The following is a 63546-nucleotide window of genomic DNA, read 5'->3' on the forward strand; positions in this document are numbered from 1 at the left end:
CCTGCCTACGGCTTTGTCTCAAACGGGGCCCTCGAAAGAATGGAAGGATTGTTTGGTGCCGCTTCTCACCCGACCGGGAACGAGTTGTTGGCTTTGATCTACCGAATTTCCAGCTTTTCAGGACCTCGACTCAAACCAACCCAACAACCAGCAGCAAAGTGGAAGGAGTTTTCGGTTCGTTTTATTGTGAGCCAGAATCCGGTTGGCAAAGTGCTACTTTTCTTCTAGTTCCCGATCCCAATCTCGGCTAACTCGTCCCTGCCTTTGCCCACCTGTGAGAAGGTGGGCGGTAAAGCATAGCGAAGGCGGTACGGAAGTAATCCAACAACCTTCGCCAACGCTTAAAAATTAGAAGCGGACCCATTTGGGCTCGAGACTTTTACAAGAGTCACTCGACCGGCATGATGATGGCTCCCAACTCGCCCGAGAAGAGAGGTTGATTGAATTTTTGCCTCGCCACGTGCGCTTAATTAGGTGGCGAATTTTTATTCGAATGTTTTATCTAAATAGTGTGTTTTATTAATATTTTCCCTGTTTTCTTCCGTCGCCGGCACGTGGCACGGTTGGCTGCCGAAAAATTCGGCCTCTCTTCAAAATCCCACGAAAGCCGGGTCGAAATTGCTACATTTCGCAAACCGGCGCAACGGAGGTAACGGGGGCAACGGAACATTTTCCACTCGACCTCGACGAACGCAGGTGAAATGATGATGTCTCCGAGCTTACCCCGGGAGCTCCCTAGCAGGGGAAAGGGGGAAAGGAATCCCTGAATCCCGGCGGTCGGGTGCTACGGCGAGGTCGGGGTCTTTGCGGATAGTTTGAACGAGGGCGAGCGAACGAACGAAAGGACGAACATGGAATGCGGTTTCTATGGTGAGGATACCAACGGGGGTTTTTATTTGGATCCCCGGTATGATGTTCGGTATCCCTGGCTGATGCTGCTGCTGAGCCCAAAACCATCCCGCTCGGAATGATACTAGGCACTCCCCGCTTTCCAGCTCCGGCCTCTCTCATCCGTGGTTTGAAGTGGATTTCGAGGATGGAAAAGCGAGATATTAAAAATGTTTCGAATCCATCGTCCGCACCCGGTACGTTCTGCCTGCCTGTTCCACAAGGAGGCACACCCTTTTGCAGAGTTCCCCACGCAGCAGCCTGCGGGGTCAGGGGGGGATGCCAATGGCAACCGGTGGTGTGGAGAGTTGTTTTGAAATTCAACAGCGACTGATTGAAATGTTATTGGGTGCGCTTCTATGAAGCGAACGGTGGGGATACAACACCCAACTCCCACCGAGCACCGAGGATTGACGGACTCGGACGGATCGAGGAGGTTCACCAAAACGTCAAACATTCCTTCCGCCTGCCGGAACGGAAAGGCTGTCGAGTGTTATGCAGAACTGTCCCTCGTCGACATTGGGTTTTCACAGTAAAACGCTGCCCGGTTTTGATTGAACCTCGGCTACATATCGGTTATCGGAAGGGCGCCAATAACGAAGTGCATTTCGAGCTTCGCTGCAGATCCGAGCAGCATTTTAGAAATATTCATATCGACACTGCAATCACTCAATCATTTGTCCCTACAAACATACACACACACACACGTGTACACGGGAATCAAATCAAACGAGCTAGGAGACACATTTTATTCGATATTCCCATTCGATGAAACCGAATTAAAAGATGCCTGCTTAAACGTTATTGCGAAACTGTGTTCCGGTCGATGCTAGTCAGCATTTTGGAGCTGCAAATTGAAACATTCGAAATTAATTTCTTCTGGGATAATATTTTTTTATTTTTCAGTCATAAATTAGGCGTATATAGTTGGTTCACAGAAGATGAAATTATAATTTAGCGGAAGGTTTATCAATGTGCAGAATTTTAAGAATGATTTTCGTGGCCTTTTCTGCATGAAATATTTTGAATCATTAATTTGACTGCATTCCAAATAAGTATGCAATTTGAAAATGGTGTAGAGATTCGTTGGACATGAGTTCCTCGAATATTTCTTTTTCTTTTCTTCAATCTACGAATGTCTCCTGTTAGTGGACTGTGGAGAATTTATTTTGGAGTGAAAACATACAACCAATTGAACAATAATAGTATTTTCATTAATTTTCATAACTAAACACAATGTTTCTCGACAAATTTCTCATTTTCAAGAATATTTCAAAATATAAACAATTATCAGCCAAGGGAAACTCCTTTGATATATTGACACATGAAAAGTGGAATGGAAAATAAAGAAAAACATCCAAATACTTGACTTCTAAACGTAAGATTGATATAACTTTTGACAGGTTGGTTACAAAACAAACCCATTTGTAATTCATGTTCTAAACACTTTCAACCTAGTGGAGATTAAAAGTGAAAAAGTTACAAACAGAATAAAATAATAATAATAATGCTCGCCACCATGCTATCCACTAAAAACTCCGACCCCGCGGAATTTTACAGAATGAAAATGAACTCCGGATTGACGGTTCCCTGCTACTCCCTTTTAGTGTCCTCCGTCGCCTGATCCTATTCTGGATCGGTTTCCGAGCAGGGCAACGCATTGACGGATGAGCCTTCCCTGTCGGTGACAACCCATTCTTCCCTTGCCCCAGGGCCATGGAAACCAAGCCACTCCGGTTGTGTGACATTTATTACAAAATCATTCATCATTTCAAAATCCCGTCTCGGGCGGGGTGAGGGATCGCGTTCGGGAAATTTGCCAACCAAAAACATTCATCAATCGAACCCGAGATGTCACACAGGTTGCCCAGGATGCGGCCTACAGGATGGAAAACGCTACGGAACAGCGTTTTGTTAATTAAATTCTAATCATTCATCCGGTTTGGTTGACGGTCGATTCGTGGCTTCGATGCCAGAGCCTACTGCTCGATCGTTCGTTCGATGCCTTCGCCACGCCGTCCAGTTACTAAACCGTAGAGTTGACCTATTCTCCGCCCCGATCCTAAAATTGTTACAGAAATTGCATTTGGTACGCGTTTGTCGATGGTAATAAATCGAACTCCACATTCCAACTTCGGGAACCAAAACTGTGAAATGAAAGTTTAATAATTTCAAACGAACTCGGCATCGGTCGCTCCTGCGCTACCATTGCAACTACACCAAAACGTTCATTCTTTGCCGGCTGTTGTCGACTTCCTAATTGGCAATAATTAAATCGTATGACACAAACGACAAATATCATTTTGTTACCCCCCGTTGTAAATGGTGCATCGAATGGAATGCATTTTGAGAGCTTGAATTTCTTTCCTTTGTTGATGAAGCAACAAGAAGAAATGCGAGAAAAAGAAGAGAGTGTTTCAGTTTTCCGGTTCGATGCCTGAATAAGTTTATAAAATTTGAACGGTACAATTATTTTATTGTGCCTGTCGTTAAAGTGTGTTTTTCTCTGTAAGTTTAATCTGTTTAACTTCAAGCTGAAATAAAAGGTTATTTTAATGTTACAACGCACATCGCCGGTTAGTTCTACTCTTCGCCGAGCGACTAAAGGTCAAACCGGCGAATAGCGAGTGGAAAATCCCATTCCACTTTTCACAGCTTCGCTCGACTGGCGACACAACACACGACCAACGGGCTCGACTTGACACCATCTTCCGGTTTCCGCTAGAAAATCAAATCCATGCACGGGTTAGAAAGGCTGATGAATACCGAAAACGCTTTGCTAAATAGTACGGGCATTAAAATGAGCTATTTTTGGGAGCCACCATCGGGTCCCTTGGCGTCCCCGGCCGGAGGGATACGTTTTAATATACGTCTTTTAAAAATACTTAGGAGTGTCCGCCTCGGCGACGGTGGATGGAATGGAAGAAAGTAAAGAAGCTGAGCCGGGGAAGGTGGGGAGATTTTGTTTTGGGGAGTTTTTCGTCGATGGCCACATACCGCGCAACGGAAGCAGAAAGAAACAGCGCCCAAACCGGGCAGCCGCTAATGAACGATAATTGAATTTTTGCGCGATCGAAAAACATGGCGCTTGTGCGACGCCGTTCGACCGCGCCGTTGTTCACCGTGCCATCTTGGGAAGGGACCTTTTTTTTTTTGTCCCGTTGTTGATGTTTACACACGGCGCACCGATGGCGCGAACGGCGATCGTGAGCGGATCATCCGACGACGGAGTGGCCGCTCGAAAGGTGCTGTTTGTTGTCGCTGAAGGTGACAGTGGCAACCTCGCCGCTGCCTGGGGCCGTGAGGCGCGAGCAGGTGCGTCAGATGCCGTCAAAGGGAGGTGAACACGGAGGATCGGCCGGACAAAACCTTCAAGCGGAAGGCACCAAGACGAAGTTGGTCGCGGCAGGTGTTGTTACATATTAGGAGCGATGCGGTTGGACGCTCGACTAAATTCAGTCTCTAGCACATGAAAAGCTGCCTCATTCTAAGGGCCCCAGAGTCCGGAGCCATTGGAATTGTTCGAGGTTCGAAAAGTAAACCAAATCATGTGATATCGTACCGCTTGTGGTGTGTTTTATTCACACACGAGTGTTTTGTTAATGGTTTAGCATTCCTGAAGTTGCCGCATGCGGAAACGAAACTCAAGTTCAGGGTGAACCGAATGAACATAAACAACTCGTGGCTTAATGATTGTTTAATTGCGGCCCCTTGAGATCATTCAAATATGAAAAGGGTATTACTAATTTAGTTAATCTATCAAATGTAATAGAATTTTACAGTGTAGTCAAAAGGGATTTAGTGTAGAAGATCACAGAGACCAAACTTCTACGAAGGAAGCAGGGTTTAGCTTTATTTAAAACTGTGCTCTTCTTAATATGCGATAGAAATCACATCAAATGTCAAGTATGTTTGTCGTAATAATCTTGCTTATACTATCCGAAACAATCCTCGAGGAACAAAAATATACGGGAAACAGAAGGGTAAGTTTAAGTTTAATTATAATTTCTCTCTAACATTGAACTTTTCTTATGAACAATTGAATAAACTTAGAAATTGTTTAACGTTCACTTCTTCACACTGTACAAAATCTATCGTTCCGCTATATTTTGAAGGCTAAATTTCTTTACATTTACTTTCAAGATTAAATGGTTAAAATCGCCCCAAATTAATCACTTTTAATATATCATGCAACGAACTAAATAGCTAAAAAGACGACATATAAAAAGTATCATTGTGAAGCCAAATTGAGTATGTCAGGAGGAGTGGATGTAAATATGCAAACACTATCCTTGGATCCGTCTCAGCATGAAAGACACTAGGAAAAATAACTGTAACAATCAACTGGAACGTTGGCCTAACGGCGAGAGCGTGTTCTAATAGTTTTGGATGCTCAACCCAAAAAAACTCCATTTTCGTTTCGAACCGGAAAGGATTTCTATGGCCCAACAATAGCGCCCAGTGCCACACGGATTACTGACACACACACATACACACACACACACACACACAGATAGTGAGCCGATCAAAGCCGGGCACAAATGCTGCATCACTGCAGCGGGATTTTCGGCACTTAGTTGACGTCAATTCCGGGCGCCGAAGCTTTTGCACCCTTCGCCTCCCGAGCGATAGAACGGCCAACCGGAAAACCTCACCCTCGGTTTCCCAGGAGGGAAAATGGAGAAGTGGGAAAACTCCCCTGTGGTTCCCCCGAACAGGGAGCGCACCGGGAGCGCGCCACAAATCCGTGCGAACAACTAAGCATTAATGCGGTAATATACATTCAAAACGACAATTTTTCCGAACGCGCCAAATCCCTGCGAAAATCCATCCTCCCTGGCTCCCCGGCGAGGCGAGGCCGGGACTAACTGCGCTTTAGTGCTTTTCACATTGGACCGCTCCACCCGTCCCGGGAGACCCCCAATCCCTTCTCCCTGGAGGTTATGTCTCCGGGGGGAGAAAAATACTTTTTCCCTGTCCATCCCATCCCGCTTCAGCTTCAGACGCTTTCCCGATCCCCCGCCCCAGCGAACGGAACGACGTCCGGACGCGAGCAAATGGAACTGTTTTTATTTCGTCTCAATTTATGGTGCTTTGCATTTGCAACTCTGCAGGGGAGAAAAATATGCTTCGTGAGTTTGCTTTTCCACATGTTTGCTCCTTTTCACAAAATGCACAGTACCGTCTGAAGGTACGTGCGGAAAACGGAACGTCGGAGGGAAGGATTTGTTTGCGAAAAACCTGACCATCCCCTGGCTTTAGGTGTCGGCAGAAACGCTCGTGGAACACATTCCCAGCAGCAGCAACAGCCGCCCGCATCCTGGCGGCCGTTCCATTTTTCCATTTCCTTTATTTTATATCTCCTTCACTGGCTTCCCCGTGCCCCATTCGTCCCATTCGCATTTTTTTCCTTCCCACACCCCATGGGGCTGGTTGAATGATAAAACATAAATCACCGTGGATCGCCGAATGGACCATCGAACTAATACGTGGCGGATTGCAAAGTCCTCGTAAGTCGTGTGCTTCGGTGGAGTGTGGGTTTTTATTTCATTTTTACTTTATACGCAAGCGAACAAAAGTTGAACACTGCACGTCCCCTCGAACTTTATGCTTCGCGGGAGAGCTTCGAATGGAGCGCCCGAAGGCCATCTAAAGGGGCGAGCATATTCCTTGGAAATTATTTTGTACTTATGTAAAATGCAATTCAGTCGAACGACTGTTGGGCTGATTTATAGCCTGAATGCATTTGTATTTGGCTGCAGCTGAATGTTCGATGGGTGAAATGAGGAAAGCATATTTTCTAATGCTCTATTTTACCATTCAAATATTACTGTAAGCGTATATACAATTGAATTACATGACAAACTCCAAAACACCTGAAATGAAGCTACAACACGCCTGAAAATGAGTTCAACTAAACTAAACAAGAACTTTTCATGAAAGAGTTTCAAGCTCAAATGGATAATTCAAACAGTAAACTGATTGCATATGTGATATATTGTTTCTTATGCAAGTTTCAAGGATGTTTATTAAAAAAGGAAATAAAATTGAAAGATAATATTCCTTAAACTTGTAAGTGTCGAAAACCATAATACAAAAATAGTATTATCTAAAGATTGAACAAAATAATCAACACAACATGCTGAAAAGATATTAAATATATCCAATTTATCCGGAAATCAGTAGATCAAACGATTGAGTCGTAAAAGTGCATCAGGAAATATGTAGTTCAAAAATCATCTAACACATCGGAAATTAGTTATAAAAGAACGACTTACGAACGTGCGCTTCCCGCTTGCAACAAATACCCATTTTGATGAACAGTTCAACATGTTTCAAAAATATTTTGGAGCAATAATCCTCCCCCAGGGAGGGGTTCAAAGCGTATCATCTTCTAATAGTTTCACTAACTAATCCCTGCTAGGCTCATCGCCGGCCATGGGGCTGGACATTGAAATCGAACATAAAACTATTTGACGAAACGATAGTCGTCACGGTCGTCGGCCGTGCGACATTAAAATTGCAACGGAGAGAGCTCCCGAAACTGTTACTGATGCTTTTTCGGGACCATGGTACACACGGGGAACCCCATTCCCTTTTTCCCAGCGGTGAGAAAATCTGGTGGGTAGGAGACGACGGCCTCTCAAGCTGCGCCTGAAATCCTGTTGATCCTGTTTTTTGCTGCTGATTCATTCACCCTGAAGGTATATGAGAAAATATCGTTCGCCTCTGGCCCGGAGCCTGGGGGCACATTCACCCTCTCCCTCTTACTTTCCCCAACCTTTCCTGTCTTTATCTCCCTCTCTCTCTCTCCCTCCCATTAGTGGTGGTGCAGTGAAGTCTGCTGAAAAATGACCCCGAAAGTGGAAAATGCCGGCTGGCCAGCGGCTGGCGACTGACATGAAAAACGGCTCCACCGACAGCACGGCCCGGGAAAGATATTTGCATCATCACTCACGTCAAACCCTTCGCTGACCACCCTCCCCAGCGCGGAGAAATCTCCGGCCGGAGGTGTTTGGGTGTCCCAAAACGCAGAATCCCTGCGCTGTCCATGTTCGTTTTGCTTTTTTCCCGCTTTTGGTTCAAGCTGCCTCAAATCCGAAACATAGCACAGCGCTAGGATGATGGTCCGGCGGAGCGTTGGCATATGAGTTTTACCAGCATTTTATCCTGTTTCACGCCGTCCCTGCGCCGGAATGCACGACGCTGCGAAAAATGAAATCCACCCGGGAACCAGCGGACGGGAGGTAAAAGAGAAGTCCCATTTTCCATGCTAGATCCCTTTTGTCCGTACGTCTGGATGTGCGTTGGAACACAAAAAGCACAAAAAAACCCTTCCCAAACAACTTGCGATGCAATAAAACACAACCGATACATGCACACAAAAGTAAAATCCTTTCGCTCAACAGGACCGGACAGCGATGGATGGAGTCGAAGTACACAACAAGAAGAAAATAGAAGAAATAAAACACAAGGAAAAACCATCGGTCAGGGGGAAAAGAAAACGGACCTGACCCCGCCGAGATGGTGCAACGCTGCGAATGCAGCAGAAACGGGGCAGCAGCGGGCGAAACAAAACAAAACGGCAGAATCGCTTCCGAAGGAAACAAAGCTGTTCCGAATGGGATGAAAACGAACGCAAAAAAGGAAACATTTCACGTTACGATGAGCTCATTTTTCTGCGTTTGCTGATGGTGAAAAATAAAATCACAACGCCACGTTGCAGCAGCAGGTTCGCTCACGTCCTGTGTACCTCGTGATGGAACCGGAGGAAGTGAGCCGGAAACCGGAGAAGACAGCGGAAGCGACCGAATGCACTTCCGAGCCGCAAACACCCGAATACTGTTTTGCGCAATCGCCTTGGAAACCGTGTGCGAGTTGAACGGCTAGCTGAGAGCAGTCGCTTCCTTCCTTTTCCCGCACCCTTAGGTGGGTGTGGCTTAGCACGCAAACTGTCATGGCTGCTCGGGGTGCCCAGCAGGCACGCGTTTTCGAATCCACCGTCTCTTCCGCAGGCTCTAATGGGGATGCTTGGAAAAACACGCCCTTATTCGACAACGCAACCATTTCGGGCTTCGTCCTGTCGTCCTTGTCGTGCCTTGGTGTCTCCCTTTTGCAGCGGGATGCTGAGATGGGAAAAGAATCTCGCCGATCCACGGAACGCGATTCATTCGTTTGTTGACAACCTCCGTGCACGCATACAGCCCCGGTGTTCGCTGCTTGGAGCTGGGAACGCTTTCTTCGAGCTTTTCATGGCTCGCGCGTTTGACAACAGATGAAGGCAAACTCGGTGCCTCGCGTAGTGTAAACGTCCCGATCCCGTACCATCCCTTCTGCAGCCGCGCGAGTTCGAGAAGACAAACAAACGGAAAACAACCCCAAACCGTAACATCAACAGCTATCTCGTTCCCCCCTGCAGCCTCCCCGGGGGTTAAAAAAGGGGGTTTGGCCGCGCAAGTATCGAGCCCAGCCAAACAAAACCAAAGAAAACGGTCCCACGGTGAAGGAAGCGCTCGGTGCGCACATTCTTAGGGCGCAACCCGCGGACACACGTTCTCGTTCTTCGTGGACGGGCTGTTCAGCGTCACCGTTCAGAGCGTTCGACGCCATCGTTGGGGCCGCTCGTTTCGTTCGTCCGTTGGAGGAGCTGTCGGTGTCGGTGGCACACAAAAACCCCCTCCGGAAAAATAAGCAAACCGAGGCCGGAGGCGCCCGGGAGAGTTTTGATAAATAATTTGCTCCTCCAGCCAGCGTCGTAATGAATTTAATTTGTTACTTACTTATTTAATTAATAAAACCTAATTAATAAGCGTGAGAAGTGTGCTGGCCTCTGGCGCGACTTCCCAGCAGTGCCAAGGAGTGTTGCCGCCGCCGCCGCGAGCCGACAAACCGGAAGAGAAGCGGACGAGTGTCACTTATCGGGTCCGTGCTGTTCCAGTGCATCGAAAGTGTGCCCTTTCTGTGTATGTGTGTGAGTGTAGTGTTTTCGTGTTTTCCGCATTGTTATTACGATTTTCTTTTCCGTTACCTTTCACAACTCAATTAGTTCGGTTTGTGTTTTGATCGGGATTTTGGTTTTTCTCGTGTCAAACGTGCCAAGTGACGAACGTTTTTCGTGATAACCGTTCCTTCTTGATGCTGATAGCGACTAACAACTTTTTCGCCATTGCCCAATAGGATGCGTGCTATTTTCTCCCGCAAAGTGATACCATCTTTTCATCCTCTTCCGACGAATAGCGCATGATACAACACATCGTGCCGGAACTGTGGAAACCCCGGCGTCGGAAAATCGCGAGCTTACTGTGACACCAAGTGTGACCCCGATCGTCAGAAGCAGTTCACTCTAAATAAAAGGACGAGAGTGTAATACCTTTGTTTACGCGGAATAAGGCGCTGGTTTTGGGTTTCAAATCGTGTACATTCCCACTTCAACCATGTGTAGCTTACGGCGGTCCTAGTTCTGTCCGTCTGTATCCTTATTCACACCTGGAGCGCAAAGGGTCAAACTGTCGGCATTATCGATACGCAACTTCTCAGCAAATATGCTGAACAATCTCAACGCAGCTGGATTGGGTGGTAAGTATCTACAATAGATTTCATTTGGATATTACTCTAAACGTAGTTTCTCCTACAGCCATTATTTAGAATCGTAGAGTATGTAAGAATGCTTTACTGGTTGGTAATGGATGTGATGAAATAACAACTGTTGTTGAATTTATATTTTCTATTGCTGTTATTGCATGTGAACAGCTTCAATATCTTCATTTAATGTCGGTTATCTCAAATACTTACGGTGAGCTAGACTTTCCTTACACGTTGTTGACGGACTAGTTTTCTCTGAAACTTTCTCCTTCCTTTTATTATTTACGATTATTATTCTAAATAAAACAAAACACTTTATTATTATGGATTGTCTGTAGTTGATCAAATTAGTTTAGTGACCACGTAATATTGATTAGAAATAATCGATACCCGTCAAAATAATTAAAAATTTCGAGCAGCCAACATCAAATACGGACACAGGCGCCGAAAATGTTCATCATCTATCACCCAAGAGTTTAATGATATTGACCCTATAAAATTATTTTCACTATAATAATTATTATATATTTGCATTATCGTAAAAAATAAAAATCAATAGATTGTATTATATTATACTTCACGTATAGTTCTAAAAAGCATCATACCAAAGATATTCATTACAACCATTTAACAGTTTTCTTGACGTATTTGGTTTAATTTATATTAGTATTGTGTAAATTTAATTTTATTATTTGATAGACATATTAGATGTTTCAATAATGTTCAAAGATACACAATCGAATCGATTCTGTTTACGAATTAAAAGTATAAATAATTGCAACCAATTCTTCTTTTTGGTATTTCTAGTTCATAAATTCTAAGCATTCGAATGTATGATGTAACGAAAACATAATCTAGCAAAAGACGGATTGAAAACGTAACATTTTTGAACTTTGTGTACTTTCTGATCTGAACTTTGTGTGTATCCATTCATTTCGCTCCTGAATCAAACCCTTACAAAACGCAAATTTTTTTCAAGGACAGGAATTTTTTATCATCATTAAGTTATTCTGGCTTAGCTTTCGTTGTTTATATTCATTACACAAGCATCGGAACTAAACAAAAACAAGTCGGAGTAAACACAAAAATCAGATCACATATTACAAATCGTATCGACAATTTATCAAATTTTACAATCGTATCGACAATTCATTCAAATGATTAAAATGAAATGGAAGTAGAATGGGTAACGATGATAGAAACGATTGTCTCTATTGGTTCCATGATTTCTATTCGACTAATAGGAAACCGTTTCTATTTTATCGAAACTATCAGCGTCCGTTTGTGGTTCGCGGAGTAAATTACGATCCCACTCCATAGAGTTCGCAATGATTCTCGTACACATCCATGCATGCGAAATGAACTGCAATCCGCGCGATGCTATCGCATTTTACCTTCACCTGAGCGAATTGTCCCTACCATGCATATGCGGGATCGTACTATTTTATCCGCTAACATAAAGCGCAGTAGCATAATTTACTGCATATTAGCAGACATTCATTATGCACATGTGCGCGCGGAAAAGTGCCGCATAAAAACGATCTACCGCAACAAACTACAAACGTTTCCACGGGGCAATGAAAATAGTTTCGTTTGGTAGAACGTAACGGAGAGAGGGAGAGGGTGTGTGTTAATGAAGATCATTAGGTCCTCTCGGTTGGTCAATCCGACCTCAATGTAACACGACAAACAGTGCAAACTTAAGTAAAAAAGCACATACTATCGTTTATGATCCCGCTACACTTAAGCGCACCCATATGGGAGCGTGTAAATTTGCGTCCATAAAATGATAATTAATGGTCTCATAATTAAACGGTAAACAATTGAAATTATGATCGTTTAATTGAAACGTCGTAATTGAATATGACACCGCGTCGATAGGATTTAAAAATCAACGCTCTGAGACAGAGTTACATCGCAAAAAAAAATGTTCACACTAAATTATAAACGGTCGTGAAAACAAATAACAAATTGTGTCTCTGAGGTTTAAGAAGACTTTCGAAAATAATTCATTTAAATTCTAAAGGTACTTTTTTAAATGGCGAAACTAAGCTATATAACTGGAACGTGGTAACGATCTTTAACAAATTACAAACTAACATAGAAGTAAATTGTAGATCTCGCAAGTCAAATCTTATAAACATATATATATGTTCAAACAAATTTATTAAACTCCTTCTAGGTATTTGTTATCGATCTGGACATTTCTCAGGCTTGTTTCGCATACGTTCTTATCAAACTATTGAAGCAAGCAATCCGTATCTATTTCATACGTATTGTGTTCATAAACATTACATTTTTACACCCGAACCTCTAAAAATCTCCTACTGATGGTTCTTCGAAACCAAGAAAATCATTTTGAAAAGCTCATGGAAAACGTTTCAAAAACTACCATTCACAATGAATGCAACGGCGAAAGGACACTTACAGCGACGTGGCCATAGTCGCACACATAAACCTAAGCCCCACAGTTTCCATCGGTATGTCCCCGGCAGACATCTCCATTTCCTTTATTGTATTTCAAATCTGAACCGAGCGAAACGTTCGCTAGAGCACTTTGAAACCGGGCTATATTTTATGGCCCAGCTCGTGCACTTTTTCCTCAACGGATTTCCTCTGCCACCTCGTTCGAAAAGGGGCCGTCCGGCAACGAGCGGCCCGAATGAAATGGTGATAATGTTTAATTTAATTTTATTAAAACCTATTTTCCTGGGAAAACTACGAGGGCAGCGACGGGACCTGCGGGAGGGCTTAAGAGGGACACATTTTACGGAGACCGGTTACGTTTTCAGTCCCCAAAAGCCCCCCATCTCCGGGACATTGTGCTCGTTTCGCCGCTGTCGCGAGAGTGTGTCCTCCCGTTCTCCCATTGTGCATCGCTCGAAACGAAACCGGGGGATTGGGAAGCTGTTCTATCCCCACCCGAAAGTGGCGTTTCCCTCGAGCCGAACAGAGATCGAGAGAACGCACCGAAACGATTTCGAAGGGATTCGGAAAATGGAACTTCCCCAAACGGTGCCGTCGACTGGAGTCGGAAAATTCGATCGTTACAGCAAGCGGCAGCATGAAACGTACTAGCCTCGACGTGAAAAAAAAACCAGACCATTTTGTCGCATTTTGCTAGCCTCCTCTAACGATTTCCCCCTCGTCTTTCGAAAAGCGAATGTGAATGGCATCCATTCCACGGACGAGTTTCAAATCGATTTTCCGATGAAATGTGGCAAATTGCACTTTATCGTAAAGCGTGTACGTGCCGACTGGTCAAAGGCAAGCGATGGACGGTTCGCTGGGGGGGGGGAAGAAAAGAACAAACACACAACGAGGAATAGTAAAGCAATGGAGCGGCGAAGAATGGCCGCGAGATACAACTCGAGCTCGGAAAATCAGTAAAATGCATTAGAAAGCATGTAAAAATCTGAAAGCTTACACTCATTACTGTCACTTGTCCAATTCATTAGTATCCGGGTATGCACTTTACTTAAAGCTGGCGTAAAATATTGACTAAAAAATGGTATCTGTTCACTTTATCGAAAATTTACTTCATTTAAGGAAGAAGTTGTTAAGAAATTTCAGTTTTTCGCCTTACATTTACAATGGCAAGTAGCAAAAAGCAAAAAAACCATCCATCCCAGATGACTTCCTTAAATATTTATTACTGACGCGTGTTTAAAATACAATGAAGCGGAAAAGAAAACAAACAACCCCTCCGCGAAACAAAGACCAGCGAAGCGGGGGATTCCTTTTCTGACGCGGAGGGCATTTATATTATTTTTTAATATTCATCATATCGATCCCATGCCGGCCACCCGGCAGTCCGGAAGGTGATGACGATGTTTAAAGCTCAGCTCGTGACGGTTTTTCGGCCGAAGGACAAACCACAGCGAGGGGGTCCGTCTACCGGCGAGGGGATGGAAAGGACGACGAATGGTTTTCCATGCCCCCATCCCACATTATCACATTAAATCATGAACCGTACGCGACGGCGACGGCGATGACGATCAGGCTGATGCCGGTAATATGGGGTGGTGCTGAGTCCACGTCAACCTTGAACATAGGCGTAAGGCTGTGTGGCGTTCCTGGCATGTCCTCCGACACATGCTGGTAGCGGCCGAGATTCGCCACCCAAAACCGGCGCCGTCTCAGCGTAACGCAGCGTTGGAAGGTTTTTCATAATTCACAATGAAATGGACCCTCGGGAGTCGTCCACTTGCCGGTTCGGTGCTTGATGGCGGTTATGATGGTCAGTTTTTGAGGTCGTGCCAGTGTGGAACCGGTTTGGGCTGGTTGTCCACCAAATTCATAGGCGGTAGAAGTTTTTGAAGCAGAAAAGAGGGTTTTAAAGAGTTGGAGCACATTCGAGGGTATGCAAATAGACAGAAACCTTCAAACACTTTGAAAAATAATGATTTTTTAAACATATTTAAACATCTCCCAGGTCAGTTGATTAAACATTTTTTTGAAAAGCATAATTTACTTCAATCTCTAAAAATATGAAATGATGTCTAATAATTTTAAGAATAACTAGTTAACTGAAGATGATGAAGTTATACCAAAGAGCAGGGACTCTTTGAATCTTTGTTATAATAATTGTAAAATTTTGAAGCCATACATTGAAGTTGTTTCTTGAACTACAAGCAATATTTTTATTGAAAAAACTTACTTCACATTAAATGTACATCAATCTTTTTTTTTCCAAAAAAATGAGAAATAGATTATTTCCCACAGAAAAGTTAATAAATACTTCATCTCACGAGTTAAATCCCACAAATGCAACACAGCATCATTTTGTGATCATAATTAAACGACCAATAAATGGATTCGCCTCGAATTCATCTCGCCGTAAAGTTAATGCTCTCGCTCCCAACAACAGAAGAACACACAGATTTCAACACCTTCATTATATTACATCAATCAAAAACTAATCCATCAGACAGCTCAAACTCCGGGATATCTTATTCTCTGGCTCTGCGTGTGGCTCGTATGCATCAATGAACATTCTTCTCCCCAATACCGGTTTCCAAAACCCTCTCCTACGCCCGTACGTCTGGCTTGGAGCGATTGAATCTTTCTTAACGAAAAACAAATACGCGAAGGAAAATGTAACAGCTTCTGGTTGACCGTGGAGGCTGTAAAAACAACAACCGAAGCGACAACAACACAAACGCGAAGGTACCGTGGAAGGCACCCGAGATGATCTCCCCGTGCGAGGGTCTGCTGGTTAAACTCGACTCCCCGTCCGGTCGAAGACAAGTCGAAGGAACCCGTACCTGACAGCTTCGATCGAAAGGAATGCTTCCCTCTCCCCGCGTGCCGGAGTGGAACCAGCATCTGCACCCCAAACCTGGGCTACTGTTGGGCGCAGGGTCCCCAACAGCGGAACGCCATCGATTTAGGGAATTCGGAGGGTGGTGGCGCACACGAAGGTGCCACTTTAGCTACCTGTGTATTTATTTCTCATGCTGTGCATGGTGGTGTGCACCGTGGCTTAACTTCGGCCCTGCGGTCCTGTTTCGATGCCTTTTTTTCTGAGCATTTTTTCTTTCAAGTTCCTTTCCTAGTGCTAACATTACACCCCAACGTTTGGACGTCAAACATCTCGGTTGGGGCATAGCGTGACCAGTGGCCGACCATTAGAAATTCGTCTGCATGCAAAGGGGAGAAAAGCCTGTAGGGGGGCGACCGATGACGAGGGGGGCGCTCGCAAAGCTGACAAACTGCACCACAAAACGGTAGCCAAAATCGTATGGATGTGTTAAAATTAACACCTGCATATGAAGAGTAGCATAAAAGTGTTTCTGATCCGTGTGTCGCAGCTCCGTGGACCTGAACTCTGCCTTTCCCCTCGAAATTGTCTTCCTCCGAGATGAAAAAAGAAATACACCGGTTGGTGGTGGTGGAAGAAGTAAGAACGAACTCCAAAAAGGTACAAAGCAAAGTGCTACTCTCGAGTGATCAGGAAAAAATATCACATCGTCAAGCGGGTCTCCGAACAGCAGGGCTACATTTTTCTTCGCTGAACCAACCCATCGACTCACGGTGTTATCGAATGTGACAAGAGTTTGATGGGGTGCAGAAGACTCCCGCAGTGGTCCCGGCCGTTGAGACGTCAATCGATGATATGAAAATACTGCTAAGGGGCTCTTTCTCATCTCATCAGGAACATCGTTTACTTCGTCCTTGTGAACAGAAGAGATCGAATCTTGGTTCTTGACTTTTAGTTCCTTTGAGTCACTGTGTTGAGTTGCAACAAACCATTGAGATGCATATCCGTCCTTAAAAAAACGCATTCCAAGCACTATGCAATACGGGGATTACTTACTTTTTGCCGGAATTCATTGACTGAATTGATTCAATTGACTGAAGAATGTTTTGTTACCTTATTAAGAAATAAAAATTTAAGGTTCAAACCAAAAAATCAAAAAGTTATTGAATCTACTTTTACTATTCTATTGTGACAATCTTTACTCTTACTGTCCTTCCTTCCTTAATTGATGCTACATCTACTGAGCGAACTTGGCCTGATGGCCTTACCTCTATTGTACTGTAGAAAATATTTATAAGATCGAATCAAATGTTGACAATGAGATCGAATCAAATGTTGAAAATACTGATATGACATTCTATTGATTTTCTTTTTTTTTTTTAAAGATATTAATGAACTATGACAAAGGCATTCTTGAAATTCCTTAGATTCAAACATTGGTATGCAATACAAGACGCGAGACAATTGCTTAGGAATATGTTTACTTACAGATTTTCCGGATAATTTCCCCGCATATGGGCGGAAATGCCACAATCTTCTAAGTATATTAATTGTGTACAATGCTCACCGAAAATTCCTGCCATTTATTGGTAAAACAATCCGTAGTTATGCGTATTTAGTTACTACAACAACCGGTTCCCTTCCTTAGTGTATCAATCAATGCCCTCTTCCTGTTGAAATGCATGTGTTTTGCTGAACATTTGTTGGTGTTTTCTTATGTATAACTGCGAGAACTATTATTGACAATATCCAGCACTGAAAAGAAAAGAAGAAACAACTAATTAATCCAATCATGTAATGGTTAACAGTTTACCATTTCTACCCGCCCGCAGGACCAAAGGATTGCGAGCTGCCAAAGTCGGGCCTGACGTCGCTGCACGGCGCGTCCGGGTTCGGCCAGGTGCCAAACTCCGCCACCTCCGACAGCAATGGCAACCGGTTGCACGTGAACAGCGGCAGCGGGACCGGTGGCGGCGGCTCGACGGTGGGCTCCGGAGGCGGCGGCGCGGGCAGCGGCGGGGGAGCGGGATCCCTGTGCGAGCCACACAACATCCACCAGGATCAGGTAAATGTAGCTATACGGGGGGGCGACTCCAGTAGACGCGCGCCTGCACCCGGTTGGGCTGCCCCTCGGTTGGGCTGCCCCGCTGCCACTGCCCCTAAAGGTGAACATAGTTTTCTTACTCTCCACCTAGAACGCTGACAAACATGGGACCAAACAGAAACGACACCGAACACGCTTCACGCCGGCGCAGCTGAACGAGCTCGAGCGGTGCTTCTCGAAGACGCACTACCCGGACATCTTCATGCGTGAGGAGATCGCCATGCGGATCGGCCTCACCGAGTCACGTGTGCAGGTAGGTGGACGGACGCGAGCGAGGGGCTAATGGAGTGTGATGATGATATTCCAAAAGCTCCTCCAGCGCGAAAAACACCAAAGTTCGGAGAAAAACTTCCACCGTCATGCCACGGGAATGTACGCCCTTCCTTTGTTTACCTTCCGCTTGTGGGAAGGGTGAGGTTCTAGCGTGCCCCTAGACAGCGTGGTGGACATAAATCACTTTTCCCACCCAGCAAGGACCACGGGTGCACATCGCCGGTCGCTCCTGCTGATGGTGTAAAATTAAAGCAACCCTCGCGCCGAGACGCTAGCCTACTTTTCGACCGGAGTTCTTTTTGGGCAACCCTTGTTCGATTTGCCTTTTGTTTACAGATGGTGTGTCTAATCTCAGAAGGCCATAATAATGTGTCTGTTAATGCACGGGATGTGGCACAGTTCCTTCCGAAGGGTGTGTGGGTAACTTTTGCTAGGGATCACGCTATCCTCCGACGAACTCACACGCGTTTTAAAGGACATACGAAGGGGTCGAAATACATTCTACCACATGGTGTGCCTTGTCTTCCCGGTCTTCTGCGAAATTGCACAACACTGCTGCGCGCTAATCCCGGATGCGATAAATTTTCCCTGCGGCATAACATCCCGAGATTCCGTTGAAATTCACCGGACGCGGAAGGGACAGGCGGTGGTTTACATGTGTAAATGTAAAATCCCGCTCCGTGCAGGCATCTTCGGGACTGCGGGAATGTGACCTCAAGCTCACTAATTAACAATTAAATCGACCAAATGAATCACTTAGCTAATCCGTAACGTCCAGTCGTGTTCCTCCGCCGTCGGTTGTTGATTTGTGATGCTGCTGTAATGCAACACACCTTTCGGGTCCACATTTCAACACAGGTGGAATGGTGATGTCAGGATTGTAAAGGAATCAGGGGATAATTATTTAGCCCCAGTTTCCATTTACATAACCGTGTCTGTCCTGGACGAAGGACACATTCCCCTGCACCCGGTACCCCTTTCCATACCCGTGATCGATTAAGTTCGTCAACATCCTGCATAATGATTGCCGGAAGAGGAAACCCAGATGTCTTCATCATCATCAGACAGACGAAACCGCATTGGCGTGCGGGTTCATGTGATTTCGAATGACATAAACCCCGATCCATGACACATGTTAACTCACATGTTCGACATCATTCCAAACGATCCCCCGGAAAGCTTACCGTTCCGGCACCGGTCAGCAATGGCCTGGCAAGTAAATTGGTCTGTTTCCGTTCCGTTTAAGAGACGGCCACAAAAAGAAGCCTTTCCTAGGGGGGTTTTAGCCGGACTCGAAATGTCTTGGAAGACAAGAAAGCTACACTGGTTCTGCACGATAGACATCCGGTATCGTTCTTGGTTCTCTTGGGTATCGATGGACGATGGAAAACAGTGCCTGTGGAAAGAACACACAATTTGGCCCGTGACAGTTTGGCATGTGATAAGAAAAGGCAACATGAATGTTGTCTTTATGGTGCCGTATAGATTTAAATTGTCAAGATGGTCAATACGATGCTAGGAAGCAATTTGGTTCGAGTTCAAATATTAGTGAGAAGGAGGAGAATATTCCCTAACCCTTTGATGGTTTAACTTACATTCTGCAATTTTGTAGTAGTTCCATAGGTCGTGTGATTTATTCTCAGGATAAAAAACAAGATGCCATAGTTTGGAATGAACTTTGCTCAACATTTCGACTAAAGAAATTGGTTGCCACATGACGGTTTTGTATCTCCTGATAAAACTGATACATCATGTGCTGAAACATTTCTATTACTTGAATTTCGAATGATGATTAGGGATATGACGAAGCGACAGCTGAGCAAATAAACTGACCATGCGACTTTTGCATTTAGTAGCAATGGTAGTAGCCTAAATTTCCTGATAAAGGATTTTAAATTATACATTTTGAAAAATACTTTAGATAAAGGGCAACTTCATTCAAAATCAAACATAATTGCGTATTATTACCAACTTATTAGGGATCTGCTTGTAAAATTGGATATCACTAGAAGCTGGAATTTGATTCGTTTAGCCCCTCTCCTTCACCATTGCCTGGATAAACCATAAGATAAACCTGCTTAGTTTTATCATTCATGTCATAAATCAATCAATAAGGATCAACTCTTCGCCTAACTTCCAACAAGCCAGGCACGTCCTTTGCTCGCACTGAACAAGTTCCACCCAAAACTTCTTGATCCTCTCTTTAGCGGGAAAAATCCACTGGAAAAAAGTCTACTCACGTCTTCCGGATCCCACATCCCGAACTGAACAGCGTTAAAGTGTTTTCAAGGTTATTGCTGCAGCTTAGGCTGGGATCAGATGCAGATTCCTGCTTCAAGAGTAACTCTGGGTGGCTCGCTGGAGCGTTGTTTGGCGCTGGAATTTCCCCTCGCATTTCGGGGTGTGAATCGTCACACACATGGCTCTGCACAAATGGCGGCCATAAAAGGAAGATTTTATATTCACTTCACCCGCACTCAAACTGAACCGATAGCGAGTTTGATTGGCCTCATACGGCATGAGAACTTGCGCAACAAAACCACACCTTGCCTCGGAAAAGGGTGACGGATGATGTTTTTTCTTTGCTAATCACACTAATAATGAAGTATCAAGTCCGACCAGGGAGCATCCCGGCCGAGAGTATTCTTGACAGGATGCGCAGGACGGGAAACCAAGGAACCGCATGAACCGCATGAACATAAATTCCACAACTTTACGCTACCCTAGCTAATGGACCGATCTAAGGGTGTATTTGTGTAGCCAATGTTTCAGGGAACACAGAGTACTCTCGTCTCAGCAAGGGCACAACAACTAGAGAAGCATTGTTTTTCCATTAAAATACACACTCTTCCCTTTCTGTGGGTATCCGGGGTGGCCCTGGAAGGGGTTGGTGTCCTGCCACCGTTCTGGTCCCTTTTATGACCAAAGTTCAACCTCTCCTCGGGGGTAAAACCGAAAAGACGTAGTTCGGTTTGCTCAGCGGGGGGAGGTTTGATTCGTTTTAACTAACCAACAAAACCACCTGGCAAGAAGGAGTCATCCTTCTCCTTATCACCATGCCTACGGTTTTCTCGGGGTAGAAGGTTTTCCGGACTCGTGTCTGTGGGCTCACTGTGCCACTGGATAGGAGGAAAAAGACACAGTGTGCCTTGCTTGCTCGGAAAGCGTAGTGCTTCGATGGTTTTCCTAATGGAACATTTCCCAGCTGCTAAAGTAGTCCCCACAGGCCACATCAAGGAAAGCAGAGCACTACGGAAGGAAAAAATCGACATGTCACTATCATTTCCTCGCCAGTGTATACCAACCCTCGTTCGGATAGTTTGGCCAACTCCGACCCTCGGAACACCCACCGAATGGGTGGGGGGAGAGATTTTTTTATTCGATTTTTATGATGTCATTATGAGTTTATAGGTTCACTTTTATGGCACCTCACAAGACGCTGGAGTCGACGATTGCCCCGCCAGCCTTGCACGTTGGAATGCACGGCGGAAGTCACACATTTCTTTTCTTGGCGTTTGGGGATTGGCAGACGTTTTGTTTTATGTTTTGATTGTGCCAAACCAATGCTTCTGACTTCCGATCGATGGTAGGAACAAATGTTGCGTGAATGACGTGCATGGATTACATTAAACGGAGGAGGGGGGGTGGCAATAGGAAATCCACACCGTGCTAGGGAACGAATTAATTCCAGCCAATGCTTCTTCCTCCCCGCCAGCCACCTCGATTCTGGTTCGATCGCCGAAGCGACGGACAACACGGCGCGAACGTTAACGTTGGGATTACTTTCGCATTTTTCAATTGTGCTCAAACCAATTAGAGGATTTGCGTTCCCAAACGCAATGGTGTGCCTGGGAGCTATGCGATCAGCAATTCTTTCCTCCCGCTCCCATTACATTCTAGTGTTATTGAGTGCGATAAAATTGAGTGGTAATGGTCAATAAACTCGGTCTCGTATATGGTGCCATAGTTTCAAGCTGATAGTTGAGGAGCAAATACAAGGATTACGGAGCAAAAATGGTACAATCTGTATAAATACAACCACTTGCACTAGTACGAGTTTGAAGTATTTGCTAAGTGTAACTTATTTCAAATGCGTTGAGTAAGTTTAGAAAAAAATTGTAACAATTTAGAAAGCACTTTCAAATTGACTCCTTACCGACCATTATTTTTCCTACCTTCTCTATCATATTTGCTTGCCTACCTTCGCCTGCCATATTTAAACTTCAGAAGCAATTTTTATAGGCATTGTAACTACACAAGTTGAACAAAAATTAAACAAAAGTCACTTATAATATATGAGACAAAACGAAGCAAAACACCAAGTAAATGGTATGATTTATATAAAAATAAATAGAAAACCTTTATAAAAACAATCAATCTTGCTCCAAATCAAATAACAAACAAACGAAAAACACTTAATCTGTAACAAGATGCGATTGAATGATAAATAAGCAACTGAAAAAGGACATTCATGTAACTTAGAATAATCAAACCATTAGTTCGTGGGTAGAAAATATACCAAAACATCGGATAGGGTACATTCAGCCTTTCAGAGTTTAAGACCACATGCTCCGATTTACTACACGCTTTCAACATGAATAGGGTTTATGATGGCGGACGAAACTTCAGGTACCGAAAGGATGTTCTTTGATTTTGGAACTCACAAAATCCCTGGCAATGCTCCCTCGGGTCAGTGTGTGTATGTATGTGGTTTGGCCAACACAATCCACAGCCAGATAGAAACAGTATATGCGAATCTGTCGTGGCCATGATCTCCGGGAGCGATTTATGAGACCCGAAAGCCTCCCGGCGCCTTGCCAGCATGCAAATAAAAGAAACCATGTTGATCTCCTTGCCAAATGGGGACAGCCCATGGTGGTGAAAATGGTGAGAAACGATAGTAAACCGTTGTCTTTTTCGTGCTGAAGAGTTTTTGCTTCCCTCTTTGCGTGTGTTTGTGTGTGTTCGTGTTTCTCCAAGGACTATTAGGGTTGGTGGAGCAGCATTGTGGATTGGCTCAATCTTTGCCAGATCCTTCCAGAAGGGGGCCATGTGCCTGCCAAGCCAATCCCGGGCCCTATCATTCACGCTGCGACCACCGTCGAGCTTCGCCCGGTTTTGGCGCTGAGCAATGCGGCAGGCCGATGTGGTCGTGCTGCGGCATTAGTTGTTGTTCTCCCCAAATCCCCGCAAAGTCAATTTATATGCGGAAATAATTCCATGCGCTTAATCCTCGGCGTCGGTGGTGCGGGATGGTGTTCCGGGAAATCCCTGTGCATAAATAAATTCACCAAGAATCAAACCGGTGGACTTTCACACACTAGCGGGAGTGGGGTTGAACGTGGCCTTAAAGGAGCACTATTCACAGGGAAAATAACGCCAATCGGGGTGTCTAAAAAAATCATTTGGGTATAATCTTTTCTGTTGTGTTTATTGAACGCAACTGTAAACTCTGTTCTAGGTCAGAAGAAAGCCCACCATTGACTCATAAGAAATCTTAAATAGAACAACCATTGCTTCAAGGTGAAACATGTGTTCTTTTGTCGCATCGAGGTCAACGAACGACCCGAACCGCTCGAAATCGCTGACCACACCGACTGTCAAGAGTTGACGTTCTACCGGACCGAAATCGAAACGAAAAACAGCAGCCACAAGGATGATAAAAATGACGACGCAAAACTCACCTTTCGTCGGAGCCCACGGGACCAGTCGAGACCGTGGACGGAACTGGTCCAGGGCGGCCACTCCACCTTCTACCAACCGACAGCATTCGAGTAACGAAATAAAACTGGAAACGTCCTCCACGCTGCGGCTGCTGTAATTGGATCGGTCGGCCACCGATTCCGATGCGGTCGATGTGATATTTGATACCTCGCTCCCTTCGGCGGGCTGCGTTGAAGAAGGAAAACAGACAACCTTAACCTCGCCTCGAGGGGGCGCGCAACAAACGGTCCCGCGAACCTGGCGAACCTTTGGGGCTGGATACGGATTTCCAGTTTCCAGCACGCCGACCGGTCTTTACCGCCTGCCAGCTAGTCGGTATACGACAATCAGCTCTGGAAAGGCCGCGTGGTTACGCGATCTGGCCAAAAATCCCTTTGCATTGCGATGTGTGGTCAGCGGGTTTTCTCGCGCGAAAGTGTCGTTACATTCTCGCCCTGCGTGCGGTTGGAAAATGTGTTCACTTGTAGACGTTTCATGCTTCATTTCATCATGAATTATCTCCGTCTGCGTTTTTTTTTTTAAGACGGAACATTGGATGTTTGTAATTTTTTGTTGTTTGTTTGCACAACCATGTAGTAAGAGTAGCATGGTATCTACTTTTACTTTTTTACCAAAGGAATCAAGCGGAAAATAACTTCTCTTTTAACTATTTGGAGCTATGCAGTGACTTCTCTTTCTCAATCATTTATAACCAACCAAGCCCAAGTTCAGATCAGTAAACAGCTTGTCAACATATATTGTTAAATAACAACTATGTTTCACTGCTCTATTTTGTACCAATTTATCGTATTTCTGTAACCTTCTTTTCGTATATGGGATCTTTTCGATTCTTATTACTATGAAACATTTACAATATGACTTTTGACGGTATGAACCAAACTGATTCTGGAGTGGTGTTGTACAATATTGTGTCTACGTTGCCGTTGAAACAGTAGGTTGAATTATCTCAAAACGATGCTCATAGCAAACAAACCTTTTGTTCAGGAAGCATTATTTTCCTACTTGAGAGTTCGGGCCACGCGACTCCCACCTGTACAAGAATTACAGGCTTACAAATTTATTTGTTCTACCTTCTCCAGCATAGTAAGTTGCAAATGAAAATTTTCAAATAATCATTGCAGATACCACGCCACGTGTTTGTTGCGATGCTACTCTCAATTCTGTCTCACCTTTTACGCTCTGTAATTGATGTAACAACTATGCTTTTGATCATCGAAAATTCCTGTTGTTACATTGTAATCCCAATAGAAAAAAAAACACACACACAACTCCTAACTACCCTTTCTTCCACCCACCAAACCCCGATGTGCCTGTTGCACACGCGTCAAAATCTACGACCGGCGAAGGGCGTACACTTTACAGCTGAAATTAGTCTGAACGTGTGCGTGTGCCACGAGAATGCCGCCCAATACCACCTCCGTTAATGCGGGCCACGTGGCGAAATTTAATATAAACAGCAAAAAAACGGAAAATAGATTTGTTTTCCCGGAGGGGTACGCTGCTGTTGACAGGACCTGTCCACCTGTTAGTTTTGGCACGCTGTGCCGTCGGTGGGAAAAAGGGTGTTGTTTTTTCTCCAGCGACGCCCAGGTGAGAAGGGTTACACCGGTGGGCCTTGCTGGGGGTGAATGATTGGTGGGACGTTAAAACTTGAGGCATCAATCGTTTTTTGTTTTCCCGCGAAAAAATCATTCCTTATCATAGGCAACGGAAACAGGAATATTTTTCTCCTACGAAATAAACTCGTACCGTTCACAAAGTTCTGGCAATAATTTAGGATAAATAAAAGAGGACACTTTTCCACCGTTTTCCTCTTGCTGTATTCTGGAAGCATAGTTTCTGCAAACCCAAAACCCCCACTTAACCTTCCCCGCAAAGTGTTATCCTCAAATCAATTCGCTCGGAAAACTCGGTTCCCCGGTATGAACCCCCTCGCACGGAAGCAAATTTAGAAATGGTGTAACGATTTTAATAAATAATAGCTACCCGCACTGGCTGACACCGACTGCGGTACAAGGAAAACAACTCTCGGCCCCCTTGTCCCGGACCCGGTGCCGTTTTCCCCTCGTGCCAATTCAGGGATTCCGGACGAACGGGCGGAAATTAGCCGTGAAACTGACGACGAGCAAACAAGTCACGGGGAGGATGCGAAAAAGGTCGACGGGCCGCGAGAAATCGAATCAAAAAGTCATCCCTATTTACACTTGCTCACTCCGGCACATTCGATCCAGTTTTCTTTACCTCTCGGTCCCTTTCCCTCTCTCGTGTGGCCAAACATCCTCTGGTGATCTTTTGTTTCTTCAGCTCAGCGACAGGGAAAGCCTTTCTTCCCCGCGCTGCAAAACCTTCAGGTCGCCCTCAACTACGCCCAGAACGCGCGCGCGCATTCGTTCGCAAGAGAAGAGCAAGTGGCAAAGATTTTCCCAACATGATAAATAGTGCGGCTAGTAATGTGCTATTAATCCCGAATAGATTTGACGGAGGGAAAAGATTTATTCCTGACCCGGCTCCGACCGGATCGAGCCATATGGGGCTCATTGGGCTAGCGGTGGCTTTCCCGTACGGTTGTCTGTCGCGCGCAAGTCATGGCCCAGCGGGTATTACAACGCCCCGGGTGGACAGTGGGAAACCGTCCGGCCATGTGGTGGTCATTATCAAAGTATTTGCTGAGTAATAACAATTAATTGGCACACAACATTCTACAAAGTCTGCTGTGGGGGTTTGGAAATAAATATGAAACTCTTTATTCAACCACCTAATGATTCAGTCAAATAAATATCACATTTGTTTTAAAATTATCTTCTTGTTTTCAAAAAGCTTACCCATCGATAGCATTGAATTCCAATCGTTTTATGTTGTACTTAGAAATCGTAGTACGCTTCTGTTCACACTTTATCATTTCACCACAGTGTGCAAAACCCAATCGACGACTAGTTCATTATTTACTAGTCAGGATTTGTCCGAGCCCAAAAATAAACACGTGACAAATTTTCTAACCAAAGCCCCCTTTTTCCGACGCTTCACCGCAGGAACGGCCGGGTGAAAACTGACAAAGGCTTTCCCGCTGCGCTTTTCCGCACACGGCTGACGAGGGTAGCACGGGGTGGGTTTGTTCGTAAGTTTTATTTTTTTCTTTTGCTTCTTTCGATCCCGCCGAGCCGATTCATAGGGAAGGGGGAAAATGTGGCCCGCAGTCTCAAATCCTACCCGAAGTGTAATATAATGAAAACGTAATAAAAGTATTACCGGGGCGTACGATTTATTGTTTATTTATTAATAACATGCAAATTGAAAACATTCGAGCGGGTTTATCGGGAACGAATTTCAAATATCTCCACTCCAATCGAACCGTTTTGTAGATGGCGTTAAACGGTCATGGCATTCAGTTGGAAAAATAGGTATAGACTAGTGTTGTAGTTAATGAATCTTTTGGCTAGATTCATTCATATGAATCTTTCACCTAAGATTCATTCAGATGGATTCATTATTCTTTGCGGATTCGAATCTTCAAAACTTAATGAATCTTCATGAATCTTTCATGGCTCTGTACCTCAACCCAGTTTTGGCTGGTGACCTTTCATCTACTGGTAGGTCTTTAGGATTCATGAATCTCTCGGCAAAAGATTCATGAATCACTTCGAAGGCAGAGATTCATTCAGATTCATGAATCTGAATCAGATTTACACATCTCTAGTATAGACATAATACCAAATAAGAGAATTATTTTACAGCTTTGCTAAAATATAAAGAATAAAATCTATCTCTAATATACCATACTAAAAAAAAATAATATGATAGCTACTAATCGTATCGACATGTTGGTTATAAGTTTTCTTAGCGAAGGTATTTAAAGCCCCTTGAATTCGTTCATAAGAATAACGTTTAATTGATTGAATTCCTCGGTTAAGAACCTTTCATCCCACAATCTTAAAGAGCGTTCACGAGGAAGCACTTCTTGTGAATCAGTGCTATCCGAGCATTTGTCTCTCAGTGTGCATCTTAATTATGCTGCAATGTTGACTTACTAAGTATCCAAGGGAGGATACTTCTAGCAAACGAACCCCCAACACCCGCTGCACTCACACGCACCTTAAACCGGTTCGGTAGACAGTCGTTTGTACCGACAAGTCACGTAAATGAAAACAGCTAGTCAATTGTTTAATTCATCCTGCCTGGTGATCTTGCGCCGGATGGAAAGTTTTGCTGAGGCGGAGCACGCACAGTATTCTAATTTTCCCACCGTACAGTTTAAAGGCAGCACACGAAGACGACGTTAGGACGAACGACGAAAGGGCCCTAAGAAAGCCAACGTCTTGGGCTCAACAAGAAGCCATCCTCCGCAGCGCACGTTCGTCATCTTGCGCTCTCCTTTCCACGGCACAATAATCGTAAAGCATTAGCAAACACAACACCGGGTGAAGGTGGCCGGGAGGGGGCAAAAGGTGGCAAGCTTTTAATCTGGTTTAATTCATGCGAGGATTAGAGGCATGAAACTTTCAGAAAATTGATAATAAATACATGTACCGACCTGCACCAGCAGTGCGGGCTTCGAACGTCGGGCGCTTTTGACGCACGGGGATTTTCCTCGAGACAAGCCGAGCGGCAAACTAAGACGCTTCTGACACGCAGATGGAAAACTTAGCTTTTCGAGGTTGCCGTTGGCAACGGGAAGACGAGCGACTCCGTCTGCTTCGTGCTGCCTGAGCGCTCATTATCCGCAAGGTGTTGCTTTCGCGTAAAATAGACGTCCTGCAAACAGGCACAGAAATTGTCCGGAAAAAGGACGACTCGCCGGATGGGCCTCCAGGTGGAAAAGTGAAAGTGGCGTAACCTTTTGCTTTTGGCTAATGAATAGCTCTTGGAATGCTGCAACTCACCGGCCAGCTGGTTTCAAGCAGAAGATTTTCCGAAGCGAATAATTTAAAGTGGAAAACCCCTTGATCGTAGACGCGGTTCTCCTTATCTAACCCTCGAACCGCCTCATCATTTCACATTTTCATCGAAACAACGAAAGGCTTTCAGCGGAAAGTTCTGTCATGCGAATGACTGATTGATGATGTCTTTCTGCTGAAATCGGTCGCCTTTGTGCCGCCTGCCGACTTTTTGACGGACGACAGTTTTCCTTTACTGGCACAAACTTTCCACCGTACGCAGACCGGTGGCGCTAGTCAGTTATGAAACCCGAATCCACTTCGGAGCTTCTTCAGTCAGCCCAAAATCGAAAACCAATCAATCAATTATCGTCAATTACGCGACGGCACACGAAGTGCTACCGCAAAAAGAAGGTGTTTTCGGGAATTTGGAAATATTGTGAAATTTTGATTCCCGAAACAGACCCCTGATGTTTTGTCACCGTAAGTTCCCGGAGATGTTTGTTGATTTCATTTCGCTCGAAGAGATATCTTGCTGGGATAAACCTTCTATCCTATGGCGCTTTTTGAGTCGTGTGGTCTTTCCCGAGGGTTTGTCGATCTTCAAAATGCGTTTTGTGGGTTTATGCAAATAATTATTCGGACGGTATAAAACTGTTCCTTCCGTATGTGAAGGCCGCATTGGTAAACATAGGTTTTTGTTAATTTAAATACACTCCATTTGAAGGCAGGATGATTGTTTTTTATATACGAGCGGTTTCGGTAGAAATGTACGTTAATTATTTATAGACAAATTATGTTAATTTAAAGCTTTTCATTTCATTCATTATCTCTTGCAATACAAAATTTTATTATTGAATTCCACATTACTCAGCATGCACGTGTAAGCTTATTTCCATACCATAGAAGAACAAAACTTACACAAGAATCTTCTTTTCGCAGCTTCAGGCCCATTAGACACTTACCGTACCACTTTATTCTTCTTCTCCAATGGAATATTGGCGGCGGCCGACAATGGTGAAGCCGTCGACTTGAAACAGCCTTTTGATCTTTGCCGCAGCGCGCCGGTTTGACTCCGGAATTTAATAACAAATTCAAACAAACCGAAAACACGATTTTCGGGGGTGTCGAAGACACAACAAAAAGTTTTGTTTCGGTCCGATGTTAGTCCCATGGTAATGTTTTTCTTAAAAAGCCACCAACAACTAGTTTGGAACTCTGTTTTGCTTCTTTGAAACGATGGAAATGAGTTTGTTTTGTTTTATGTTGTTGTAAAAGCGATTTAAAATTATTATGCTTAGCTTGAAATATAAATTATAAAACATGTAATTTATCCTCGTTTGGGAAAAACAAAGCAAAACAAAATGAGGCGAAATCGTAACCAATCTACGTTATGGTGTTCCCAATCAAAGTTTAATCTTGATCAAAAGGAAAATCAACACATATTTTTGCGAACGGGTTTCCAACAAATTTCTCTTGATTCTGAGTAGTTGCCAAAGAAACGGTATAAAGACATCATTGAGGAATGAGTTTAACAAATAAATATTTGCTGTAATCAAAGAAAACTGCTACGATCATAAGACTGAATTCCATTGTCTACATAAGAAATTGAAGCTGCTATCATTTTCACCAATACACAAACTAAAGTCAAGTACACCACATAAGCACGAATGAGCCAGAGGAAAAATGAACGATAAAGAACACAAACTCGCAAACGTTTTCCCGCCTTCGCCATTTTGGATCGACCGAGACTGTGTGCTGTATAGCTCATGGTATCCTTCTTCGTTTTCTCACCGAAACAAGAAATGTAAGAGCTTGGGGGGGTTGTATTGAATGAGGAATGTATTTTTCAGAAGCATGCGCGGATCCATGCTTCTATTGGTATCCTACTTTGCTCCATTCAAAACATGCGCTTCAATACTGGGGCGATGAATGCTATGGAGATTTTAACACAAGTTTTTGCTATCAATTAAATCTTAATAGTATTTTATTGCAATACTTTTGATCTATGAAACAAATGGTTTCCAAAGAGGGTTTTAAAAAAGTTCAAACAGTTTAAGCGATCAAGTTTACAAGTTGAAACGAATCCTTTTATTTCAAACAAATGTAAAAAAATTAATTACCATGATCACATCCTAATTAAAACACACGATAACCTAAACATAGTCATGAATACAAACATATGGGCATATTTTGAAGAACTGGCCAGTTTTTTGTTTCAATGTTGTCTTAACAAAAGCATGTTTCCCTTTTTGCCAGCCCTCAGATTATAAGTCCAAAGCGTTTTGGGCTTCCGAACAGCATCTGAACTGTCAAAGACCCGAATGCTCTAAACCCCTGTCGGACGATGCATTTAACGTGAAATAAAATATCAATAAGCTGCAGTGGAAGCAGTAACAAATAACAATAAAAACAAGCCCGGCACACCAAACAAAGCAGGTCATCATCGGCAGCGTCACGACATGGCTGCATCATTAGTACACAATTTCACACCAACCTGCCAAAATATTTATTAGTTTCAGCTTTATTTACTCATCCATATTCCACGTTAGTGGTGTACCGGTTTTGTTGCGTTTTCCTTTTGTTGTGCTCTTCGAAAAAATCGTCTGGATTTTGTCGGAGCTGAAACCTGGTCGGTTAAAAAACGAAACTTTATTTAGGGTGCTCCAAAATGCCGACGGTAAACTGTCCCGGGACACATACAGAACGATGTACACGTTTTGATTACTTTTGTTCTAAATTAAAAATTTGTGTAAATTTTCAATGGTACTTATTTCCTTGTTTTAAACAAATATATTTAAAAATGAAGGAGCTGATATATTTTATGAGTATAATTAGTATTCGTCTTTAACTAACAGTAAAAGTGTAAAACTATTCAAATTTATTCTTTCTTTAGCATGGGTAACTCACATAATTCTTGTTTCGTACGAGATTAATTATGTGCAACACTTTAGTACTACTATAGCCTCTAACATGAACCTTTTTCACCTTCCCGTAACCAAACTCGTTCAATTCCCGTAGGAGCTACATCGGACATTAGATGTTTAAGACACCTTAAACAATAAACGAACCTTACATCGACAATGTAACAAATTCGGATTTTTTTCGGACGGGAAATGCTCAAAAACTGTGCAAAACTAGTACAGAAAAATACCCTACACGAGTAGAGTACATTGGCTGGAAAATATCATCACCAAACAGGTGTCTGCGCCGTTACAGTGGTATAATGCACAAAGAATGTTTTTGTCATACAGCCTCCCATGGGAATGTTTTTCGTCCTCTACCAGTTCGCTGGTAGGGGACTAGATATATAAGACTAAAAGGCCGCGAAAACTAGTGGCACGAGAGTAGGTTTGGACCATCTCAAACGGATACATTTTTCAAAAAAAATACCCCCTCCCTGAAACTGTAGCACTTGAAACATTCGAGCTCAATCTGCTGCAGGCTTCTTTGGCGACGCTAGACCTGGAGGAGCACCCGTTTTATTTGTGCGCCACTTGCATTTCATAGACGATGCACACGATGATGGACTCTTCCGACTTGAAGGCTTTGAAGCCCCGCACAAAAAATGTGAAAGTGCAAAGCCGCTCGGGAATGCTGTGTCGGTTTTCCCCTTCAAGCAACCAACATGGTTTACCCAAAAACCTCGAAATCGCTCGGTTTAATCCATGGTTTCTTTCGTAGATTTGTATTTCCATCATTTATATTTCAGGAGTCGGAGCCAAAGTAGTTTTACGTGTAACGCCAAACGGCAGGAACCGCCCGTTGGGAATTGCGATTGGTGGTCGAAGTCGCCGGGGCTGGAGGTTTTGGGAGTTTTGGCGCCAATGCTGCGGATCGTGGATGTATAAAACAGATGAACAGCTTGCGAAACAGAGACCATCCGACAGAGCGAAGATGGATGGTGGAAAACTCACTTTCTCGAATTTTCACAAAATTCTGGTGGATCGAACGAAGGAACGAACGAGATGAAATGAATAGAAAAACTTGTATCATGAGAAGTTGCCGGGAAAGCATCCATTTTTCTTGGGGCGGACACTGTATTGTATGAAGTGAATATTTTTCTCCAACCGATTCTACCAACGCATTTTGTTCCTGGATGTGGAAATTGTGTTTGTTGTTTAAAAAATAAACCTGCTTTGATCTGGAAAATGACGGTAAAACGTTGGAATCTTTAAGATTCGTGCAGTAAGTTTTTATATTGGCTGTGGTTATATCCTGCATCTTATGGACTTCGGTGTCCAATCGTGTGGTTGGTTTTTCTAGGAACCAATCTTCAAAATTCGGCTTACCACTCGTTACATAAATGCGCAACTTGCTTTCCGTTTGTATAACCATTATGTTCATCCTCACCTTAAAGCTCACTCATCGAATAAGGTGTACAATTCGTTCCTGAAAGAGTCCAAATAAACCCCTTTTACCAGACTGACTTGGTGGCGCAATGGTGGCCTCCGTAATGAGCAGGGTAATTAATCATTCCGAGGCGCTAGAGGCACGGGGCGAGATGACTCGAAGGGCTACCGGTGATAAATAGAGCGGCGATTCCCCTGGTCCGGTCGGTAAGGACAGCGATAGCGAAAATGAAACCATAGTATCACAGCTTCCAGCACGTCCCGAGACAGTGAAACACATTGCGCTTTGTGTGTTTTCCACCGCCAATGATGGTGCTGATGATGCCCGCTGGGGTCTGTGAGAAATGATTTTCCGTTTGACAACATTATTATCGCATTTGGCGCGCTGAGTGAGACATAAATAACCTGGCTGAAGGGACGAGCCGTGCGAATGAAAATGTTGCGGGACGAGGTTCGATTTGGGATTTACTGTCATTGCAAAATCGATGCGAATCGATAAACCAACGACGGTACTGGAAGCGAGGATACAGGATTTTGAATGGCCTGTTTATTGTTCAGTTGTGTATTTTTTGGTTTCGGTCACTTTTGTAAACCAAAAGATATTTTAGTTTTTTTTTACAATATAGATAAGTGTTAAAGTTTGCTTTTCACAGTACCAATTAAATTTTTACAAGAATTATTGTTATTTTTCAATTGAACAAATTTGATTGAATGTTGCGCAAATTCTGACATACAAAACTAGACATATTTAATATTCCTTGTGTTGATACCCTCTTTGCTTTTTATTGAAAGTTCATTCATCCTTTGTACTAGCGAAAGACTCAACGACGAACAATCAAATCAAATGTGATAAAATAGAAAAATTTCCAAAAGTTAACCTCTTTTCTCTTCATTGAGCGCATCTCAAATCGATAATAAAAAAAACCCCGTTCTCACCAACATTAGAATCCATTAAAAGTACTCGCCAGCTCCCCGCATTCCACGGCCTACCCACCGACTCACCCAGGAGGTCCAGTCAATCAAAGTCAAACCGGATGACTTTTCACGCCCCGGGGATGTGCCCCTTTTTTTGCGCTCCTCTCATTAGCTTTCCCCCTCATTTCCATGCCGGCCGTAACGAGGGTAAAATATGCTGCATCAGCTACAATCATCCGATGATATGGTGGTTTTATACACATATAAAGAAAAAACCTCCTATTTTATCATAAACATACTCACTCCGTTGTCTGTTTGGTAGTTTTTTTTTTTCTAAAAGCAAAGTAAAACGAGGCACTCCCAGATCTGAGCGCATATGTTCGAATTGAAATCAGCCAGTTTTTCCCCGATACAACTCCGGAAACGATCCACCCTAATCTCACACGTGCACAAACTCGAACAGTATATAAAATACGTTAACAGGGATGGAGATGAGTTTTTAAACAGTGCCACATCATAAGTCATTGTTTGGTCTCATTAAATACTATGAAAAGGCCATTAACGTTGTCTTTAAAATAAATACGAAATCTTACATTTTATTAAATATTTTCTTATACGAAAAATTCAACCAAAGCAATACAACAAAATTCGCCTCTCGGTACAAAATATTGTGCATGTACATTTTTAGAACTTTCAATCTTATCTCTCAAAGGTCCAGTACAAAAAACTTTTATCACATGTCCTTTTGTCTGTGGTTTCAAGAAATACTGATAAAAATATTTCCATGGAATAAAAACATCTTTTTGTTTTCATCCGCATGTATATTAAGACTGGTTTATTGAAGTTATCTTCTTGAGAAACATTAGCTCAATAATCATTAATTCAGACATTTGTGTAGGTAAACAATTCTGTCGCTCGGTTAACAAACTTTTATTTCCCCAAATCAATGACCTCGTTGCATCCCGATAGAAAATTAACCAATAAAGGCTCAATTTCCACGACGACCTTCTCTACTCCATCTTACGTATACTTAAAGGACAAACCTTCCCACTACATGCGTTCTTTACTCCCGTAACCCCTCTTCCCATGCCGGGCTCATGAATTTATAATTTGCAGTTTCCCCTGCATTCGATTAAAAAGTTGAATTAGTTTACCCAACAACCCAAAAACCGGTATGGGCTTGGGCCATTTCCCGATGCCGGATGATCTTGCCGCACCACCAGCCGCACCGCAATGGTTTCTGGTTCTTTAGCGGGTGTAAAATATGTACACTCGTAAAAGTAATGGCAATGGAAACCAGTTTTCCTAAGATTTTCCGCCTAACCGAACGCCCGCGAAGACGTTACCGGGTATCATTACCGTAGATCATTGTTTTCCCCGTTGCACTTCGGACCGTGGGAGGATGGTACGTTGGGAAAAAAAGCCCACCAGGAAAAAGAATTCTTAGGACAGGAGTCCGCGTGGTGTTGTGTCTCTCGGGACCTCCTCCCGGAATGCTGCATTTCCTCATCGTCGTTGCACCCAGCGGTAACAAGGCCACTCAAAAACATCCAGCAAAGGAACTGAAAACCACGATACCATTTGGTGGTGTCACCCTCGCTAACACATTGACATCGTTTTCCCTCATGTATTTATTTTTTTGGTTGTTGACTTTGGCCTTCTCCAGCAACCTCACCGTGGTTGAGCCGAAAAACCGCGACCACCGGCAGCTACGCGTCCCATTTTCTGCAATTTCATACATAATAACCATAATCGTAATGATAAACAACAGTGAATAATAAATAGCACGTGATTACCACCGGTGGCGTGGAACAGTGGAACTGGTGTTGATTCCTTTCGTTGGCCCGGGGAACGGGAAAGCGCAACATCGGGAGAACGCTGACAACAAACAAGAAGGAGAGCAAAAAAACCATCCTTATACCACAACAATATGTTGCACGAACGCAACGAGGACGCTCAATTTCATCAACCGTGCCGACCGTAATCGACCGAATCGCGATTGTTATTTCTTGCTGTAGTTTTTTCTGCTCTTGCTGTCGAAACATAATCTTCTGGGCTTTTTGATTGCCAGACAGTTGGCTGCTTCTGTTTTTCATTCGTTTTTTCCGAAGTTTTTGAATTGCGGAAACTTACTTTTTCCTTGTTTGTGGTTCCCATTTACCATTAATTGAACTGTTGATGAAGTTTTGATTTGTAAAGTGGTAGTTTGAATTTATTAAAATCACATTTTCACGCGCACCCGATTGGCCTTTGATTCATTTTCTCACAACAATTTTCCTTTCTATTTCTCTTCTTCTACGTATTCAGGTTTGGTTCCAGAACCGGCGGGCCAAGTGGAAAAAGCGAAAGAAGACGACGAACGTGTTCCGCACCCCAGGTAGGAGCGAAGGAAAAATCAGTCAGTGAACTGGTGAATGATTTAATTTTCTTTTTCCCTCTTTCCCTCCGGTGAAAACTTTGCCTTTGCTGTTGTTCTTTGCTCCAGGAGCCCTCCTGCCATCGCACGGACTGCCACCGTTCGGGGCCAACATAACCAACATCGCCATGAGCGAAAGCTTATGCGGCACGTCGATGTTCGGCGGTGATCGATGGGGCGTCGGTGTCAACCCAATGACCGCAGGTAGGTAGTGGGGTGTGGAATTTAGATAAACGCTCTTTTTCGGCTGACTTGCTCGCTCACTGGTATCGTAGAACGATAAGCGTGAATTAACAACTACTAACCACCACACGATGATATCCTTTTTCTCCCTTATTTACTTTCTCGCATGTGCATACCAACTAACACCACGACTAACCCATCAATGACCACGAACGAATCGACCAACCGTTACACACGTGCAGGATTTGGTCAGCTGAACCAATCTTCCTCGCTTTCCTCCACGCTCAACACGGGGCTCAACTCGGGCATCAACATATCCTCGGCCATGGGTGCCGGCGGGTATCACAACTATGGACTGAATGCGTTAGGTAATCACTGTGATCCTCGCTAAATTTTATCAATTCCTAATTGACTTTCATCTTAAATGACTATCCACGTACACATAGGGAACAAGTCTCGAACCCCTTAACGAGCAGGCATGCCCAAACGCTGTCGTTATGCGAAGAAGAAGAAGCAGAAGAAAAAAGGAGAAGAAGAAGAAGAAGAAGAAGAAGAAGAAGAAGAAGAAGAAGAAGTAGATAATTTGTATGCTTGATTTTATAAATTTCAATACTCGGTCGCTACGTTAAACTTGTCTATATATTTTGATCTTTTGATCTTTTTTAAATGCAAGTTTGATCTTTTTTAAATGCACCTAACCTAACGAAAAAGAATAAAGTAAATTTTAAAATTAATTAAATCATTCAAATGCTCAACAAACTAATGATAAATGGTAGAAGATAAAACTGAAATGAATAACGGAAGAAACCAAATCATTCGACAGTTGTCTAACCAAACGGTTTGTAAAATAGGCGTCTTTTTTAATGAGCAAATATTAAGTTTAGCAAAGCATTTTCAAATTCTTTCTAAGCTCTAACTGAAAGTTATCAGTACCAAAATGAAGATCATCTAGTGACTGGCCTTTTTGATATTAGTTTACTGTACATTGTGGTAGCTATAGGTGTGTGAGAAAACTTGTGTGATATTTTTCCTGTGAGAAAATACCCTCACTCCTTCCCCCTCCTCTCCACAAAGGAACACAGTTTCCAGTGTTTGTAAAATGTTCAACGAATGCGCAAGGTCGTGATCGAGAAAACTGCCACCAGTTGTCCAACACACCACGAAATAGGCTTCTCCCGTCGCTTCCCATGGGGTGGACAAACAAAACTTTAAAGGAGAGAAAAGCTGCTGCTAGGTGCTAGCTTACTAGCCTAACACTCCCCCTTCCGATCCCTCAAGGATCTCCGACAGCATTCGATCGGTCACGACTTGCTACTGCTGGCTTGCTGGTCGGAGTAGAGCTCATCCGGTATGCGCAACCCATTAGCACCTCCGGATGGACGGGGCAAGACACCAAATTATTCATGCTCGTAGCACTCAAACGCGGTTGCCATTCGGCCCGAGGATTCTAAGGTTCATGGGTGTTTTTTGTGGGTCTTCACATTTTCAGCTAATGGTCTAATGTGCCTTGAAGCCAACAGAAGGAATGTTTTTCGGTGAGCCGTTGTTTGTTTACCTTTAACCGTATCCAGGCAAGTTTTTGGGTTGTTTTTGACCAACACCTTATTTTTCTATCATTATTTCGGTTGTGCTCGGGATTGCGGGTTGTGGAAACGTGTTCGCGAGGGGTTCTCGACACTTTGCATACCATGGTAAACAGCATGGATTTTCTCCTTATTTTTCACGCTTTATTCTGTTCGTCTCCTCCCAGGTGATACGATGATGTACCAGCACTCGGTAGGGGGTGTAGGCTGTACGGGCAGCTCGCCCACATCCACCCCGCCAAACATAAACGCTTGCTCACCATCCACGCCGCCCCTGTCAAACAGTGGCCAGCAGCCGACCCCTCAGCAGCATCAACAGCAGCAACAGCAGCAGCAACAGCAGCAGCAGCAGCAACAGCAGCAGCAACAGCAGCAACAGCAGCAGCAAGGTGCTAGTCAAAACGATGCCACGGCCAACGGAGATATGGTAGGTTTTTAGATTAGATCAGTGTGCCGATCACTAATCATTGAACAACATTATCAGATGCACTAAATACTAGTCTGATATCCAAATCAATAAATTTTGAATGTAAATCAAATTTAAATGCCGTGCCAATATTGTTCCTATGGATCCTTACTATGTCTAAACGATAGTTACAATGTAAGTTACAATGTAAGAGTAATCCAAAATTGTAACGCAAAACAAAGTAAGGTAGAAAGGAGTTCTTCGAACTTTGGTGGAAGAAATAAATAGTTAAGGTAGAAAGATACAACATTAAATAAGATACCGATATTCCTCTATTATCGATCTCAAACTAAGTTAAATAATGTCTCTTGTAACGTTAAAAGCATCGGCAGAATGAACTACAATTGTTGTACTAATTTATGAAAGATCCAATCCTTCAAAACTAACGAACATTGATTTTATGTTTTCAATTTTAGACTGGTCAGCACGGCATCGCCAATTGCCAGAGCCTAACGACGGGTACGCCCGAGGGAGACGATGATGTCTGGCGGGGCCACAGCATAGCGGCCCTCCGACGTCGCGCCTCGGAGCTCAATCAAACCATGCCCTCCTATCTGCATGCGCACAACTACGATCACCATAACTCGGTGTATTGACTGCAGCTGTTCAAATAAACGGCATGCCACGGGCCTCCAGGAGGGTCAACCGATCACCCAACAACACGCATCACGCAAATAGCATCTAGCAGCAGCAACGGGCAGCATAGTGGCCATCCTAAGCGAACGGTGCAATAGAGGACATCAAAAATCGAATACCGGAGCAGTATTACCGGGCGGCATAAACCAACGGCAAACCCATCCCGGCACGCCGCAAAGGCTAAATGTGTATTTCATTCGGGTGCCAAGATGTCGGTTTATTTGTTTCACTTTACGTTTGATTAGTCTGTTACTTTTGTCTTTGAAATTTATTCGTATCTTTTTGTGTATTGGCTAAAATTGCCATTTTGTGTAGGTCTTAAAAGCGGATAGTGGCTCGCAGTGTCACTTGTAAATCAAATTAAATGTAAATTTTAGTACCATATCATCGATAAGATCAAGCTGGTCGTGTGTTTAAGACGACAGCATAAAATGAAGAGCTATGGTGGATCAACAAGTCCACCAACAAACAAACAAAACATGTATACGAATAGATTACCCAGGGGACGTGGCGGCTAACTGTTGTCCAAAAGTATTTAAGAAAAACACATGCTAATTCCCAGTGTATACCGAGCTAGAAGTTACAGGGATTTTCAGATGATAGCATAACAGCAGCAGCATTATTTCTAACTGCAGCACATTCACACCCCGGATTCAACCAGATTCATCCGGATTCAACTGGACTCATCCGGATTCAACCGGGGTTGAATACAGAACACAAGCGATGCATCGAGCAAAGCTGGAGGATAGTGAATCGAAACGGGACTTGTCAAACTAATCGTTTTTAGCCTTCGAGTCCTTCTTATGCAGCGATGAGAACCTGTGTTAGTTGCAACTGCTACGATTCTGACTTCAACTAACAAAGTATTAAAAAGCCTGATCGCGTTATAAAATCAACTGTTGCAGTGGGGATAGCATGTGCTGCAGTTAGAAATAATGCTGCTGCTGTTATAATATCATCTGAAAATCCTTGTATCTGCGTACAACCGGTGTAAGCAAGCGAACCTGTCGCAAATTACCGGCATTTTATGCACACTTACATTACATCCTACTCCCCCCTTAGTGATCAAGTAAACTATCGAGCCTAACAGATAAAAAAATGTAACAATGTATACGAAAACGACAATGAAGATTAAGCAAATCGACATACAAAAACACAATGAAAACAGGAACTTTGCAACGTACAAGCGCCAGTTATAATGTACGCTGAAAAGGAGACCGCAAAATTTGAAGAGACTTGAGAACATGTATACGATTATACGATACGGCCCTAACGCGACCCTTGCGTTAGTAGACGCTTTCGGAATGGAGTGGAAACATTATATTATGAAACATTAAATAAAAAAATATATATATATACAAACCCATACAGAAGTAAAACTAAACAGAAAGCTATGTAACGATTGCATCGTGCTGTTCTGAATGATGGCGGGAAGGTGAAGGTGAAAAACGCACTATGAAGATAGAAGGTAGATTAGTATTCAACAAAATAGTTACATTCCCACATTTGAGTAATTGTAAATATAATCCGAGTGCGTCTTGTTGATTTTTTTGTGTTTATCTGATCATTTAAATAAATTATCAGTTCTTCTGTCTGCAAACATAAATAAAAAAAATATATAATATAAAAAAGATTTGCTTCTGTTGAGTTTTAGACATTTAATGGTTTACAGTAACAGCAGGCCCAATCCAGTTTATTCTATTCCAAGATTCTTTCCCGGCTTTATATTCTGCATGCCACGCATGTTCAACTACATCGGGCTCATTCTCAATTCTGGGTATAATTAACTATAATGTACGAATAAATAAGAAACGACAGCAGCAGCAGCAAGATGAAAGATGAAAGGAACAGAAAATATGTATGTTAGTAAAATTAATTAAACTATTGATATCAAATAAACAGAAACAGTCATTTGATTCCAACCGTATATTTAAAAAAAAACGTTTGAGAAATATGTGGTGTTTTATAAAAGCCTTATTTAAGAACTGTAGGTAAGAGTTAAAAAAATGCAAAATTTATAAAATTTGTGTTCTTGTGCTTCATAAATCCTAACGGACAAATGCGTATTTTCAAATTTGAAAAATTTCGTCAAGGTTACTAGAGCTTGCCACTTTGTAAGATGGTCTTATGTTTTACTGTCAAAATGCGCACCACGATGGTTTAACCTGAAAAGTTATGTTAACCTCAGATAGAATCAAACAAACAACCATCACTTTTATTATTAATCCTGGTGTTGTTCCGTCGGTGGCAGGTTAGGGAGCAGATAAGTGATACCATTTCTTTTTCGTCACGCCATTGAATCCGTATAAAAGTGCACCATGAATCGACTGTTTGGAAAAGCAAAACCCAAAGAACCTGGACCAAGCATTAGCGATTGCATTAGTGGGGTAAGCATCGGAATGTTCTCCACAACAATTTTGCTCGGATGACTCATCAAGCAGCTGCCCGTTTGCCCTTACCTCCCCCGATTCAGGTCGATCAACGCGCGGAAGCCATTGACGGTAAAATAAAGACGCTGGACAATGAGCTGCGGAAATACAAGGACCAAATGGCGAAGATGCGCGAAGGCCCGGCCAAGAATGCCGTCAAGCAGAAGGCGATGCGGGTTCTGAAGCAACGCAAGCAGTACGAGAGCCAGGTGGAAAATCTAAGGAACCAATCGTTCAATATGGAGCAGGCGAACTTTGCGCACCAAACACTCAAGGACACGCAGGCAACGGTGGCCGCAATGAAGGATGGCATGAAATCGATGAAGAAAGAGTTCAAGAAAATCAACATTGAAGAGATCGAAGACATACAGGACGACATGGCCGACATGCTGGAACAGGCAGATGAGGTGCAGGAAGCAATGGGCCGCACATACGGTATGCCCGAGCTGGACGATGACGAACTGCAGGCCGAACTGGATGCACTCGGCGATGAAATTGCACTCGACGACGACGCTAGCTATCTGGATGACGTTGTGAAGGCTCCGGAAGCACCGGATAAGGAACCGGGCGCGGACAGCGTCACCAACAAGGACGGTATTCTTGTTGATGAGTTCGGTCTGCCGAAAATACCGGCATCGGTAAAAACAAATTAACATTTTCTTCTCGCCTTACCATTGATCCTTTTGCAATTGTGTGTGCGGACGGATGGAGTGCACCATGTTGAACTATACTAATAATTTACAGCTTATTTCAGTAAAGCGTTAGAACAGAGACAGTGAAATTTGATTAGTTTTAAAACCTTCTTTTTATTTTCTAACATTGTAAAATTGTCCTGTTACCTAACTTATATATCGACATTAAGCTACCGAGCACTGTCATAAATGGATGGAAAGCCAAATCTTGTCAAAACTTCACTCACTTATTTCATCTATCACCGGTACGTTCTGCAGATCGGAACACTTACGGCGCAGTAAATCTATCTGTTCCTTCAGGTAACGTTCCTTGGCCGCCGCCCGCTGTAACAAAATCTTTGCCTTCTCCAGAAGCTGACTTTTCTTCTCTAGCTTATCCCGCAACTCTTCCTGTACCGCATTTTCTTCGACATTCATCGCAGACGTCGCGGTGGTTGGTTCTCCTGCACCATCGCAACGCACCTTACAGCGCGTACAACTGACACTCGAAAGCAGTTCTATTTCAACCTGCAGTACCGAAACTTTGTTCAGTAGATCCCCATTACTTTGCTGTAGCTTTTCGTGCTCCTTTTTGAGACGATCATACAGCTCCTTGGCGATCGTTTCATGGACTGTGTGGGTCGGTGTTGTGTCGGCGCTGCCACCTGATCGCTCCCGTGCCCGGTGATCTTTTAGGTGTTTATTTTCGACGCGCAATTTCTCGATCATGCGCTTGAGAGTTAGTACCGTTTGTTCGAGGTTGGCGTTACGTTCGGCCAAATCGTTCTGACCGCTGCGACGGCTGCATCGCACGCAGAGGTTTTCAAAGTTTATCGACTCCGCACAACCGACCGTTGCCTTCGAAAGTTCTTCTTTCAGTACTATGACATACCTATCGGAAAAACGAGAGTTAGTTAACAACAACATAACGATTTTTTTCATTGAAATATTACAACAAAGTCGATCGAAAGGGAAACCGGTTTTACTGATAATCATTTTTAGCACCCCATCAATCATTCAAGTTCATTACGTCTCTCCACTTCTTGAGCACAAACGATTTGGGAATTTCCCGCCCGGCTGGGAATCCCAACTCCGTTTCCTTTATCATCATCAGACGCCAGAATTGTGCAAAATAAAACTGCCGCTTGCTAGTTCACAGCCACAAGACGAGCGATGTCTTGCTTCTTACTTACTCTTCTAGGTGTTTAATTTGTCGCCTTAAACGATCTGACTCGTCACTCTGCCGCAGCATGTCGTTGTCGAGCTGAAGTTGTAGCGTTTTTGCCTCCAACCGGACATTTTGGGATTCTAGATTGCATAGCTTCTCCTGCATCTTCTCCAACTCGTGTGTGACGGTGTTGGAACCCTACACCAAATAGAGATAACGTGATGAGTTGATTGAAAATACGCTGTACTACTTTCTCCCATCTAAGAGAGCCATGATGTGCACCTTTCGATCGAGCTCCATGGCGATAATTCGCCGCTGCTGTGATTCGATGCGACTCTTCAGTGCGTCGATAATTCCTTTGCTATTTTGGCTGAATATCTGCGTCTGAGTAGTCTGCGTGGTGATGCTCGTATCTTCGGATACTGTACTATCCGTGCTGCAGTACTGATCGGGTGATTCGGCCGGTTGATATTTGTGCTCCAGCAGCACATCGCCACCCGAAACGGATCCACTACGTGCACCCATTCCTCCACCGCCGGCACCACTGTTTACCGCACCCCGTGGCCGATCTCGTTCCATTCTGGCAATGGTCGTTTTGGCGGTGTTGAAGTGTACCTTTAGCTTCTCCAGCTCCAGCTCCCGCTCCTTCAGCTGAACCTTCAAGCGTTCTGCCATCTGCTGCCAGCGTTTCTGCTTGTTCCACAGATCTAGCTCGGCGGCCGTCTTTGCCCGGCGATTCTCATTGATTGCCGTCTGCTTGCGTAGCTCGTCCTTCGTGTCGATCAGTTCCGTTTCGAGCTGCTGCACACGACGTGCCAGTTGATCCTCCCGTGGTGTCGGCAAGCGATCCGCTTTCATCGCGATAACCGGCCGCTTGATGAGCTGATTCTTGAGCGTTTTTACCAGCTCACGGGATTGCTTTTCCCGCTGCTGGATGCTTACTATTTGCCGCTTCAACGCCTCGATTTGCGTTTTCAGCACCCGATTGCTCGCCTCGCTTCGATTCAGATCGGCACTCAATTGGGAAACCTGTTCCGCCGAGTGGAGCGACGTGTCGTTCATAAAGTTGCGCTGATCCTCGTGGAACTGCGTCAACGTTTCGGTCAGATCCTGTATGTGGCGATCCTTCTCCTCGAGCATCTCCTTCAGCTGTTCAATTTCCTGTGCGCTAGCGATCGATTCGGTAAACTCGCGCAGATCATTCGCCTCCTTCGAGATACGCTCGTTCAGTGCCGTCAGTTCAGACTCCTTCTCGCGCAGCATCTTTTCGGATTTTTTCTCCCGAACGCAGGATTCGCGCAACTGTAGCTGCAAACGTTTCTGCTCCTTTTCCGACTCCTGCAAACTACTCTCGAGCAGGTTGACTTGCACGCGTAGCTCCTCTATTTCGCGCTCCTTCTTTTCATCGATCTCGTAGATGTTTTCAATAATTTTATCTGTGTACACTATAGCATCCGGTTCCGGGTGGCGGCTTGCTGCATCATCGTCATTTTTCTGTTTTTCTGGTACGTTCTCCTGCAGCGCTTTCAACCGGTTCATATCGTTCAGCTGGGTGGTCACATTATCGAACTCCTTCTGCTTCTCATATAGTTTTTGCTCCAATTCGTCAATCGTCTTCTTGAGCCCTCTGATTTGGGTCATATTTTCGTCATACACCTGCGAATGCTCGGTTCGTTCGGATTTCAACAGCTCCTGATACCGGGAGAGCGTTGTATCCTTCTCCAGTAGCAGATTCTGTAACGATCCTATAGTAGACTAAGAAAAAGAAATTATTGAAAAACCGGAAACGCTATTGCAAAACCAGCAACATACGCTCAGAATGCTGTCCTCTACGTGATCTTGCTTGGAGGTGCTAGCAGCTTGGGCCTGTTTCTTCAGTAAGCTTTCCTTTTCCTCGAGCGATTTCTCCAGTAATTTTATCCTACCCTGACATTCCGAGAGGCGGCTCTCCGCTTCTAATAGCAGTGCACTACGGGTGGAGGCCAACATCATGGCCTGTTTGAGTTGAGATTCCAACGATTTTTGAGCAAAAGTGGGAATGGCAACAGGTGTTTCATCTCCATCTACGTTTACTGCGGGTTGAGTCTCGTTGTTTTTATCGTCACCGCCGTGAATTGTATCGCTTGACGAGGATCTCATTATACGCGGCACATAATCCCCCGGTACTTCCTCGATTATTGGTATCGTGTTGATACACTTTGAAGACGTCTCTAGAATAGTATCAGTCATGTTAGTTATCCCATCAGAACCTGCTGCTTCCGCACCCACACTCACCTACAGAAACCTGTACCTCCTTGTCAAAGAAACGGTCCTTATCCTTGCGGCACTTTTTGGCGTCCTCTCCGAATAGTACCTCTAGCGTATCCCAGTGGCGGGTGTTTTCTATTTCTTGTAACCGCAATTGCTTGTTCTCAGATTGTAACTGATCCACCTGCTCCTGATAGAAGATAAGCTGCCTCGTGAGATACTCGCTTTGACTTTCGTATTTGATGAGCTGAAAGGAAACCGAACAATTTTTTCACAGCTTGCATAAAAATAAGATAAGGCGATATCTACATTGATCTTGTCCTGTATATTGTTCCCTTCCATGTTGGACTGCAACTTTGCGAATATTCGTTCGTACTCGGCATCACGCCATTGGTCTGTCTGTTTGGTTCTATCCGCAGCCAAATTGTGACGTATTTCCAGCACGTGTGTATACATTTTTATAAAATCCGTGATGGCAAATGTTGGAGCACACGTGCTATAGTTGGTAGTCAATTGTTGTAAGCTTTTTTTCAAAAATCTATCAAAGACCGATACAACATAATTACTTTCCGATACCATTTTGTTATGTACACCATTTACCTTATTTTCAAAACATTATCCTTCACACGTGCATCAAACTCCTGCTTTTGGTCTTCGAGCCGTTGCTTGAGTAAATCTAACTGTTCCAGCGTTTGAAGAAACTTTTGTTTCATTTTGCCATTTTCCAGCTTTAAGTTTTCTTCCTGCTCTCGAACTAAAATAATAATATTCATTACTGTAGTTTTTACAAATCAATCAACTTCAATTGTACCCACCAACGTCTAGCTCTTTGTGCGCCCGTGCCAATAAATATTTTTCATTGGAAGCACTCTGCAGATCGACGACCAGATGACGCAGGCTTACTTCATCCTCAGAGTATTTGGATATAAGCGACTGCTGCGAACGAATCTGCTCGTTGGAAACCTGCAACAGTTCCTCCAGATGGCCATTCTTGACTATCTCACGCTGCAGTTCACGTTCCAGCTTGTCTAGCCTTTCGCGTATTCTCCTATACTCATCTTTGGTGATAAACTCCACGGACAGATTAGTGTCCACCAAGCCAAACTGATTTAACTTGGCGTAATCCACATCAAGCTGCTGGTCCTTATCCACTTCTGCGATATTCTTGAGAAAAATCGTGTAAAAGTTGGTCGCCTCAAGCTTCAAACGGGCCACTTCACTTTCCAATTTCTCGATTTGAGGTAAATCGGTAGAGTCGAGGGAGTCTCCACCGGTTACATCCGGTGGTTCCAGCGGATCAAGATTATTTTTCTTTTGCACCAACTCCAACCGTAAATCGTGTAGTAAGTTTAAATATTCACCCTTAATTGAACGCAGCGTATTATGAAGGTTATCGTTATCGGTTTTAAGATAATCCACCTTTCGTTGGAAAATGCACACCGTAGACTCGATGTCCTTCAACCTATCGACAGTTTCCACCAGCAAGCGGTCTTTCTCATTCTCGGACGCTCTGGTAATGTTAAGTAGTTCGTTGTACAACTTCTGTGTCACCTGCAGCTCGTCCTGTGCCGCCACCAGGCGTCCATTTTCCGACCTCAACTGCTCGAGCGTTTCCGTCAACCGGTCGATTTCCACCGCTTTCAGCAGGACCTGCTCACTAAAGTCCAACTGTTCCGGTCCGGGCAAGGGGTCAATTGGTTCAGAATTGTCGTCTTCGTTGCACACATTACCAGAATCGTTCACGCTCTCCGTCGACTGGATGCTTTTACTTTTTCTTCCATCGGCAGGGGTGTCATCCATGGCTAAGCGATCCTTCAATAAGAGATCACTTTCCTGTGCGCTTAGCAGATCACCCTGCAATCGCATCCCCGTCGTCTGGTACCAGCCAGAGGCTGGCCGTACATTCAGCGCGTTCAGTAGCTTCTCCAACATAGTTCGGTCGATCGTTAACTGATCGGACATTGCATCATACTCGCGTAGTTTCTCCAGGATTTCGTGCATCCCCATGCGAAGATTTTCATTTTCCTCCAACACCGTGAGATACTGCCGTTCGAGCTCCTCCAAGCGATCGCGACTCTTGTCGGTTGGTTGGTTGATCGGTTGTCCATCGTCGAAATTCATTTTCAACTGTCCCACACACTTGTCGCAGTAGTTGAAGTTGTGCCGAAAACTACATGCCCTACAGTGTTTCATGCTGTCGTAGATGTTGTATTGTTTCGTGCACGATTCGCAAAATTTAATGGCACTAGGGTCGTGAATGGAAGAAATTACATCGATGGCATCCAATTGATCTTGGGGTACGTTCGAGGTATCCGATCCTTCCTCTTTACTGGCTTGAACTTTCTGGGTTTGTTGAGTGACGGCTGCCAATTTTCGTCTTAAACGAGAAATAAGACGTTACATTTTTAAATACAATAGTGACCAAACAGTACACCAACTTATCTCACTTGAGGTCATTTTTCTCCAACTTTAACTGCAACCTCATCTCTTCCGATGCTCGTAATTTCAATGCGAGACGCTCGTTGACTTTAGCTATTTTCTTTTGTCTAGCTAAAATAGAACTCGTGGCGACAACTTCGTCATCATCAAGACCCAAACGTTTGCTGTCGGAAATAAAAAAAATTAATTACCACTTTGCACAATGTGCATTCAAATCATTTTCATAACATGACCTACCGCAACACCGCATTTTCTATGGCAATATCATTAGCCAAATTTATCTCCGCGATCAACTCTCGGATTTGTTTGTCCCGTGAGGCCACCTTTTCCTGCAGACGAACGTTTTTTCTCAGCGTACTAGCCAACCCTTCCTCACCATTTTCGTACCGCCGCAGTGCTTCAATCGCTTCCACCGCCTGCCGGGACTTCAAACGATTGTCCTCCTCGACACCCGTCAAGATTTCTTGCATCTCGCGGCACCGTTCGTTTGCCTTTTCCAGCTGGGCTCGAAATTCTAAACAGCAATGGCTTTCCTTCGACTTTTCCTTACATGCGCGCAGTTTCTCTTCGCTGATGCGATTCATCACTTCCGTCGAGCGATACATTTCTTGCGAGAGGGTCAGTATTTTCTGCTCCAAATCGACAATCAAATCATCCTTCGACTGCAACTTTTCGGACATCAATTTGTACTCCCTACGTTCCGCCTCAATGTCGATGCCCGGAAACTGGCTCAGCAGGTCGTCGTATCGATCCTTTAGCTGATTTAACTCTTTCTCCCGCTCGTCGAACTGATCTTCCCACTCGGCGATCTGATCGTCGTGCTGCCGTCTGGCACTGTTGAGCTCCTTCAGTAAATTTTCCTTCTCCTCGCAAATGGTTGTAATTTCGCTCTCCATCAGGACAATTTTTTCGTTCATCTTTAGTATTGACTCTTGCTGCTCCTTGCAGCGAGCCTGCAGTTCCTCGTACTGGTGCGTTAGGGCGGTTAAGCTCAGCGTGGCGTCATTTAAACTCAACTGCAGCCCGTTAATGGTATCGACCTGGAAACTACTTCTCTTCTCCAAATCGTCGATATCCCGAAGCAATCGTTTTATATGTTTGTTCTTCATACTGATATTATTGTAGAGCTCCTGTTGTCGTTCGATTTCAGATAACGCATCTGGTGAATCTTCACCCTCGCTTCCGAACTGCACTCCAGCGTTGAATTTCGACTGCAGTTTAGCGTTTTCTTCCGTCGTTTCCTTCAACTTCGTGCGAAGTGTGTGCCGCTCCATTTCGAGTTTTTCAATGGTACGTTTCCATTCCTTAATGCGCTCCTGGCTGCCAAAATCGTCTTTACCCTCAACCAGCTTCTGTTGGAGATGTTTCACCTGGTAAAGAAAAGCATAATGGTGCAATCTTTCAAGGCACAAACGAGACACAACTAACCTGTTCATTGCGAAATTTCAACGCCACCTGAGCCAAGCGGAACAGCTTTTTGCAGCTTCGACTATCCAACTTTTGCTCCGTGGACAAATTCGCTATTTCAATTGCGGCACCATCCTTACGCACGTCGTCCAAATTGTGCGGAGAAAGTGATAAAAGATGTTTCCAATCCATTTTCGAGGCCAATTGTGTATTCGACTGAAACCTTCGACTGTCAGCCTATTAAATGCTGTAAATAACTTCTTAAATGCGTACTGTTTTTGCTTTCCGGTTGCCAAGGAAACCGTCCGTTGCTAGGGTTCAGGAGCACATGGTCTGTGCCGCTGTAAAGATACTACATTGCAATACGTATCAAGCAAATAAAAATTACATTCAGCTCTATTGGTTTCAATCTTCAGAAACGTATATTCATAATAACTTGTTTAACAATGGAAATCAATTAAATATTTACGATGACATTTCCACTTCAATCGGTAAAAATTTAAGTTTGATGAGAATCGTGTTCGGTGTTGTCACATCCGCCACCATTATTTCTTGTCCATCTTTCAACCCGAGTTCGGTAAGGGACAGAGTTAAATTCCCCTTCGTAGCTTCCTCAATGCTTTTCACCGTTCCCATGTAGAGCGTTTTATTTTTACCCTCCAGCATCGCCGTCAGTCCCGGACTCTTCATCTGAAATTCCGGATTGTCGCACAGGTGCTGAATCAGATCTTGTAAAGTCATACTGTTTGGATCCGTGATTTCCACCGACCGTGGCACCTGACTGCAGGCCAAGCAATCTGATCGCTTCTCCGCCTCGTACGTATACGTGTAGATTCCGTCGACATCGTTGAACACCATATAATTGTTCAACGGCTCGCAGCAGCTCGATGCTATTTTGAACACTTCGGTAGCGCAGCTAGCAGCAATCACAGCATTTGTGCTGGCAACGGCCGGTATAATGTTCTTCAGCACACCCTGAACCAGCCGGTAGGAGAGACCGGTAATGCTGAAACTGTCCGCCCGTTCCTGGGCTTTCTCGTATACCCAGGTGACGTGCTGCGGATCATCACCGTCCAGTGCAACCTCGGACCCGAAAGGAGTTTCCTTTGGCCACTGAATAATCTTCACGTACTCGATGCAGTGTTCTGGCAACCTCGGTGTGTTGGCAATGGTGCAGAGCGGATAGTTGACCTGCGGTGGAAACAAGTCCAACGTACAATCGATGCAGGCCGTCATTCCGGGTAGAATCACACGGGCGTTCCCTTTGAACCCTTCGGTCCCGCCGTCGATCAACGGAATAATGGAGGTTTCGTCCACACTTCCATCCTCTTCGTACTCCACCATCGATATGAGCATGCCATTGATCCATCGGCGGGCCACGATGGAATCGAGGCCACATACGATTATGTGAAACTGCCGATAGAATGAGGAGTCAAAGTCTTGAATTTTACAATAGTGCGGAGTCACGACGCATCCCGGAACGCGGTTGTTGATAAAACTTGCAGCACACTGCGCCTTCGATTTCCCGATATCCGTCCGACGGAACAGGAACTGGCGGTTCAGATTAGAGAGCTCTATTGTGTCCATATCTATCACATGAATGTCCCGGAAGCCCATCAAAGCCAAATCCTTCAACAGCTCACATCCCAATCCACCGGCACCTAGTCAACGAAACAAACCATTAACTTTCGGACCCTTCGCAGTCGCAAGGAACATCTTACCAATGACTAATATTTTGCAAGTATTCAGTAAAAACTCCAATGTTTCGGATGATGCGGCAAAGTTCGGATGGCAAAACGGCCCAGATCGCTCGAGAATTTTCCGCAAGTGATTCCATCGCTTGCTCAAATGATCAGTATTCTGAGAAACAACTTCCATCGTTGTGTTTTAGGTTGTTTGCGATTAAAACCAACAAATTAGGCACGGATTTGATTAGATCGACCGGCAGTCGCACTTTTCATAAACAAATAAGTTATGACAATGACAACGTCAAACGATTTATGACCTTATTATGACCTTCAAGAACCGTTTCGGAGAACCGGTTTTGACCGGTTCGGGGCGACCAATCACGACTCTCCGTTCAAAAAGGTCGTTGAACAGTTCTATGCTTGCGGAATTAAAATTTGTAAATGTTTAAATGAAATCAAGACGAATTTCGAGCATTTTGCGAATTTCGTGTCAAAGATGAAACATAAATGTTTGAATAGGAGGATCTTATTGGTTTTTCGAAAAATAACCTCTGATCGTTGACTGGTATTCCGTGTATCAAAATAGTATCATTGGACTCTAAACCATATTTCATTTCTACTATTTCATTTTCTTTAGTTAAGAACCACTTATTTTTGCTATCATTTTTCAAACAATAATCCTCAAACTCGACGCATACATATTTGGCGATATTAATATTAGTTGAAATTGCTAGCGATATTACTTTTTTTCACAATTGGCTGTTTCAATTGTGGATTTGAAGATTGTGTAGGGAATTTTTGTTCACAGAATTCATAGATTTCGTTGATGCGTTTAGCTAATTGTGCCAACGGTTTATATCCAGATCGAATTAAATTTTTAATCTGATACAATTTACTTTCGAAAGGATATGCACTAAAATTAGACAATATGCCAAAGCGTTTTACGTCGTCTACCAAATGACTTAAATTGTGAACATTACTTCCTATGAACTCATTTCCATATGTATGTCCGTAACAGTCAACGAAGTGCAAAAGAAGCGAATTTGCCAAATCGAGAAAATGTGCACACTCATTAGATGAACATATAGCAACTGCACTCTGTGATGATAATGATAAAAAATGTTCATAAACATCGGCAGGAAGAAAAAGTTTCAAAATGACAATAAAAATATAGTGCAAAAAAGTTCTGGCTTCTAAGCCCTTCCAACGTGATACGCAATCCAGCCCACGAACTGGCCTATGTAATTCTAATGGTTCTGTAACGGGTTGGATCCGACGCCTCCTGAAGGCTACTATAGGCTCTCCTCCCCAACTCCTACTCAATACGTCCGCGACGTACAGAACGGTAACTTGTCGCCTAAATATCCAAGCTTGGGTACACGGGGAAACCCACCCCCTTGGGCGGATAGGCGGCAAGGCTGAATTGAGAGGTGGAATGGACTGCTACCTGGTAGTAGTCCATCCCCGAGCGTCTGTTCTCCATGTTAGGAGCGGCTCGAACCAGCGTTTGTTCCCTATGTTAGGTGCGGCTGTACACCCTGTCCTGGCATCCTACGGGACGTAAAACAGCTAGGATGCTTTGTTCCACCGACGAGATAGGAGGCGGGGGGAAAGGCCTTGCAAGCCACCCTCTGTAAAAACCGCAACGAACAATCTCCAAGAAAGAAAACCCGATTTGGACCAATCATGCCAGGACTACGATTGGAAACTCGGTACATAGAACTGCAGGTCTCTTACCTCACCCGGGAGTACCAGAATACTCGCAGAAGAAGTGAGAGCCCGCGGCTTTGAAATAGTAGCACTTCAGGAGGTTCGCTGGAAAAGAGTCTAGGAGCGCCCCTACCGTAGCGATTGCATGATCTACCAGAGTGGTGGAGACAAGCACGAGCTCGGTACGGCGTTCCTTGTTATGGGTGCTATGAGGAAGCGTGTGATCGGATGGTGGCCGATCAACGACAGGATGTGCAGGTTGAGGATACGTGGACGTTTCTTCAACCTGAGCATTATTAATGTGCACAGCCCGCACCTTGGGAGCAGTGATGACGACAAGGACGCCTTCTATACGCAGCTCGAGAGGGAGTACGACCGCTGCCCACAACATGATGTGAAGATCGTCATCGGAGACCTAAACGCTCAGGTCGGGCGAGAGGAGGCCTATAAACCTACGATTGGTAGCTTTAGTGTCCACCAGCTAACCAACGACAACGGCCTCCGGCTCATAAATTTCGCATCCTCGAGGCACATGAACATCCGTAGCACCTTCCAGCACAAACCTCGTTTCAGCTACACCTGGAGATCACCACAGCAGACATATTCCCAAATAGACCACGTTCTCATAGACGGAAGGCACTTCTCGGACATCATCGACGTACGGACGTACAGGGGCGCAAACGTCGACTCGGACCACTTCCTGGTTATGGTGAAGCTACGGCAGAAGCTCTGCGCTGTCAACACACTGCGTCACCGGCCTAACCCACGCCTAAACACGGATCGGCTGCGAACACCTGCAGTTGCCGAGGGCTACGCGACAGCGCTTGGGGAAGTGCTACCGGACAACATCGCGACCGCCACAATGTCCCTCGATGACCACTGGCGTATGGTGGAGCGAGTCATCAGCAGCACAGCCGAGCAGACACTGGGCCATAAACCACGTAACCAGAGGAAAGAGTGGGTCGATGACGAGTGCAGGCGGGCACTATCCGAGAAGAACGCAGCGCGCGTCCGAATGCTGCAGCGCGAAACCCGTCAGAACGTGGAACACTACAAACGACTGAGGACACAACAAACCCGGCTCTTCGAGAGCAAGAAGCGCCGCTTCGAGGAGTCGGATGAACAACTGATGCAGCAACTAACTCAGTCGGGGGAAACTCGCCAGTTCTACAGGATGTTGAGGAAGACACAAGGCGGCTTCACGCCAAATGTCGCAATGTGTCGTGACGAGGAGGGCAACATTCTTACGGACGAGCGAGAGGTGATCGAAAGGTGGAAGTGCTACTTCAACGGACACCTGAACGGAGCGGAATTGGGGGAGTCCAGCAGCGGCGCAGGCAGAATTGAGCAGCACATTAGCCAGGCGGTAGATGACGAGGTGCTCCCACCATCCTTGGACGAAGTCACTAGTGCCATCAAGCAGCTGAAACAGAACAAAGCAGCTGGCAGCGATGGGCTGGTGGCAGAACTATTCAAGATGGGTTCGGTAGAGCTTGCCGTCAGTATGCACCAGCTAATTGTGAAAATCTGGGAGCAGGAAAGGATACCGGAGGACTGGAAGCTGGGTGTCATCCACCCAGTGTACAAGAAGGGTGACAGAATGGACTGTGCCAACTTTCGAGCCATCACAGTCCTCAATGCCGCCTACAAATCCTATCCCAGATACTCTTCTGCAGACTCGCGCCCCATGCTACAGATTTCGTCGGAAGCTACCAAGCTGGGTTTGTTGGAGGCAAATCCACCACCGACCAGATCTTCACTCTACGGCAGATCCTCCAGAAGTGCCGGGAGCACCAGATCCCGACGCACCACTTCTTCATCGACTTCAAGGCGGCCTACGATACCATAGATAGGAAGGAGCTATGGAAGACCATGCGGCAGCACAGCTTCCCCGAGAAGCTGGTTCGACTGCTAGAGGCCACAATGGAGGGGGTGCAGTGTAAGGTGAGGATTTCGAACATGCTGTCGGATCCGTTCGAATCTCATCGGGGTCTGAGGCAAGGTGATGGGCTCTCCTGCCTTCTATTCAACATCGCTCTGGAAGGTGTCATGAGGAGCGCGGGCTTCGACATCCGTGGCACGATTTTCACCCGCTCTCTCCAATTCCTCGGCTTCGCGGATGACATCGACATCATCGGGCGGAACACAAGGACGGTGTGCGAGGCGTACACCCGACTGAAACGCGAGGCCGCAAGGATTGGATTGATGATCAATGCGACGAAAACGAAGTACCTGCTCGTCGGAGGCTCTGACAGTGACAGAGCCAGGTTGGGGAGCAGTGTATCAGTGGACGGCGACGAACTTGAGGTAGTAGAGGAGTTTTGCTACCTCGGCACTGTCATAACTCCGGACAACAACGTGAGCTGCGAAATCCGGAGGCGCATTGTTCAGGGGAATCGTGCCTACTATGGACTCCACAAACTCCTGCGGTCCAGATGGCTTCTCCCACGCACGAAATGTGTCATATACCGCACGCTGATTAGACCGGTCGTTCTCTACGGGCATGAATCCTGGACTCTGCTCACGGAGGACGCCAACGCCCTCGCAGTATTCGAGAGGCGCGTGCTCCGGTCTATCTTTGGCGGTGTGTGTGAACAGGGCGTGTGGAGGAGAAGGATGAACCACGAGTTAGCTGAGCTGTATGGCGAGCCAGACATCCTGACGGTGGCGAATGCCGGCAGGATTCGTTGGTTGGGGCATGTCATGAGGATGCCGGACTCATTCCCCACCAAGAAGGTGCTCACCAGCGACCCACCCGGCACGAGACGACGAGGAGCTCAGCGAGCTCGGTGGATGGACCAAGTGGGGCAGAACCTGCGAGAAATCGGATGCGACCGGGGTTGGAGGGCTGCAGCCATGGACCGAGCAACCTGGAAAGCGATTGGCGACCAGGCCATGTCTGCACGACGTACTCAACTGCGAGCGGGCCAGTGAAGAAGAAGAAGAAGAAGAGTGCTGCGTTTGATTTATAAACATTTTTGTTACATTTTCCACAATCAGGCTACTTGATGCGAAGTTTGGTTGACTAATTTCCCATTTTTTTAATTTCTCAACAACCACGGTAGGCTGTGCGTTTATATAGTTTTGTTTCAGTGCGTGCGGATTCGTAGCTCAAAACGTTTAGTATATATGAAAATAAATGAATCAAATTCAACCACTAGAAGAGACGATGGCAACATTCGAACCAATTTAATCCACTGAAATCCACCAAATGCTCGTATCGCGAATTGACTAGTGTTGCATCTTATACACATATAGAAAGTGAATCGAACTAAACATGTCGAGGAAAAGTTTGTTTTCATAAGGAGCTTCCATACATTCATCTAGGGATGTCTTCATCTATTCATTCGATACAACGCGCTGGTTCCGGTTCTGAAAAGAGAGAAATCGTTTTTTTTTTCTTTTTTGTTATTTTACCAGGAGAAAGATCTTCTGGTTCGGGAGGGCAAGTGTTATCCCCGATCAAGACACCCATTCTCCTAAGAGAATGGGTAGTGTGGGATTCCTACCCACTAAGAAAACTCCTGGGACATGAGTATTTTTATTTTTTTTCTTTTTTTTATCTTTTTTTTAGTTTGGAATACTCAAATGTAATCGGTTAAAGGGTTAATGAAGCTTCGGGCGTCGTGTTTCTTGGTTTTGCTACATAGTAGCAAGATCATCCATTGCCTCGGCATACGGGAAGATGTTCATTGATTATGGGAATCTTCGCCGTTGAAGCCGTAACTGCCGCCGGTAATTCGGTAATAGCTGCCTCTTTTCACCAAATGTAGCTTTAGAAATGCATTGCAATGCACTCTTTCTAGCACACCTTTTTCTCAGACATTTGGAAGGCATATCGGAACACCCCCAAAGATATGCAATTGATGGACCACTGAATAATTTTGCAGTTTTTTTTTTATTTTACAGACTGGTCTTCTTTGGGAATATTCTGATTGGAACATCCCCAAAGGACCACTCTATATTTTATATAAAAAAAAATGTTTTTCTTTTGAGTTTTAAAGATTGATCTTCTTTTGGAATATTCTGATCAGAAAATCCCCGAAGGACCACTCAATATTTTTTTATAAAATTTTTTTTTTGATTTTAGAGACTGATCTTCTTTGGGAATATTCGGATTGGAACATCCCCAAAGGACCGCTCAATAATTTTTTTATAAAAAATATTTTTTTTTTTGAGTTTTAGAGACTGATCTTCTTTGGGAATATTCTGATCGGAACATCCCAAAAGGACCAATCAATAATTTTTTTATAAAATTTTTTTTGTGTTTTTTTAGAGACTGATCTTCTTTGGGAATATTTTGATCGGAACATCCCCAAAGGACCAATCAATAATTTTTTTTATAAAAAATAATTTTTGTTTTTTTAATTTTAGAGACTGATCTTCTTTGAGAGTATTCTAATATGCTTGCAAATGCTTGTAGATATGCAGTGTTAGAAAGAGTGCATCGAATCGGAATTGTAAAGCCACGTATTCGGAAAAGAGGCTGCTATTACCGCATTACACGCCGCAGTTAGGGCTTCAACGGCGAAGGTTGCCATAATCAAGGCACATCTTTCCGTGTGCCGAGGCAAAGGCTGTATGCATACAGCAAAACCAGTAGACACGGCACACGAGGCTTCATTTTGCCTTTACCCGATTATTATTAAATTACATTTTTAAAAAAAGAAGAAAAGAAAAGAAAGAGAGAAAACTAAATACATAATTAATCGATTACTGAAAAACTATTAAACATCAGAAGAAAATTTCCTCATTTTCATCAATATCCGAGAGTCTCGGTTTCTTCGTGATCTGAAAATAAATAAAACGAAAGTTGCTTAAATACCATTCTTCAATCTAAAAACACCTTATTATACGAAAAAGTTGTTTATATCTACTTACAGGCCTATAATTTCTATCTCTATACCTATATTTGTAATATATTGGAATCTGGGTGTTCCTCCTGCGTTCTTTTTCTTCCGCTGTATAGCCATATTTGTCGTTGTCTAAGATGGTGAACAATGTTTTAAATCCTTCGCGTCTATTTGTTGATTTTCGTTGGCAATCTACACATTTCCCCACCACATTTCCCATTGTCTGTGAAGACCTTTTCTTTCTGCAAAATATAAAGTTCAGAAAGGCGCTAAGTATAGTTGTTGTTTGGGTTGAGCGCCTTTTTGAGCGGGAGCGAATAATATCACATCTGCATGCCATCTCGTCTCATAAACAATTGATTCTAAATGAGTGCTGCGTTTGATTTATAAACATTTTTGTTACATTTTCCACAATCAGACTACTTGATGCGAAGTTTGGTTGACTAATTTCCCATTTTTTTAATTTCTCAACAACCACGGTAGGCTGTGCGTTTATATAGTTTTGTTTCAGTGCGTGCGGATTCGTAGCTCAAAACGTTTAGTATATATGAAAATAAATGAATCAAATTCAACCACTAGAAGAGACGATGGCAACATTCGAACCAATTTAATCCACTGAAATCCACCAAATGCTCGTATCGCGAATTGACTAGTGTTGCATATTATACACATATAGAAAGTGAATCGAACTAAACATGTCGAGGAAAAGTTTGTTTTCATAAGGAGCTTCCATACATTCATCTAGGGATGTTTTCATCTATTCATTCGATACAACGCGCTGGTTCCGGTTCTGAAAAGAGAGAAATCGTTTTTTTTTTCTTTTTTGTTATTTTACCAGGAGAAAGATCTTCTGGTTCGGGAGGGCAAGTGTTATCCCCGATCAAGACACCCATTCTCCTAAGAGAATAGGTAGTGTGGGATTCCTACCCACTAAGAAAACTCCTGGGACATGAGTATTTTTATTTTTTTCTTTTTTTTATCCTTTTTTTTAGTTTGGAATACTCAAATGTAATCGGTTAAAGGGTCAATGAAGCTTCGGGCGTCGTGTTTCTTGGTTTTGCTACATAGTAGCAAGATCATCCATTGCCTCGGCATACGGGAAGATGTTCATCGATTATGGGAATCTTCGCCGTTGAAGCCGTAACTGCCGCCGGTAATTCGGTAATAGCTGCCTCTTTTCACCAAATGTAGCTTTAGAAATGCATTGCAATGCACTCTTTCTAGCACACCTTTTTCTCAGACATTTGGAAGGCATATCGGAACACCCCCAAAGATATGCAATTGATGGACCACTGAATAATTTTGCAGTTTTTTTTTATTTTACAGACTGGTCTTCTTTGGGAATATTCTGATTGGAACATCCCCAAAGGACCACTCTATATTTTATATAAAAAAAATGTTTTTCTTTTGAGTTTTAAAGATTGATCTTCTTTTGGAATATTCTGATCAGAAAATCCCCGAAGGACCACTCAATATTTTTTTATAAAATTTTTTTTTTTTTGATTTTAGAGACTGATCTTCTTTGGGAATATTCGGATTGGAACATCCCCAAAGGACCGCTCAATCATTTTTTTATAAAAAATATTTTTTTTTTTTGAGTTTTAGAGACTGATCTTCTTTGGGAATATTCTGATCGGAACATCCCAAAATGACTAATCAATAATTTTTTTATAAATTTTTTTTTGTGTTTTTTTAGAGACTGATCTTCTTTGGGAATATTTTGATCGGAACATCCCCAAAGGACCAATCAATAATTTTTTTTATAAAAAATAATTTTTGTTTTTTTAATTTTAGAGACTGATCTTCTTTGAGAGTATTCTAATATGCTTGCAAATGCTTGAAGATATGCAGTGTTAGAAAGAGTGCATCGAATCGGATTTGTAAAGCCACGTATTCGGAAAAGAGGCTGCTATTACCGCATTACACGCCGCAGTTAGGGCTTCAACGGCGAAGGTTGCCATAATCAAGGCACATCTTTCCGTGTGCCGAGGCAAAGGCTGTATGCATACAGCAAAACCAGTAGACACGGCACACGAGGCTTCATTTTGCCTTTACCCGATTATTATTAAATTACATTTTTAAAAAAAGAAGAAAAGAAAAGAAAGAGAGAAAACTAAATACATAATTAATCGATTACTGAAAAACTATTAAACATCAGAAGAAAATTTCCTCATTTTCATCAATATCCGAGAGTCTCGGTTTCTTCGTGATCTGAAAATAAATAAAACGAAAGTTGCTTAAATACCATTCTTCAATCTAAAAACACCTTATTATACGAAAAAGTTGTTTATATCTACTTACAGGCCTATAATTTCTATCTCTATACCTATATTTGTAATATATTGGAATCTGGGTGTCCCTCCTGCGTTCTTTTTCTTCCGCTGTATAGCCATATTTGTCGTTGTCTAAGATGGTGAACAATGTTTTAAATCCTTCGCGTCTATTTGTTGATTTTCGTTGGCAATCTACACATTTCCCCACCACATTTCCCATTGTCGGTGAAGACCTTTTCTTTCTGCAAAATATAAAGTTCAGAAAGGCGCTAAGTATAGTTGTTGTTTGGGTTGAGCGCCTTTTTGAGCGGGAGCGAATAATATCACATCTGCATGCCATCTCGTCTCATAAACAATTGATTCTAAATGAGTGCTGCGTTTGCTGCGTGCTGTACATTTGCAACGAACAGTCATCAAAAAGAAAACCCGATTTGGACCAATCATGCCAGACCTACGCGACGAAAAAAGGACTACGATTGGAAACTCGGTACATGGAACTGCAGGTCTCTTACCTCACCCGGGAGTACCAGAATACTCGCAGAAGAAGTGAGAGCCCGCGGCTTTGAAATAGTAGCACTTCAGGAGGATCGCTGGAAAGGAGTCTCGGAGCGCCCCTACCGTAGCGATTGCATGATCTACCAGAGTGGTGGAGACAAGCACGAGCTCGGTACGGCGTTCCTTGTTATGGGTGCTATGAGGAAGCGTGTGATCGGATGGTGGCCGACCAACGATAGGATGTGCAGGTTGAGGATACGTGGACGTTTCTTCAACCTGAGCATTATTAATGTGCACAGCCCGCACCTTGGGAGCAGTGATGACGACAAGGACGCCTTCTATACGCAGCTCGAGAGGGAGTACGACCGCTGCCCACAACATGATGTGAAGATCGTCATCGGAGACCTAAACGCTCAGGTCGGGCGAGAGGAGGCCTATAAACCTACGATTGGTAGCTTTAGTGTCCACCAGCTAACCAACGACAACGGCCTCCGGCTCATAAATTTTGCATCCTCGAGGCACATGAACATCCGTAGCACCTTCCAGCACAAACCTCGTTTCAGCTACACCTGGAGATCACCACAGCAGACATATTCCCAAATAGACCACGTTCTCATAGACGGAAGGCACTTCTCGGACATCATCGACGTACGGACGTACAGGGGCGCAAACGTCGACTCGGACCACTTCCTGGTTATGGTGAAGCTACGGCAGAAGCTCTGCGCTGTCAACACACTGCGTCACCGGCCTAACCCACGCCTAAACACGGATCGGCTGCGAACACCTGCAGTTGCCGAGGGCTACGCGACAGCGCTTGGGGAAGCGCTACCGGACAACATCGCGACCGCCACAATGTCCCTCGATGACCACTGGCGTATGGTGGAGCGAGTCATCAGCAGCACAGCCGAGCAGACACTGGGCCATAAGCCACGTAACCAGAGGAAAGAGTGGTTCGATGACGAGTGCAGGCGGGCACTATCCGAGAAGAACGCAGCGCGCGCCCGAATGCTGCAGCACGAAACCCGTCAGAACGTGGAACACTACAAACGACTGAGGACACAGCAAACCCGGCTCTTCGAGAGCAAGAAGCGCCGCTTCGAGGAGTCGGATGAACAACTGATGCAGCAACTAACTCAGTCGGGGGAAACTCGCCAGTTCTACAGGATGTTGAAGAAGACGCAAGGCGGCTTCACGCCAAATGTCGCAATGTGTCGTGACGAGGAGGGCAACATTCTTACGGACGAGCGAGAGGTGATCGATAGGTGGAAGTGCTACTTCAACGGACACCTTAACGGAGCGGAATTGGGGGAGTCCAGCAGCGGCGCAGGCAGAATTGAGCAGCACATTAGCCAGGAGGTAGATGACGAGGTGCTCCCACCATCCTTGGACGAAGTCACTAGTGCCATCAAGCAGCTGAAACAGAACAAAGCAGCTGGCAGCGATGGGCTGGTGGCAGAACTATTCAAGATGGGTTCGGTAGAGCTTGCCGTCAGTATGCACCAGCTAATTGTGAAAATCTGGGAGCAGGAAAGGATACCGGAGGACTGGAAGCTGGGTGTCATCCACCCAGTGTACAAGAAGGGTGACAGAATGGACTGTGCCAACTTTCGAGCCATCACAGTCCTCAATGCCGCCTACAAAATCCTATCCCAGATACTCTTCTGCAGACTCGCGCCCCTTGCTACAGATTTCGTCGGAAGCTACCAAGCTGGGTTTGTTGGAGGCAAATCCACCACCGACCAGATCTTCACTCTACGGCAGATCCTCCAGAAGTGCCGGGAGCACCAGATCCCGATGCACCACCTCTTCATCGACTTCAAGGCGGCCTACGATACCATAGACAGGAAGGAGCTATGGAAGACCATGCGGCAGTACAGCTTCCCCGAAAAGCTGGTTCGACTGCTGGAGGCCACAATGGAGGGGGTGCAGTGTAAGGTGAGGATTTCGAACATGCTGTCGGATCCGTTCGAATCTCATCGGGGTCTGAGGCAAGGTGATGGACTCTCCTGCCTTCTATTCAACATCGCTCTTGAAGGTGTCATGAGGAGCGCGGGCTTCGACATCCGTGGCACGATTTTCACCCGCTCTCTCGGTGTGCGAGGCGTACACCCGACTGAAACGCGAGGCCGCAAGGATTGGACTAATGATCAATGCGACGAAAACAAAGTACCTGCTCGTCGGAGGCTCTGACAGTGACAGAGCCAGGCTGGGGAGCAGTGTATCAGTGAACGGCGACGAACTTGAGGTAGTAGAGGAGTTTTGCTACCTCGGCACTGTCGTAACTCCGGACAACAACGTGAGCTGTGAAATCCGGAGGCGTATTGTTCAGGGGAATCGTGCCTACTATGGACTCCACAAACTCCTGCGGTCCAGATGGCTTCTCCCACGCACGAAATGTGTCATATACCGCACGCTGATTAGACCGGTCGTTCTCTACGGGCATGAATCCTGGACTCTGCTCACGGAGCACGCCAACGCCCTCGCTGTCTTCGAGAGGCGCGTGCTCCGGTCTATCTTTGGCGGTGTGTACGAGCAGGGCGTGTGGAGGAGAAGAATGAACCACGAGTTAGCTGAGCTGTATGGCGAGCCGGACATCCTGACGGTGGCGAATGCCGGCAGGATTCGTTGGTTGGGGCATGTCATGAGGATGCCGGACTCATGCCCCACCAAGAAGGTGCTCACCAGCGACCCGCCCGGCACGAGACGACGAGGAGCTCAGCGAGCTCGGTGGATGGACCAAGTGGAGCAGAACCTGCGAGACATCGGATGCGACCGGGGTTGGAGGGCTGCAGCCATGGACCGAGCAACCTGGAAAGCGATTGGTGACCAGGCCATGTCTGCACGACGTGCTCAACTGCGAGCGGGCCAGTGAAGAAGAAGAAGAGGATCTTCAAAAATATCATGAAACAA

General features: G+C 44.4%; 4 protein-coding genes across 4 annotated transcripts; 2 read left to right on the top strand and 2 right to left on the bottom strand.

Moving 5' to 3' along the window:
• The first annotated feature begins 10430 nt into the window (after positions 1-10430).
• LOC131263697 (homeobox protein orthopedia) lies at positions 10431-39216 on the top strand. Its single transcript, XM_058265943.1, has 8 exons — positions 10431-10464; positions 17542-17798; positions 17929-18090; positions 36280-36349; positions 36458-36592; positions 36814-36939; positions 38322-38581; positions 39037-39216. Exons 1-8 carry the CDS (start codon positions 10431-10433, stop codon positions 39214-39216), a joined length of 1224 nt encoding a protein of 407 aa, XP_058121926.1.
• Positions 39217-41472: 2256 nt separating this feature from the next.
• LOC131262754 (charged multivesicular body protein 5) lies at positions 41473-42684 on the top strand. Its single transcript, XM_058264824.1, has 2 exons — positions 41473-41643; positions 41730-42684. The coding sequence occupies exons 1-2, from the start codon at positions 41575-41577 to the stop codon at positions 42336-42338; spliced, it is 678 nt and encodes a 225-aa protein (XP_058120807.1). The 5' UTR covers positions 41473-41574; the 3' UTR covers positions 42339-42684.
• Positions 42524-49809, bottom strand: LOC131262753 (centrosomal protein cep290). Its single transcript, XM_058264823.1, has 11 exons — positions 49639-49809; positions 48448-49580; positions 48219-48374; positions 46587-48148; positions 46372-46525; positions 46081-46309; positions 45799-46018; positions 45337-45734; positions 43807-45279; positions 43550-43722; positions 42524-43248 (listed from the first exon to the last, which is right to left on the bottom strand). Exons 1-11 carry the CDS (start codon positions 49807-49809, stop codon positions 42597-42599), a joined length of 6321 nt encoding a protein of 2106 aa, XP_058120806.1. The 3' UTR covers positions 42524-42596.
• A 211-nt stretch (positions 49810-50020) lies between these two features.
• LOC131262956 (nedd8-activating enzyme E1 catalytic subunit) lies at positions 50021-51570 on the bottom strand. Its single transcript, XM_058265061.1, has 2 exons — positions 51339-51570; positions 50021-51278 (listed from the first exon to the last, which is right to left on the bottom strand). Exons 1-2 carry the CDS (start codon positions 51493-51495, stop codon positions 50083-50085), a joined length of 1353 nt encoding a protein of 450 aa, XP_058121044.1. The 5' UTR covers positions 51496-51570; the 3' UTR covers positions 50021-50082.
• Between the last annotated feature and the right edge of the window lie 11976 nt (positions 51571-63546).

The sequence above is a fragment of the Anopheles coustani genome, chromosome 2 (genome assembly GCF_943734705.1).
Source record: "Anopheles coustani chromosome 2, idAnoCousDA_361_x.2, whole genome shotgun sequence".
Lineage (NCBI taxonomy): Eukaryota > Metazoa > Arthropoda > Insecta > Diptera > Culicidae > Anopheles > Anopheles coustani.

Excerpts from the sequence above, each read along its gene's own strand:
- LOC131263697 (XM_058265943.1), top strand. The coding sequence starts at position 10,431 with ATGCTGAACAATCTCAACGCAGCTGGATTGGGTG. Across the intron at positions 17,799-17,928 it reads ACAACATCCACCAGGATCAG|AACGCTGACAAACATGGGAC; the intron begins GTAAATGTAGCT and ends CTCTCCACCTAG. Across the intron at positions 36,593-36,813 it reads TGTCAACCCAATGACCGCAG|GATTTGGTCAGCTGAACCAA; the intron begins GTAGGTAGTGGG and ends ACACACGTGCAG.
- LOC131262754 (XM_058264824.1), top strand. The coding sequence starts at position 41,575 with ATGAATCGACTGTTTGGAAAAGCAAAACCCAAAGAACCTGGACCAAGC. Across the intron at positions 41,644-41,729 it reads TTAGCGATTGCATTAGTGGG|GTCGATCAACGCGCGGAAGC; the intron begins GTAAGCATCGGA and ends CCCCCGATTCAG.
- LOC131262753 (XM_058264823.1), bottom strand. The coding sequence starts at position 49,809 with ATGGATTGGAAACATCTTTTATCACTTTCTCCGCACAATTTGGACGAC. Across the intron at positions 46,526-46,586 it reads GCACAAAGAGCTAGACGTTG|TTCGAGAGCAGGAAGAAAAC; the intron begins GTGGGTACAATT and ends TTATTATTTTAG. Across the intron at positions 43,723-43,806 it reads CCATGGAGCTCGATCGAAAG|GGTTCCAACACCGTCACACA; the intron begins GTGCACATCATG and ends TATTTGGTGTAG.
- LOC131262956 (XM_058265061.1), bottom strand. The coding sequence starts at position 51,495 with ATGGAAGTTGTTTCTCAGAATACTGATCATTTGAGCAAGCGATGGAAT. Across the intron at positions 51,279-51,338 it reads TTGCAAAATATTAGTCATTG|GTGCCGGTGGATTGGGATGT; the intron begins GTAAGATGTTCC and ends TTCGTTGACTAG.